This window comes from Cetorhinus maximus, chromosome 16 (assembly GCF_964194155.1).
Source record: "Cetorhinus maximus chromosome 16, sCetMax3.hap1.1, whole genome shotgun sequence".
NCBI lineage: Eukaryota > Metazoa > Chordata > Chondrichthyes > Lamniformes > Cetorhinidae > Cetorhinus > Cetorhinus maximus.
The window spans coordinates 70,634,135-70,706,223 of NC_135894.1; the positions used below are offsets into that span (position 1 = coordinate 70,634,135).

A 72,089-nucleotide genomic window follows, 5' to 3' on the forward strand; every position below is an offset into this window, starting at 1 on the left:
TATTGGCAGTGATATTCAGGGCTTTAGGAGGTGAGTTGTGGCACACACTGAGTTTTCATTGAGCAGAATTTTCTGCCTACTGGGCTGGCGGGGAGCCGACCCCCGCCGGAGAAGTGGGCCCTGCAGCCATTTTAAGTGGGCGGGCCAATTAAGGCCCGCCCAGCGTGACGCCCGGCGGGAAGCGCTATGTGCTTCCTGTGCGGGGGGGGGATTCCCCAAATGCGAGAGTGCGCTCCTTTGCGCATGCGCATGAAAGAACGCACATCTCCCTGAGGCTAAGTGCTGCTTCAGGGAGATCGCTGTCAGCTGTATAAATGTTAAAAATAGAAAAAAAAATCCTTAACATGTCCCCCTCATGTGACAATGTCACACGAGATGGGACATGTTAATAAATTTCACTAAAACTTTATTACACTTTTTTAAACCCTACATGAAACCTCATCCCACCAGTGGATGAGGTTTCATGTCTTCATTGACAGGTTGGCGAGCGCACAGCTGATTTTGCTGTGGCCCCGCCTTCCTGAAGATTTAAATGGGGCTGGATGACGTCGGGGGTTCTCCCCGATGGCATCCCGTGTCATTTTGCGTGTTGGCGAGCGGGCTCCGCCCCCTGCTTGCCAACGGCAAAATTCAGCCCATTAGGTTTTTTGGTTGTTGAGTTTTATTTTTCAATTTAAGAGAAAAGAATGGATTGGATACCATGTGCCTTGATACTTCATCACACTGCTGGGAGAGGGACCCAGCTTGTTGCATGCTTTAGTATTTTTTAAAAACTATGAATTCTATTTTGTGCTGTCTGATCATCAAAGTTTATGGATGCCCCTTTTGAAACATTGTCCAATTGGTAATTTTTTAAGTGAGATTGGGGGAAGTTGGTACTGGCAATTGCAATTCAATTGCTGCCTTCTGCTCAGCTCCTTCGCTACCTCATAGTTAATGATGGCACAAACAGCACAGGAAATAAAGAGGAGGAGTGCTGCAGAGGTGAACAGAAAAGGAATATTAGAAAAAGGAGAGAGAATAAGTAAGAGGAAAGAATGGAGGTTAAGAAAGAGTGAGAAATAGGACCAAGGGAGAGATGTCAAAGGGAGAAAAGGAGAAGAGGTGAGAGAAATAGGAGCAAAGACAGAAAGATGAACAGCATTGGAAAAGATGAAGAACATCGGTAGAAAGAGAGAAAGAAATGAGTGCAGATGGAAGAAAAAGGACTTGGAGTATGTTAATTGTTTAAATTAAGATTAAGTATATGCAGGTGTAAGGCATTGGATGATTACTTGAGCACACAAAGACACTTGTTGACACTGGTGTGGGAGGTATACACTTCTAATGTTTCACTCTGTGAGTAAGTTGAAAACTGGTCTTCTACTTCATCAAATGGCTGTCAGGAGTTTAACATAGTGAAAGAGGAAGGAAGAGAGATAGTAACAGGAATAAAGGAGAAAAAGAGAGAGAGGAACAAATGTCAAGGACGACAATGTCAGAGAGATACAGAAGTGAAGGAACAAGAGGATCTTAAGTGAAGTGGGTGACTGAGAATGGAAAAAGAAAAGTAAAGTGAGTGATGCCAAAGTATTTTTGTAGATATACTAGTATTCATAGCTAGTTGGGAGTTAGAAACTTTGAAAAAAAACAAGACCAGACTTTGTAAAGCTGGCATGGTGAGATCAGCCTGAAGACATTTTGAGAACTTCGGGTCTATGACTGACTACTGTTCTATTCTGTATCAAGAGCATTCTGGGGGTGTACTAGAACTAGTTGCAGGCATTAGTGGTGTCAGTGATGCAGAATCCTGAAGCATTACTTGCAAACTGGTGTGCTTTTTTTTAAACCAACTCCTGTATAATGTGATTAATCACTATAAACTCATTAATTTGCAGACAACTACATGACACAAGCATTGGTAAAGAATGAACCTATGAAGGATGGAGATTCTGTTAGGTCCACATGTTACAATAGGGAAGTAAAGGAAAATGAAATAGTTTCTCCTGGTGGTGAAAGGTGAGCAAATAGTCTTGTTTTTAAGTAAAATTAAAGAGAACTGGAGACAGACATGGTTTCATTGCTGCATTACAATCTTAGTCTTTAGCAAAAAGTTAGATATTTATACATTCCATTCTAAGTATATGTCTTTTTTAAAAAACATAAGTTAATTATTTGTACAAGTTGTGTACTGAATATTTTCTATCAATTGAATGAAGTGGTTTTTCCTTATGTTCAAACTTTTACCCCCACCAATCAGCTGATGTGAACTGGGATGATCTTACATGATGAAATTGTAAGAGTGCATTGCATACAGTCATTATCACAAAATACTGGTTGAATTATTTTTAGTCTGTTTACTTGTAAAGCATAATGCAGGAAACGGAAAAAGATGAAAGCATGATCAGATAAATGAATACTTGAAGATTTAAATCTCACCGTTTTGCTGACATCACATTGATAATTTTATTCCTCAGATGTCAGATTAAAAATATGCAGGACGGCACCGTTGGTGGTTCACTCTCTGCTCCTTGCAGCATTGTGGACCATATGGATGTTAAAAAGCCTGGTATCAGTAATGAAACAGTAAAAGGAATAGTAACGTGTTTTCGGTAGGTTTTCTTATAAGATTCCAATATTTTAAATTGCTCAAGTAACATGTCATATATTAAATTTGAAGATGTAACAAAATTATTATATTTCATTTATCAGCATCTTGCATATACATGTATAGAGACAACCTTTAACAGAGAAAGGCATTCCACAAGAATCAGCAAGTTTTCTATCTCAATAATGCCACCAAGCAAATGATACAATAATTTAGAGCTTAAAATTAAACATTGAGGATCACACTACGCAACTGGTGGCATTTTTATATTGTGTTTGAAAGCATGAAGCTGCTGAACATTGCTTTGTTTGACTGGGGAACATAAATAGAAGCAGGAATAGGCTATATGGCCCTTCAAGCCTGCTCTGATATTCAATAAGATCATGGCTGATCATCTCCATAAAATCCACTTCCCACCCTACACTCCTATCCTTGATTCAGTTTGTGCCCAAATATCTATCAGTTTCAGTCTTGAGTAAACTCAGTGACTGAAAACCACAGTTCTCTGGGCTAGAGAATTCCAAAGATTCACAACCCTTTGAGTGAAGAAATGTTTCTTCATTGCAGTCTTAAATGCCTGACCTCTTATCCTGAGACTATGGCCCCTAATATTGGCTAGGATTTTCCGGCCCTGTCATGGGCGAGGCGGCGCCCCAGCCAGAAGTCCATTGACTTGCAGCGGGACCGAAAGATCCTGGCGGTGGACGGGTGCAGAAAATCCCGCCATTTTCTTTTAAATAAAGCATAGATATAAGATGACACAACTAACAAAAGATTTTTTTGATTGTTGTTAAGAAATCTCCTGAGTCATTTTATACCACCAAACTACCATATTTCAAAGGAGAAAGTTAATTGCATGGCACCGGAAGAACTTGTTATTTTTCCCATGGTAAGCCTACTGCTATCCGTTGACATTATATTACAGTGAAAGAGACCACCTTTCCATAATCATTGTTAATCTTTATTGTATATTAGTAAAATGTTAGTTTCTCTAATCCATTTTGTGCAGAATATTTTTAAAAAAAAACTAGCCTGTAAAATTCTAGAACCAATGAGCCCAGCAACTAGCCAAGATAGTGCCTGTTATGGGGACCTTTCTGGGGTCAAGGGAGATAGCCTAATTAGTCTGCTATTAACAGATCATCACACCAATTGTGGGCTTCCCTAGGGCAATCATTATACTAGGAATGTTGGGAAGTCCATATTGGAGAGTACCTGGATAAAAGCAAAAAACTGCGGATGCTGGAAATCCAAACCAAAAACAAAAATACCTGGAAAACTCAGCAGGTCTGACAGCATCTGCGGAGAGGAATACAGTTAAGGTTTCGAGTCCGTATGACTCTTCATCAAGCTTTTTCTTCTGTCGGCCAAATTTAAAGTTCCACTGAAAACTCAGGAAGCAGGAACTCTGGGGTTTGTTGTTCCTCATCTTGCTCGCTCTTAAGTCAGTGGTTATGCTTGTGGTGTATGATGGCTCCATTTCCAATTATTTTAATTTTTATAATTAAAATGGGATGATAGTAGTAACTTTGGCATATTTCTCATGAAACTTCAGAATTGAGAGAGGAGATCACTCCATATACACATATATTTATAGGCAGTATAGAGACTGTCCTTTTGGAATACAAAATTTCCCTTCCTATTTTCTTTGATCCTCACCTCCCCTTTCCCCAGTCTTATTGTATACTCTACATTCTTAGGTTTGTCAATGTTAAAATTTACCAACATATTATTGTTATTCAGCTAATCATTGTGTGTATTTTTTTACGTAGCATCATTATTTTTTCCATTATGAGAAAAGTTTAAGAGAACGATTTCAATCTTCATCTGAAAATGTGATGTCAAGAGCTCAGGGAGTGGAGCAGAAAATACATCAGGCCGAGACAAAGTTGAAAGAAACTAAAGAGAAATTGAAATTCTATCAAAACGTCATTGTACAATTATTGAACAAAAGTCATACTGTATGCAAACCCTGAGTATTTGTTAATTTTTTCAAACTAGTAAAAATTACATTAACTTGGAAGTAGCTTTATTCCTGTAGTAACCTAATGCTGATGAACCAAACACTTTAATTATTGAACAGAAATGGGGGGAAAATTGTGAATATGTTTATTCATCCTGTTTTCTTCACTCTCCGTTTCTCAATGTTAGGTTTTTACACTGGGTATTGGATGAGAACATTTTGGCCCCTGTGATTTGACCACAAATCCAGTTCACTCATATAATGGCTTTGAGCATGATTTTGTTTTGGAGATGTAACAAATCAAATAAGATTTTCCTATCAGTATTGAAAACTGGAAATGTAAATAAGTCTGTTTATGGATCTTGTAGTAGCTAAAGAATTTTTTTTGGGTAACACACATCTATGGACAGTAATTTCCTTTGCAAGGAAGTCGGTATGTAGACCTGTCTACTGAAGACTCCAGAAATATTACAGCCAAACTTCCTGAGTTTTGTGCCTGAAAATATGGTGCTAATCCTTTGCCCTTTTTTTGTACTCGAAAAAAAACTTCAGCTGAATTTCCAGAAGTAAAAACAGAAAATGCTTGAAGTATTCAACAGATCAGGCAACACCTGTGAAGAGAAACAGAGAAAATGTTTCAGGCCAATGACCCTTCATCAAGAACTGTTCTGATAAAGGTTAATCGACCTGAGACATTATCTCTGTTTCTCTCCATAGATGCTGCCTGACCTGCTGAGTATTTCCAGCATGTTTAATTTTATTTCAGATTTCCAACATCTGCAGTATTTTAATTTTATATCAGTAGCTGAATTTCCACTGTGACTTTTCCAGTGTTAGAATCTGACTGCTCTTGAAGAGGTTGCATTGATGTAACTGGCATATAAATGATTGTCAGCGACATGTATCAATCAGAGTGTTCAGCCTCAAACTGGGCACAAAAAACCTTGGCAATATAGTTATCCAGAATTCCTATTTTGGCATTATCCATCTTAAGGGGGGGGGGGGGGGGGGCGGCGGTGGTGTGGGGAGAAAGAGGGGAGGCGGTGGATAGTGGGTGGTCGCTGATAATGTCAAGGTTTTTTTTTGGCTTTAGAAATTTAAAAAAAAAGTTTTGTAGTTTCAGCTCTTGTTGCTGATTCACATTAGTCCTTCACACTTAATAATGGAGACCATACCTCCTTTCCTTGCCCACCCAACCTTTTCTGAAGATATAGATTAGTTGGAGGCAAATCAGGGAAAACAAACAAAAATCTCTGAGATCTGCTGGAGTCATTTGCTTGTCCCTCTCCTGATCCATTAACAATTCTTTTCCTGCCAGAAAATAGGAATTCTCCCAACCCCTGATTGTAGAGCTACTCCACTCAGGAATGAAATGAAAAGCACAACCCTCCTCCTAGTACTGCACCATTGGTCTTCATCTAACTTGTTTTTCCTGCTCTTGCATGTACCCCTTGGCACAATTGTGCTGCCATCTTTATAGATCCCTTCCAAGGCAGATTGCAGGGGTCCTTGGACTACTGCTTGTGGTACTAGTACCTGGTCTTGAGTGAAATAGAGCACCTACTGCAGTGCCCCAAGTCTGTTTTCTCAATTAGAATCCAGGAAATTCAAGTACTGCAGTTTCCTAGAGTGCAGAATGAACTTTTGGTGCACTATATTCACTGTGTCTGCCCAGGAAAATCAGCCCCAGTCAAACAAAGTGATTGAGGGGAACACTGTTTATACCCCACACATATTTTCAACTAATTAATTTATGTGGCTTTATGACCTGACAAATCACCTTTACCAGTAAGAAAAATTTACTTACTGAGGTTCAATAAAAATGTGGGCACAGGGCCCTAGGGGAAAGTACTAGGATGCACTCATCTGTGGCCTGTGGGGTTGATGCTACTAAAGTTTGCAGGATTAGGGGGAGGTGACCGATTTAAATATTCTGCACAGTGACTTAAACGGGCAAAGAGTGGGTTGAGAATCCTAGTGGAACTAACCTGAAAGAAATTATATTAAATGTAAAAATTAATCTATTTCATGATGAAGCATTATTGGTGCACATGCATTATCACCAAATTTGAATGTTGTTATACTTGAAACTTCTCATGCAGCAATATATCTAATTTTCTTATTTCTCGGCAGCCAAATACACTGCAATCAGAAGATAACTGAACATTTGGAAGAACAGGTTAAAATTTTGAAGAGGATGCAAAGTCTTTAAATGCAGTCAGTGATTGAAAACGAATGGAAAATGTTGCAAAAGTGATTCAGTCAGCAAGGTTAAATTATGATGGGCCAACTTTAAGGATTATTGCCTTCCATTTGAAAATTGTGGAGAAAACAATATGTGAGTTTCAAGCAGGAAGAATTGGAACAAAATAAATCCCTTGATGTTTATCAATAATTTCATGTTATTAGTTTTCCTTTCATATAATACAGAATTGTAAGATGACTGGAGAACGTTTCTGGTCAGCTTTTTAATTTTTTATGCTTATTTGAATATGTGCTGTGAGCATGTCAAAATATTTCAAGTTCTGAAATGTCTAATTGTTTTAAATGTAAGACTTTTATGTGAATTATGTTGAATGCTAGAATACTCTTTTAATCCACACTTACAGGCACCTACAATTTTATTAACCAAGAATATTTGAAACTTTTATTTATGTGGTCACAAAATATCCTGCCTCAGGCCTTACTGATAGTTAAACATTTTGTGGTTTTAGATGATTGATAACGGTGGACTATCAGTGGACAGTTAAGATTTCAAAGTGCTTATACTTTTCTGTTGCTTTTCAAATAATGTTCTGACAAAGTTAAAGAAAGAGCTTTTGTCATATTATAAAAGTGTACTATTTTCTTAGTTAAATGATCAAACAGGTGTCCTAGCTTGTGTGATATATATATATATATATGTGTATATGTATAGCTATATATATATATATAGCTTATTTTGTTCACTTTTCAAATATTGTTTGCTATTTCAGTGAAGGGAATTAAAAATGATTCAACCTTTGTTGTCAGACTTAACCATTGGTCCTTTTTGTTCATGCAATATGGCATACACAATGAAACATTCCTTCATAAATAGTTCAATAAATAATTCAAGCATCACTTCGGAAGATTAGTTTGAGAAGTTGGAACAAATGGTCGTTTGGTAGCTTGAGTATTGCTGAAAAAAGAGACATGTCTAAGCTTTTTATCTTGCACTCATCAAGATACTCACAAGAATACCAACATAAGGGGAAGACAACCATTTATTCTGTATGTGAAGAGAGTGCTGATCAGTTGGCATGTGGCATTGCCATGGAGAATGCACCACTGATGGTGACTGACAGTTAACTGCCAAGCAATACTCAAGTTGGAACTACTTTTAAATGTATCTTAGTTTGAATTTCCCTCCCCACCCCCCTGCCCATCCTTCTTTTCTTGTCCATCATTAAGAACAGAACCTCATGACTGTATACTCTGGAATTCTTTTCCATGATCCTGATATTTCTATTCTTACCTTTAAAAATATCCTCAACTGCACCTTCAGTTACCTCCATAAATTCACAAACAATGTGAATGTTTTTTCAACAAAGGAAAATTTTAAAATACAATACTTGTAATTGAAGTAGTTTAGTTTTTTCAGAATATTTTATTTCACCAGTTTTTGTATTCAGTAAAAAAAGAACTAGAATCAAGATTAATGCACTATGGTTGCATTTATTCATATTACACAAACTACTTTGTGTGGAAAATTGCATCAGACGTCAACAATCAAGCAGAATATTTCCAATTTCTCCCATTCCCAGACTCTCATGAGCAATGTAACCGCTGTTTCAAAGAGATTTAAAAATATTATTTTATACATTAACTAATTTTCCCTTGAAGTATTGCAGGCATACGGTTGTAGTAGTTACCTTGGTAAACTTCAGTATTGATTTTGTTCTGAAGTATACCAAGGGTAGGGGATGGGGTGTGTGGGCAAGAGTGAGGAGGTGTTGGACCAGCTAATCGTTTCCTGCCTGCCAATCTTGTATATTGGTATATTCCCTATTTGGGGAGAATAGCTATTTTGTTATAGCAACTGTATCAGTTAGCTTACCCAGGCTGACTGCAGCTTGCTGAAGAAGGTTCCCCTCATATTCATTCTTCCATTCATTAAAACACTACTATACTTAAAAACAAACTTCATTTGTTGGGAGGATCCAGCGGTCATGAAAGGCAAGTCTTTTACTCAAAAATGGCATATGCCTTGCCTGTACTTCCCATAGGAAAGTTTCAATAGAAAAAAGGAATTGTCCTTCCTCCTCTTAGGAACTGGCAAACTTCTTTGCTAATCTCAGCACAATACACAGCCAAATAAACAGTTTGCAACCAACAGAACATGAAACTGTAAGGTTCTGCACCTGAACATCTATGCTGCTGCCCAAGAAGTCTCCTAATCCCATCTCCCAGTCTCTGCAATCCTATCATTTGATGCAAGTCTCTCTAGGAGACCACCAGGAATGTGCAAATGAGGAGACCTTGGAAATCCAGGGAAATCACATCTGGACTTGAAATGTGCCAAATATGTCACATTGCAGATGTGCCCACCATTCCTGCTGGGTGGGCAGGGTTAAATCAGATCTGTTGTCTCCATACTGCAGGTACAGCAAGTTGATACCTCTGTGTTAGTGCCTAATACCTGATACAAGCAACTTGGAGGTGGAAAATCTGGAAAAATGTGAAGGGACTCATACCAGAAATGTGGATAATCTGCATTTTATATAAATGATGAAACCAATCCTCTCTTGCAAACAGTTCAGGAGGGAAGGTGTTTGCTACATCAGAACCCTACAAAACAACTGCCCAGTTTCAACTCTGTAGTTCATTCATTGAGTTTCAAGTCACAAATAGAATGTCTATGGTGGAAAGCATAACCCCAAATTTCCAGTTGCTTGGCATTTTAATTCACCACCTTGCTATCATGCGCACATTTCTGTCCTTGGCCTGCTGCAGTGTTCCAGTGAAGCTCAATGCAAGCTTAAGGAACAGCGCCCCATCTTCTGATTAGGGACTTTGCAATCTTCTGGATTCAGCATTGAGTTCAACAATTTCAGATCATGCATGCACTCTGTCCCCCGTTTTGATTTTTTTTGCCATATGCTGGTTTGAATCCTGTTTTTTATGTTTTTACTTTCACACAGAGGAGTTCATTGTTTTGGCATTTACACTTACTGTGGACAAATGCTTTGCCTCTTAATTACTACCACTCTCTTTGCCTTTTGTTGCATGACATTTTGTCATTTAATCCCTGCTGCCCCCTACCCTATCTTGGACCTTCCCTTTTGTTCTTCCTCTCCTTTGGACAGCATAAAACCCATACATTTCCACCTTCCTTCAGTTCTGAAGAAATGATGTTTGACTCAATTATGTTTCTCTCTCTCTCCATAGATGCTGCCAAACCTGCTGAGTGTTTCCAGCATTTTCTGTTTTTGTTTTAGATTTCCAACAGCTGCAGCATGCTGCAATTATGCCTGCGATGCGCATGCCTGATCGGCGAGCTCCCCGTTCCTTTGGACCAATGAAATGTAGCGGATGCATTATGATGCATTTTTTTTCTTTTAGCCAATCCGAGGGCGCGTTGCTCCGGTTTGAATGAGCGGCGGTTGGCGGAGCGGAGCTTGCCGGGACGGCAATGGCGGAGAGTGAAGTTTTTCACGGCCTCAAGCGCAATGGCTGCAGGTTTATGGAGACGATGGAGCGAATATTCGAGAAGGTAGTGTGAACTATGCTGCCGGGAGAGGGAGGGGTGGGTTTGATGATTTGCAGCCGCGTTCGGCCGGTGCATGCTTGAGTTTGTAATCTTCAACTGAGATGTGCTTTAAAGGGCGACAGTTGCTGCTGCTGCTGCCTGTGTGGACATCCGGTGGGAGGAATCAGTCAAACCACTGGCCCCTCTGGTACCGGGGTGGTTGGGGGAATCAGTCAAGCCACGCCCCCCTGTTACTGGTGCGGGTGGGGATGTGGATGTTGGAAGGGATCAGTCAGCCCTCTGCTTCCTCCGGTTGATAACTCACCTTGGGGTCAGATTTGACTTCAAGACTACAAACAGTCTCTTTCAGCCTCAACGTCTTATCAGTGAGAGGGGTGGAGTTGTGGCTAGGGAACTTTTGAAGTCAAGTTTGAGAGAAAACGCTGGTCCAGGTCTTTTCTAGATCTTTGCCCGAGTTTGCATGGTAAGGTCTGGAGGATGGAGTTTGAACTGACGAACGAAGGCTAATACCTGTAGTTTTCCATGGTCATCATTAGACTTTTAATTCCAGATTTTTACCGAATTCAAACTCCACCATCGACCTTGCCCTTCCTTCCCGCCAAGGTTGATGGTGGAGTTTGAATTCGGTAAAAATCTGGAATTAAAAGTCTAATGATGACCATGAATCATTGTCGATCGTCGTAAAACCACATCTGGTTCACTAATGTCCTTTACGGAAGGAAATCTGCTGTCCTTGCCTAGTTTGGCCTACATGTGACTCCAGACCCACACCAATGTGGTTGACTCTTAAATGCCCTCTGAAATGACCTAGCAAGCCACTCAGTTGTATCAGACTACTACAAAGTCGCTAAAAAGGAATGAAACTGGACGGACTGCATTGACCTAGGAACAGCAAACTCATCCCCAGTTGACCCTGCAAAGTCCTCCTTACTAACATCTGGGGGCTAGTGCCAAAATTGGGAGAACTGTCTCTCAGGCTAGTCAAGCAACAGCTTGACATAGTCATCCTCACAGAATCATATCTTACAAATGATGTCCCAGGCACCACCATCACCATCCCTGTCCTGCCGATGGGACAGGACATACCCAGCAGAGGTATGGTGAGCTGCCACCTTGAACTGCTGCAGTCCATGTAGTGTAGTGCTGTTAAGAAGGAGTTCCAGGATTTTGACCCAGCGACAGTAAAGGAATGGCGATATATTTCCAAGTCAGGATGGTGCGCGACTTGGAGGGGAACTTCCAGGTGGTGATGGTGAAGGCCCTTGCCCTTCTAGATGGTAATGATCGTGGGTTTAGAAGGTGCTGTTGAAAGAGCCTTGGTGAATTCCTGCAGTGCATCTTGTAGATGGTACACACTGCTGCTACTGTGCGTCAGTGGTGGAAGGAGTGGATGTGGTGCCAATCAAGTGGGCTGCTTTGTCCTGGATGGAGTCAAGCTTCTTGAGTGTTTTGGGCACTGCACTCATCCAGGTAAGTGGGGAATATTCCATCACATTCCTGACTTGTGCCTTGTAGATGGTGGACAGGCTGTGGGGAGTCAGGAGGTGAGTTACTCGTTGCAGGATCCTAGCCTCTGATCTGCTCGTGTGGCCACAGTATTTATATGGCCGGTCCGGTTCAGTTCTGGTCAATGGTAACCCCCCCAGGATGTTGATAGTGGGGGATTCAGTGATGGTAATGCCATTGAACATCAAGGGGTGATGGTTGGATTCTCTCATGTTGGAGATGGTCGTTGCCTGACACTTGTGTGTCGCAAATGTTATTTGCCACTTGTCAGCCCAAGCCTGGATATTGTTCAGATCTTGCTGCATTTGGACATGGACTGCTTCAGTATCTGAGGAGTCGCGAATGGTGCTGAACATTGTGCAATCATCAGCGAACATCTCCACTTCTGACCTTATGATGGAAGGAAGGTCACTGATGAAGCAGCTGAAGATAGTTGGACCGAGGACACTACCGTGAGGAAACTTCTGTATCTTTAGTTTTTCTGTGTGTCTGTGGGTGGGACCTGCCTCTGGGCCCCTGTTGCTAGGCAACAGCACTTTTTTTATTCCTGTGTTTGCTTAAGTGCTAAAACTCTCATTAGAAATGCAAGTACTTTTTAAAGTCAAACTAAACTCAATTTTCTTACCACACATACAGAAATACAAATCAAACTTAAACTTTAAAGCTAAAACTCATTCCTAACACCCACAAATACAAATATAACTTACTTAAACTGTCTCTATTTCCTAACAATTAATAAAGCCAACTCTTCCACATGCTTTTAAATAGCCTTCTCAACTTTGTCCTGGCACCTTCATAGACATATATCCACCCCTGATATCTCTCTTTTTCGACCATATTACAATTGTACCATTTGGTTCATCGTGTTCTCCACTCTTCCTACTAAAATGAAACACTTAAATGCATTAAATTTCTTCTGCCATATGTCTGTTATTTTGCCATTTGACATGACTCACTGGGAATAGTGCGCTGTAATATCAAGCCCCACTGTTCCCCAGGCCGTGACAAATATGAAAAAGTTTGATCAAACCACCAGATTGCCCCAATTCTACCTAACTTTAATTTAGGTTCATTCAGAATATGAGTACTAGGTTTGTAAACTTAATAAGTAAATAACTGCTTTTAGAACAAACTGTCGTTAACCAGTGGTAAAACAAAAAGATATGAACTGCTAATCTCTAACTCTATAACCTAAACTCCACCCTTCTTAAATCCCTATACACACACATACAAGACACATAAGACACACAAAAACATGGTTTTTAAGGGTGGGATAAAACAGTTCAATAGCACCAATTCCGGAGTATAGGATTCGATGGGTTGATTTTGATCAACGTCTTGCAAATTCCTTTCAGTTTCTGTTGATGGCATGAGGTGGTCTTCCAGCACTTTGGGTATTTAGCTCACTGGTTGAGCACTTGCTTTTCGATGTCTCTAACAGTGATTTTCCCCATTTGCCTCTTGATGGGTTTTTGGAGCGAGAGCAGGTTATAAAGATAGGAGAAAAGGCCAGCTAGCTATTTTTGTGGAATTACTGGAATCTTCAACACACAGGAGAGAGAGGTTTTGGGTCTTGCTCCTTTCAGGCCAAGAGCTATTCTGCTGCACTGCTTTCACACAAAACCTGGTCACCTGGTCAGGAGCCAATTAAAACGTCGTCGTCGTCAGGCAACTCCCTTGGTCCAGGACTCCTTTCCGGCACCATCCTGTCTTTCATGGCACACACTGTTCCAGGATTGCAACATTGTATATATCTCTCATCCTGTTCTTTCAAACTACAGCCATTGTAATTTTAATTCACAGTCCAACAGAAAATAAAAAATGATGTGTTCTTTACAACATTTGTATCCTCCAGAAGTATTTTACTATCCTCCTCATTTAATATACATCACCAGGAATGTGATAAGCAAAAAGCAGCCAATCACAAACTTTTAGAATTAATAAATTAATACATTTTTGATGATCACCATGCTTTGAAAAATATGGAATCAAGATGCCAATTATTTGAAAAAGAATCACTGATAGTGTTTCAAATATATAGATTGCAATAAAGGTTTTTTGAAAATTGTTTATCATACATTTATCAAATGTACAAAATAATACTGACTTTATATGTAGTTTAACCCAATTGCATGGACAAATGAATGTAATTTTTTTGGGTTTCTGTAGTACAGCCAACCATTTGAAGAAGACCTGGTTATTAATCTTGAGGATATGACTGTTGATACTCCATCAGGTAAGACAAAATAACTTGTCACATAATATCATTTCTCAAACTTACGGGACTTTTTTTTATTCTTTCATGAGATATGGGCGATTTGTTACCCATCCCTAATTGCTCTTGAGCTGAGTGGCTTATTAGGCCATTTCAGAAGGCAGCTAAGAGTCAACCACATTACTGTGGACCTGGAGTCACATGAAGACCAGACCAAGGATGTCAGATTTCCTTCCCTAAAGGATATCAATGAGCCAGATGGATTTTTATGGCAATTGATAATTTCATGATCACCATTACTGAGACTAGCTTTCAATTCCATGTTTCATTTATTGAATTTAAAATCCACCAGTTTCGATGGACCCGAACTGTTATTTAATGTGGTTCAACCAAATCTAGCATTGAATGGCTAAACTATGTGTGCCAGATATGTTCAAGTCTGCACCCATTGGTTTTGAAGGAGTAAAGATGGGTCCCATGGTCATGAGGAGCAATCAGGGAGGGAGACAATTAAAGTATTGCTGGGGGACAAGGCTTTAAAAGTAAAGATTTAGGACTAGTTGAGCAGATCAGTGGGTGCAGAAGTCTTGTGGTCATAAGAGTATCAAAGGCTAGGCAGCTAGGAGTTTAAAAGTGGAGCTGTAAATGACTAGAGAGCATCAGATGACAAGGAATTTATAGCAGAAGTGAGATGGATTGAAGAAGGTGAGGTATGCTAAGGAGGAGAAGCTACCTGAGGATTAGGAAGAAAGAGTGAGCTTTGATGAGGATCAGACAGCAGCACTGGTGGATGAAAATACAAGCGGATGCGGTGCTTGTGTCAAATTTCCGTCAAAGCCAGGATGTCAGTGCAACCTTCCACAATATAAGGTCTCTGGCAATAACCTTGTTTAGTCACAAACAAACATTAGAGAGGAAAATGTAGTAATTGTTCCACTGACATAGTTCAAGTAGGTTGTGACAGATGGGGTGAGCTGGGTAGGAAGGAGATTGGTGAGGTTAGTCCCCAATGGGTGAGTTGGGCTGGAAGATTGGTGAAGGAAGAGGATGGAGCTGTTGGTTTCTATTCTTATGAAGGTGGTGACGAATTCCATGATGGACGCTTCAGAGAATGCAATAAAAGGCACAGTGTTGCCGTGGACGTATTCGAAGACATTCAAACCTGGGATAATGGCAGGTGAGTAGGAATTCAGGCACTAGGTAGGTTTAAAATTGAAAAGGAGGTGGTTTTGAATAGGTTATCTGTACTTAAAGTTGATAAGACACTGGAACCGGATGAGATGCATCCAGGGATACTGAAGAAAGTGACAGTGGAAATTGCAGAGATACTGGCTATAATTTTTCAGTCTTCCTTAGACTCAGGGGTGGTCCCAAATGACTGGAGAATTGCAAATGTTACACCTCTGTTCAAAAAAAGGGTGTAAGGATAAGCCCATCAATGACAGGCCAGTCAGTTTAGCTTCGATGGTGGGGAAACTTCTAGAAACAATAATTCGGGATGAAATTAATAGTCACTTGGACAAATGTGGATTAATTAAGGAAAGCCAGCATGGAATTCTTAAGGGATAATTGTGTTTGACTAACTTGCTGGAGTTTTTTGAGGAGGTAACCAAGACGGTCGATGAAGGCAATGCTGTTATGTGGTATACATGGACTTCCAAAAGGCGTTTGATACAGTGCCACACAACAGACCTGAGCAAGGTTATAGCTCATGGAATAAAAGGGACAGTAGCAACATGGATACAGAATTGGCTAAATGACAGGAAACAGGGTAGTGGTTAATGGATGTTTTTCCTCTGGTTTGTAGTGGAGTTCCCCAGAGGTCAGTGTTGGAACCCTTGCTTTTCCTGATGTATATTAATGACCTAGACTCTGGTGTACAGGGCACAATATCAAAGTTTGCAGATGATATGAAACTTGGAAGCTTTGTGAGCTATGAGGAGAATAGTCCCTTCAAAGGGACATAGGCAAGTTGGTGGAATGGGCAGGCAGGCGGCAGGTGAAATTCAGCGCAGAGAAGTGTGAGGTAATTCATTTTGTTAGAAAGAGCATGGAGACAATATAAAATAAGGGGTACAACTCTAAAGCGGGTGGAGGAACAGAGAGAACTGGGTGCATAAATCATTGAAGATAGCAGCACAGGTTAAGTGAGCAGCTAATAAAGTATACAGTACCTTGTGCTTTATTAATAGGGGCATAGAGTACAAGAACAGGGAAATTATATTGAAATTGTATAAGTCCCTAGTTTGGCCTCAGCTGGAGTATTGCGTCCAGTTCTGGGTTCCAAACTTTAGAAAGGATGTGAAGGCATTAGAGAGCGTGCAGAAGAGACTCACGAGAATGATTCCAGGGATAAGAAACTTCAGTTGTGAAGATAGATTGGAGAAGTTAGGAATTGTTTTCCTTAGAGAAAAGAAGGCTGAGAGGAGATTCGATAAGAGGTATTTAAAATCATGAGGGGTCTGGACAGAAAAATAGGGAGAAACGGTTCCCACTCAGGAAAGTATCAAGAACGAGAGGATGCAGATTTAAAGTAAATAGTGAAAGAAGCAAAAAGTGATATGAGGAGAAACTGTTTTATGCAGCAAGTGGTTAGGGATTGGAGTGCATTGCCTGAGAGTGTGGTGGGGGCAGGTTCAATTGAAGCATTGAAAAGGGATCGAGTCCTCCTACCTGAAAAGGAAGAATGTGCAGGGTTACGGGGAGAAGGCAGGGGATTAGTACTATCTGAGTTGATCATTTGAAGAGCCAGTGCAGACATAACAAGCCAAATAGTCTCCTGCGCCAAAGCAATTCTGTGATTCAGGAAGTTGGAGGAATAGTGATGGGTTGGAGGACAAAGCCCAGGGGAAATGACAAGTGGCATAACTAGATTACAGAAAAGGGAGGTGGCAAGAGAGAAGGGCTCAGAAGAGATCCACTAATAACCAGTATTTAATTTGTGTATAATTCATCTTCGGATAATTTTGTTTAAATATTGGGAATTAAATATTGACATTACCACAGATATTTCAGGATATTTGAGGATTTTAAATGACAACGAAAGCGATCTCACTTAATTTATTCTTCTCAATTTATCAGAGTCACATCCAAACAGAATATGAAATAATTATTGTAATCTCACTTTAACAAGATACAAAGAGTTTATTGAATTGTCCGAATGGCTGATGCATTTAATATGTTGTAAGTGGCACACTTGTAATTCAGTTCTATGGTAATAGAAAATAGGTGTTGGTTACCTGGTTTAGACAGTTATCCACCAAAGCTTAGGGCTGTAAATGTGTCCTCTTACTTAAATTTTATCCAGTACATGTCTGCTGTGTAATATTTACAGGAGTTTGAGTTTGAGTGGATTGGAGTTTACATAGAAGTTGGGTACAACAATGTAAGTGTGAGAAATAATGAACATAGGTAGAAAGATACCCTCTCTCTCTATGATGTAAAACAATTTTTAAAAAAATTATAGTTACACCCAAATTAGATTAGAGGTTATCTTTCTGTAGCTTTTAAATGAAGCAGCCTTTCACATAGTGACAAAAGAACACTTACTGAAACCTTAATTCCTCTGAACAATGATTAGCTGTTAATTCTGTCCCTGTGGGAAAGTACTTGGTTTCTACTCGAGCCCTTTCTCTGGAAAGGATGAAGAATCTACCATGCTCGCTGAAGACTAACCTTGGTGGAGGCCTATTTAGTTACAATCAGGTTGGCCTAGCTTAACCTGTATAGGTCTTTTTTTAAAGTAGGGAAAATGTAGAGATCTCATGCACTGAAAATCTGAAATGAAAGTATGCTTAGCTTCAATTCATTGCGCTAAAACAGTCCGACTGTATTTGGGGACATCTATTTAGAGTGACTTTTGAGTATTGTATTTTCATATTTATAAAGTGTGAAATTCATTAACATTTACACAAAGCCTTCACCTTTGTAGGTCCCATAGTATGGTGCCCCACTGACTCTCAGCTTTATCTTCCAAGAAAACAAGCCAGAAATAACCTTCATAAAAAGGTACATATGAAATAATGTATCCTGTAATATTTCCTGTTGCTTCTCAGTTGGTATTATGATGCATAATGTTGGTTTGAATTTCAACTGATAATTTTTGACTTTGGGTATACTATACATGGACATGGAAAGTTGAATTGATTATTCTTAAGACATACTTATTTCAAAAATTGGTACTGCTTTGAATTAGATCGTATGCGTAATGTGTTGGAGGGCTAGGTCTGTTCTGTGGTGCCTTAGACACATGGGGCCACGTTGTCTTTGATCAGTTGCTACACTTTCTGTTTTGTCCTTCTGTATACTTCACTTTGATCTGCTTGAGTTCTCCTAGGCATGTGAGCTAGCCACTTATGGTGATTTTGCCTTGATTAGTACATTAACTGATAGCCAGTTGTACTCTGAAAACCTTTTGGATGTAACTTCACAGAAAACTTGAACTTAAATTTTTTTAAAGTGTAAATGTCAGGTACAACTTAACAGAACTAGGAGAAAACTACTGAAATGCTTTTCTTTGTCTTTATGTATATTTCAGTATGAAAAATTATATGAACCTGATGTAAGCCAGGAACAGGACAAAAAACTGTGTGCACCCGATGAAAGCCAGGAGAAACTGATGAGCACCAAGTTATCAAGTAAGGCAAACGTTCTTCCTATTGCTTCCAAGGTGTGACTGAGTTGTATTTGTGAGAGGCACCTGATCATTTTTCCTAAATTATAATTTAAAACTTTAGTGTGGACACTTAAGTCCCTTAACCCTCACCACTGCTTCTTTCTCATAACATAAATTGGAGTATTTTCTTGGATCAGAGATGATGACTTCAACTTTCCCCGAACTGTCTCTGCTATAGTTGTGTTCACTCTGTATGTTTTTTAATTTCCTGCTCCCACCTACACAACCTGCTGTGGCTCCTAATTGTCATCTGCAAACTTGGATATACAAGTCTATTCCTTTATCTAAATCATTTAGTATATGTGGATCACAGGTTAAAAAAAAAATCAGTTGTTACATCCTGCCAGGCAGAGAATGTTTCCTTTATCCCTACTCAGCTTTCCTACTTCCCAACCGATTGCCAACCTGTGTAACAATATTGCCTCCAAGACTGGGCATTTCCATTTTCACTAATAATCTCTTGTGTGGAACCTTATCAAATGATTTCTGGAAGGCTGTTAGACAATATCTATAGACAGTCCTTTGCCTTCAGTGCTTGTGACTTCACATAAATAATCAAAGTTAGTCAGACATAACCTATCCTTCCCACATTCAAGCTGACTCTCAACTCAGCAAATGATTGATTCCAGTAAATTCCCAAAATTGAAAAATTTACAAGTCTGTAGTGATTTGGTTTTCTCCCCTCAAGAACATAAAAAAAGGAGCTGGAGTAGGCCATTAGCTCTTCAAGCCTAATCTGCCACTCAACAAGATCATGGCTGATCTGGTACCTCAACTCCACCTTTGGGCACTATTCCCACATCCATTAGTACCCAAAATCCATCAACCTCTATTTTGAAAATTCTCAATGACTGAGCATCACAGTCCATTGATGTAGAGAATTCCAAAGATTCAGAAATCTTTGAGTGAAAAAAAATTCTCCTCAATTCAATCCCCCAATGGCTGAATCCATATTCTGGGACTGACTGACCATGTTCTAGATTTCATAGCCACGGGAAACATTTACTCAGCATCTACCCTGTCAGCCCCTTAAGAATTTTATGTTTTGATTAGATCACCCTCATTTTTCTAAACTCGAGGAAATTTAAGTCCAGTCTACCAATCCTCATAGGACAATCCCCTCATCCCAAGACCTGTCTAATGAAGCTTTGCGCTCCCTCTGAGGCAAGTATGTCTTTTCTTAGGTAAGAAGACCAAAGCTGTCCACAGTACTCTAGGTGTACCCTCACTCTGTACAATTTTAGTAAGACTTTCAATCCCTTTGTAGCAAAAGTTAACATATTATTTGTCTTCCTAATTGCTTGTTGCAATTGCATTGTTCACTTTATGATTCTTGTACAAGGACACCCAGACCCTTCTGAATACAAACATTGCCCGGTTTACTACAGTCAATTCATTTCTAATCTCATCCAAGTTTGCCTTTTAAAAATTTAAAATCCTATTTTGTGACGCCCTCTTTCCTTTCAAGCCTATTATTAAATGCCACTCCCATCCCAGCCGCTGCATCATAACTATCTTGAGGTATGTCAACAACTATTAGAGCTCTTCCCTCCTTTGCTATTCTTGTAGTGCATTTATTGCTAATCGCTCTTACTGAAGTTCCTTTATTATACTAAGATAATTATTTATTTTGTTAATCTTGCCACTCCCGCTTCTTTCCTAATTTTGCTATTTCTTTTGAAGATCCCATTGCCTGGAATATATAGCTCCAATCATGCTTCTTTTGTAGCCAGGGTCCTGTCGAGTACATCAGATCTTTTTCAGATGAATTTGTGCTTCTAGCTCACTTGTTTAATTTCTTAGTCCTGTACCACAACTGCCTGTCATGTATCTTTCTGGTCTTTTTTTCTCTCTCACTTTTTTGACCTCATACCCCTCTGGTTTAAATATAGATCATCCTATCCATGTAGCCCTTGCCTCACCCCAAAAATGGTTCCAACTTCTCAGGAACCTGCAACTCTCTCTGCTGCACTCTCCTTTCAGCTACATGTTGACGATCCTAATCTCTTTCTCCATTGCTGGTCCTGCACATGACACTGGGAGTAATCCAGAGATTGCCCACCTGGTTTCTGCTTCTTGATCTAGTATTTAACTCCTTGAAATTGGTTTGTAGAACTTTGAACCTACTCTTATCTGTCATTAGCTCCCACGTGAGCTAAGATTTCTGACTCCTCTTTCTACTACAGAATCTTTTGTATTTGATGCCCTGAACCTGGAAAACAACATACATTTGTGAAACAAAAACAGAATTACCTGGAAAAACTCAGCACGTCTGGCAGCATTGGCAGAGAAGAAAAGAGTTGACGTTTCGAGTGCTCATGACCCTTCAACAGAACTCAATACATTTATGAATCTGATCACATCTACTAAAGAAGTTATCTAGCCCCCTGACTATAGAAGTTCTCATAATCGGCACTCGGTATCTTATTGCTATCTTGTACTTGCTCCTCGGTGCCTTATAGTTGCTCAGTTACCATCTGTCACCCTTTTTAATCCACGTTGCTGGTACTGAAAAGAGGTATATCTGTTGGAGAAATCCAGCTGCTCAAGTGATTCTCTTTCTACACTGATGTGATGTTTCCTATCCTGTTTCCCAATCATCAGCCAGTGTCCCTTACCAACTCTGCTACTGTTGGCAACCTGTGGGGTGAACTTTGCAGCATCTTCTCCAGGAAGCTTTCTCCCTCATGAATTTTGCAGATTCTGTCCAATTGACTCTCAACTGTTCAAGGACTGCAACCTTCAATACATACTTCAAGACACTGGGTACATGCAATCCCTTTTCTAGGAACTCTCCCTCTGGATTTAGGAAAGTAAGGAATAGATAGAGCCAAAATTTACTGCTGGAGCATAATTAGTTAAAATATAATTAAGCTTCCTGGTTCTTGTCCTATTGGGACCTCAATCCATTGGGAGAATTTGCCATTGGGATTGTATGGAGTTCAGTGGGAATAATTCCAGCCTAAATTGCATCTTTCTCTCTATCTTCTACTGATCAGTGAGACTGGTTGGAATATCACTACCCACGTGAGCAGTGCTGTGGACTTATCAGAGCCTGATTGGATCACCAAGGAGATTTGTTAAATTTCATTGCAAGTGTCATTTTGTAGCTATTTTAATCTGAGACATGCCCTTCCCCTAATCCAAGAGAACATTAAGTAGTTGATTAAGACGGCTGACAATGCATGTTGGAGTGCTTGCTAGATATTAGGAGCTCCTCACAAGCAACATAAAGAGCAGCACAACTCGCCATTAAATGAGCACGTTGCCACATGGGCATACACGATTGCACCTTTAAAGGTGTGGGGCTGGGACAGCAGCTGCTTGCTTTGTAATAAATAGCGCGCACTATCAATTGGATATGTTGGTAGCTTTTTAGCAAATCTTCCAATTCTGAATTACCTCATAGGTAGACGGGCCTAATGGAATGCTGAACTTTATGTCTAGCAGGCTTTGCCATAGAAGTTATTGCGAATTGATTGATGTTTTCAAGATATTAATCGGAATTAAGAGGGTAGAAAGAAACTATTCCTGCAGGTTCGGAAGTCTAAGACTAGGGGGGATAGCCAAACCTTATAGGGTGAAATTAGGAAATACTTTGCTAATGATGATAGAAGTTCTCTCTTCTGCAAATTGCAGTTGATGCTAGATCAACTATTAATTTTAAATCTGAGATCCATGTTAATCTAAGCTATCATGGGGACATGGGGCAAGGTTGGGTCTATGGGTTTGGGTCACAGAGCAGCAGCGATTTCATTCAGTGGTTGAGCAGACTCATGAGGCTAAATTGCCTACTCCTGCCCCTAACAGGACAGTTTGCATTATGTCAGCTATCTTTGTTTCCAAAAGCCAGCATCCCAATTCTTGAGTTTGAAAAAATACTTTTTAAAGCTCAGGCAGCCTGGATCATTTTCAAGTTTTTAATATTGGATTACAACTGATGGAACAGTTGCCCAATTATAAATTTCACTAGTATTCGTGCTCAGAACAAAAGCAATATTTTAATATCACAAAGAACCAATAATATAGGTTCTCTTCAGCTTAACAAAGAAAGAGGTTAGCTTTATTATACTTAAACTGATCTAAGTAAAATAATGAATGATGCACTGACTTTCATACATACACGCATATGTGCACTCAAAGTTCACCTGCAAAAATACAGATTACAGAGTGGGGAAGGATAGGCTGGCCAAATTCAAGTCCATTAAAGTTAAACGGAATTCAGTCTGCAGTTTGGTGACTTGGCTGGCTTCAGGCCGAATCTGGTGGTTTTCTGCTTTTGGCATTGAGGTGATTTAAAACTACGGGTGGATGATCTATTTGGTCTTCTGGAGACTTGGTTGTGGAGTTGAGTAATTTCATCGAAATATCTGCTGCACGTGGCAAAGGAGTCAAAGCAGAATGAGCCCAAAAGTTTGCAAGTTGGTGGAGAGAGGGGGTGGTGGGGAGGAGAAAGGATCTCTTAGCTTCTCAGCTGCTTGTTCTCAGTTCTGCTTAAAACATACAAAAGGTTGGCTTGTTGTGTGATCACCCTCTCCAACTGACTGGTAATTCATACATGATTATGTTTTCCAGTTGTAACTTGGTTAGATAGGGTATGGGAATTACTCCTCTTAACAGGGTCCCATTGTGCAAGTAATTACGTTTGATGGATTGTTTCTGGATGAGCATCTGGATGTTGCGCGAATGGAATAGGTAATATGGTTCATTTGTATTCCTCTGAGGTCATTGTCTTTGGGATTTTGCAAACATGGGTGTCTCCATCTTAATGGGGTTGGAATGTGGAATGTACAGTAATGTAAACTGGGTAGTCACCTTGGCTGAGAGTTCCAATTACTTCAGTCTGTTTTTAAAAGCCCAATTCATGTTACCAGTTGGTAGATTAAAAATCATTATTTGGCATAAAGCCCATCCTCATGACAAGCCCAAGGAGGATTGTACACATGGCCCACTGGTGAGGGAATAACCAAATGGAAATACGGTAGGAAATGTCTATATCAAAGTTATAATATCTTGTATGTGTTTAAAGTGAACTAAGAATAACTTTTTTTTAAATAAAAGGTCAAGCATATCAAGCTTCTGACACTGAAGTTTTAAAAGATGGACCGTGCATTCAAAGTACATCCAAGGTACAGTGTAATGTTTAATTGTGAAAGAAAGGTGTATAAATTAAGCTGTGGTTTCAAATGTTATGCAAACCACCTGCATAACATCAATGATCTTAAGTGCATAGAAGATTTGGGCTAGATTTCATTCGAGTGAAAAAAAGAATCTGCCTGTTCACTAATCTTTCCCCCTGCCTTTAGCGTAGATTTTCTGTTATAAAGCTTGTTTCACAAGCAGCATGATAGATGTTGTTTGAGGAACAAACATTAGTCAGGATATTGGGGAGAACTTCCCTGCCTTTCAAATAGTACATGAGATCATCTTCATCTACCTGAGGGGGGCAAACAAGGCCTCGGTTTAAAGTTTAATCCAAAAGACAGCTTCTACAGCAATGCAGGGCCCTCTCAATACAACACTAAAATATCAGCCTAGAATACAATTCCAAGTCTCTGCATTGGGACTTGAGTCTACAATGTCCATAGACAGCGAGACCTGGACAACATTCAGGCTTGGGCTGATGTGTGGTGCAAATGTTACTTAAGTGCCAGGCAATGACCATCTCCAACAAGGGAGAATCTGTCCATCTCCCTTGACATTGAGTGGCACTACCATTGCTGAATTCCCCCACACTGTCAACATCCCAGAGGATACCATTGACCAGAAAATGAACTGGAGCAGCCATATAAATACTGTGGCTACAAGAGCAGGTCAGAGGCTGAGAATTCTGTGCTCCCCCCGACCACCAGATTCCCCAAGACCTGTCCACCATCTACAGGGCACAAGTCAGGAGTGTGATGGAATACTCTCCACTTGCCTGGGTGAGTGCAGGTCCAGCAACACTCGAAGCTTGACACCATCCTGGACAAAGCAGCCTGCTTGATTGACATCCCATCCACCACCTTAAACATTAACCTCCTCCACCACTGACTCTCAGTATGTACCTTCCGTAACATGCACTGCAGCAACTCACCAAGGCTCGCTCCTTCAACAGCACCTTCCAAACCCACAACCTCTACCACCTAGAAGGACAAGGACAGTAGATGCATGGGGACACCACAACCTGCAAGTTCCCTCCAAATCATGACTTGGAACTATACTGCCATTCCTTCACTGTTGCTAGGTTAAAATACTGGTACTCCCTCCGCCTAACAGCACTGTGGGTGTATCTAAACCACATGGACTGCAGCAGTTCAAGAAGGCAGTTCACCATCACTTTCTTGGGCAAGTGGGGATAGGCAACAAATGCTGGCATAGCCAGCAACACCTACATCCTGCAATAGAATAAAACTATCTTCTGATTTGGAGTCGAGAATGCTACCGCTGAACAGAGGATGACACCTACTGGTATCCCATACATGATGCAAATTTAATAACCATTTCTATTTACCACCCTTATATTAGTGGTTTATATAGTGCACTATATAAACCACTAATAGAAACAAACTGATTAGATGCACGGAGAAACTTCACACATTCGCTTGAGAGTTCAGTGGGTAGCTTAGCTTTACAATTGCAATGCAGACTAACTATTCCCAATTTTGATCAGTGCTGGCCATACCAGTCTTAGCAAAGATGGCCTAATTATGGTTTTTTAAAAATCTGTATGACTTGCGTATTTGTGTCAGTTTAATGTTGACAGCTGTTATACAAAAATTTGCCCGAACCAGAACAACATCTTTTGCAATAGTCCATCAAAACTTTTTGCCTTAATTGCTTTGCTGTGAACATTTTTGATTATGCTTGATGGAAGTATTTTGGATCAGGATGAGTTTTAAATCCTTTTGCACACTCAACAAGAATAAAATATAATACAATCGTATATTACATCTTTTTTTTACTACTAGTTACAAACCAGTATCTCCATGGGGAATATGAATGTAGGAGATAAATATAAGATAGATGTTGACATACTGGCTACTGGCAATGATGACCTTGGAAAGCAAGTCTTGGTGAGTATCACACTTGTATGTATATTTAAAAGAATATAGTATTTACATGGTTTGGGAAGTGATTGGCATTTATGGAATTAATATTTATGCAAATAGAAAAATCAAAAGTGACATTTAAAATTTGATTATAAATCTACAGAATATTGCTAATAAATCTGACTCAATTTTATGAATTAAACTTGTCACAGCACTAGGATGTTTAATCACACTTAAATGCGATAACAAATTCCTTCTACTTGATATTTGGTTTCAGGGATCACTAATTATGGATTAATATCTTGTAAATCATTCTGACCTTAATGATTTCATTAGAATCACAGAACTCTACAGCAAAAACACCATTGCAGCCCACTGTGCCTATGCTGCCTCTTTGGAAGTGTAATTTGTTAGTATCATGCCCCTGCCCTTGGAAAAGTGTTTTTTTAGTTTCAATTCACTTCCCTTTTAAAAGCAGCCTTGGGTTCTGTAACCACCCGTCTTTCTGGGATGACATTTCATGCCTAACGGCCTACTAAATTTTAAAAGAATATAAAATCTTGCCCATCTGCTCTTTTGGTGACGAGCTTAAATTGATGCTCTCTAGTTTCTGATGCAATAGTGTTATCCAATCTATCATTTCAAAATCCCTCAGAATTTTGAACATCTTTATCAGATTTCCTCTTGCCCATCTTTTGCTCTAATGAGAATAGCTCCAGTTTTCTCTAGTCTTCCCTCAATAACTGAAGCACCTCAGTTTTGGTATCAACCAAGTAAATCTCTTTTGCACCCTACTTATGACGTTGACATCTTTCCCACAGTAAGTCAGCCAAAACTGGACACCATATTCTAACTATGGCCTCACTGCTGACTTATAATTACACTATTAATAAAATCTGGAATCATATGCTTTTTAAAGCTTTATCATCTCAAAATTTGCTTCCACGTACTGGTGCAGTAATCTTAAGTTTCAGGTGTACAGGTCAGCTCTAACTGGAAAGTTTTGCCTGAATGATTCCAGGGTTGAGGGACTACAGTCAATTGGATAGATTGGAGAAGCTAGTGCTCCTTAGTGCAGAGAGGGCTAGGAGAAGCTTTGATATAGGTGCTTAAAATCATGAAGGGCTTAGAGTAATAAGGTAAAACCCTTTCCATTGGATGAAAGGCCAATAACTAGACAGCACAGATTTTTGGCAGAAGAACCAGAGGCAACATTAGTTAAAAACTTGTATGGAATATGGGGTGGTGAAAAACCTGAAAAGAGAGAAATTTGCAGAGAATATGGGTAAAGAACTAGAGTGGAACCAACCGGCTTGTTCTTTGAAAGAGCCAGCATGGACTCAATAGGCCAACTGGCCATTCCTATGGAGTAGGATTCTATGATGAGACCCTTCATATTAGCCACGCTGCCATGGAAAGGCATCATTAAGGAATCTGTTTCCTACTCGTAGGGATTAAAATTTTGAGGGGAGAGTTGGTGCATGTTTTTCGTGTGCATTCTAATAACTAGTTTCAAAACAATATTGACAATGGGCCTACCTCAAAAGTACCATGAAAGGATTGTTTTCCCAAGAGGCACTTCTTGCGACCTACACTTTTCGGATCGCTGGATCAAAGTATTGTTGTCTAACTAGCAATGTGGTGTAAGTGCTTTTAAATAGAAAAATGTAGAAAGCACATGGATTTTTTTGTCTTAATCATTAAATGTCTTTTTGAAGGTGGAATGTGTAGGGAGGGCCAAAAACAAACCAGTGATCATGTTTACTCCTACGTCGAAGGTGAAAGTTGGATTGTCACATGCTTATCGTGGTAAGGTTGTTTCATAACTGTATCAATGCTGCCTAAAATTCTATGTCCATTTTCATTGTAACAAGAGATTTCTATCTAGTAGCTTTTTTCTATAATTCAAAATCTAATTTAGAGACTTCTTATAAGCTTTAAATATTTTTTTTGATGCTTGTGCAAAAAGAAGCCTTTTATAGGAAAATAACCTTGTATGCCAGAAATAAATCCAGTAAATTGGTACTTGGAGCTGGAGGATATACCTTTGCTTTAGATTTTGGGTAAGCCTGGGATATTTTCTGGTTACAGCAGTGCTGGTCACTCCTGTAAGTGATTTTAAGTATCTTCTGTTCAGGAGTTTCCCTGTACTGTCCAATATCTAATTATACAATGGCATATCCTGAAAATGTAACAATAGGGTTCCCTTATAATCTGAAATGGATAATATGTTTCACGTGTGCATTTCTCCAAGCATTTTGAAGACGTGCTGAAAAATATTTAGTGAAATGAGGCTATTTACGAATGATTAAAACAGTTTCATTTCACAGATATCAAGAGAATGTACTAAGCAGTAAACAAGACAAAGTAGCCTTGCCAAACTTAATCTCACTCCTCTTGAACATCATAACCACGCACTCTGTGCTTTCTGGAAGCTGGGTTTTTTTTTGTATTCTTTTTCTTTCTCGATAGTTTCTAACTGAAAAGGCCAAAACTTTGTTGATAAGTTCCTTTATTGAAAGCATGACTAACCCTGCACCTGTTCTTTTCCTTTTGTTAATTCTGACCCCAAGGAGAGGAATTATTCACATGAATTGAATCATCCTCAACATAATTGGTGTGATAAGACAACATCTGCAGCTATCTTGGCTAATGGGCGAGGGATGAGGCAATAAACTGACATTCTATCATTGGAAGTGTTATAAACTGTGACATTCCACTGCCTTGTCCAGCTTTAATATACATCTTCAAAGACTAAAACCCCTCCTTTATTTTAAAGCACCACATGAAATGCAGCTTAAATCTAAATCTTTCTGTGGGGGGGGAAGAAAATTAAAGTTCATGAAATGTGACAGCTTCTTGGGACCTTTAAGCCTAGTTGCATATAAGATACACTGGGTAAAACCTGTAAATATAAGTTGTTCAAAAGCTGTGAGGGATAGTAAGTTTATCATGATAGGTAATGACATGTGTGGTGCAAAATTATTTCAGTATTGTGTTGATGCTTTTGAGGCAGTTGTATTTTGTCGGCAAGCTGGTTTCCTGCTCCTAATCAACTCCAGGGAAAAGTTGCTCAGACTCTTTCCCAAAAGAAAACAGCTGTGTATTTATATAACACCTTTAACATAATAAAACGTACAAATGTGCTTCATAGGAGAATTAATTTTGAAGTGTGGACACTGTTATGTAGGCAACTGCAGCAGCCAATTTGTGGAAAAATGGATCCACAAGCAGCAGTGACATAAGTAAGTAGTCAGCCTGCTTTCGAGGTCAATGTTGACCAGGAACACAAATACCTCGCTGCTTTTCAAATATGAATTAAGTCCCACATTGGGGGTTGGAATCTTTGATCTTCTGATTACGAAGCAAGAGTGGTAGCTGAACAAAATTAGCACTGAGCCAAGTTTACTTCATTTTTCATGTATCAAAGCCAATCATCTGCCTTCTCGCCATATACCTCAATCTACTTCTGCCCCCAGTGATGCATGCGATTGATGTAATATTGTTCCATTTATACTTTTCCTCTAGGTTCCATGTTCTTATACTAAATATTTTACACTTCATGTTGAGAAACATCTGTCACCTGTTAGCCCATTTGTGAAATATCCAAATTCTTCTGAATTTGATTGTTATTTTTTATTAATTCATCTGACTCCTATTTTGGTATCATGCACAAATTTTACTTACTTTATTTTCTGTTTGTGCGCTCTATGAACTGTTTCAGTTCCAAGTTTTTGCATTACATTGCAGACTTAGGTCATTGATGAAAATTAGTTCTCTAGTTGTGATGGCCACTCAACACATAGAGTCCTGTATCACATTTACAAATATACACTTGTTCCTCTATTTTCCCATTCAGTGTTTGTCTGTGTAACTGAAATAATCCATGGTTACAATTTCTGGCTGTTTTACAGTACTTTCAAATCATTACTGGAATTTAAGTTACAACAGTATTTATCAGATAAGTCTTTTGTCAGTGAAAATTTTTGTATCTATGGCAGCTTCTCATCAATATTTATTGGTTTCTGGTAGGGCCAAATGTTACTTGCACTTATTTTGATGTCTTAATGTATGAAATTTCTTTGTCTCTTAAAGATTGCAGTGATGACTTTCAGACAACAATTTCTGGAGATTTAAATCATTCATCAAGATCTGAGCATGATGACAAAGATGATTCAAATTTAGCTTCTTCTATGTCCTATGACCAGTTGTTGGCGAAGCCACTTTGTGGACTTGGTAGCAAAGAACTTTCTTATCCGCTCAGGTTTGAGAAAAGCAGAAGCAATGTATTGGATTTGAGCGAAACTGTATCCACTTGTATCGACCAATGTTCAGTGGAAAGCCATGATAATGCTTCATCTGGTTTAAGTGATACAACACTTATTGATATCTACCCAAATATGCTAGCTTCGATGAGTAACTTGCTTGACCGAAGCTACAAGATGCAGGTTGCCTCAAGATTAATAAAACACTATCGACGTCTCCAGTTAAATGCATGCAAATCGAAACTAAATACAACTCGAGACGGAATAAGAATGAAGACCAAGATGGATACTCAGGCATTAAAGAATATGGAGGATTATCCTATTCTTGAATTAAAGACATCTGCTGGAAGCACGCTTATGAATGGAAAAGTTTGTTCTCTGAAGAGATATGAAACCACAGAATGTAATCTTGACACAATTCTGTCCACGGCTGCTGCTGAAGGTTCTATGTCTACGCAGCAAACAAATTCAAAATCATCTGAAATTGAAACTTCCAAGTTTAGAAATTCATTCGATGATGCAAATTACTCTCAGCCACTACTACTAAGCCCTCTCAACCCAAAAAGTCCAGTACCAGTTACAAATTGCTGCAACACGAGGAAAACTTCACCTCGTATAGTAACTTCTTTGAATGGACCATCTTTGCCCCAACTAGATATCATGACTAACTCCAGTTTTAAATATTTAAGCACAAAACCCAATATGGCAAAGGCACATTCACCATGCTCAAGAATCATTCTTAACCATCCACCAAAAGCAAAGCTATCTCCATTGAACAACAGTACAGTGACAAAACAAGATTCTGTAGTAGCAAATTTCAGCAGATCACCATTTAGAATGCTTTTGTGCTCAAGTAACATTTCCTGTACTGGCCAAAGAAGTAAACGGAGGCATTCATTTTCCTCTGGGAGTTCTGTTCCAACCATGTTCCATTCTACAAGGAGCCCATTTAAAACTCAAGTAAAAGAAATGGATGCATTTGAATCTGTGTATCGTAACTTGGTTTGTACTGTTACTTCAGTTAGAAACTCGCCTTCCCAGCTATCAAGAAAACGGGCTGCCTGTATTGACCAGTCGAGGGAAACTTCTCGATTACCATTAAAGAGGTTCCGCTCCTTCCCAGAGCCCTCTAGTTCAAGGCAAAGTAGTCAGGAAATGTTGCTGCTGAATACCGTATTGCAAGGACAGAATTACCACTCTAAACAAATGAGTGGCTTTTATTCCCCAAGAAGCTGGCATCCCAGAGAGGTGAGGTCTTAATTGGTTTTTTTTTAAACCCTGTTAGCAGGATTTTAATAAAAACATAATTATGGATATTTGAGACATCCATATTTTGCCCAGATGGAGTGTCAATAAAGAATTAGCAGTGGGGTTATAGATTTTTGTCATTCCATTTTTAATGTAGATTTGTCTGAATGTTTCCATTATTGTATGTAAACACATTTTGTTGAATAATTGAAGGATTTTAAAAATGCAGGGGTTTGGGGATAGAACCAGGGCATACGAACATGCAAATTAGGAGCAGGAGCAGGCCCGCAGAGAGGCTAACTGGGTTACTCTGCAAATGAGCCAGTACAAACTCAATGGGCCAAATGGCCACCTCCTGTGCTGTGCTATTTTATGAATGTTACCATCTACAATACTTATAACATTTGAGACACCTGTAATGCAATTCAGCCCATTTTGACTTCAATTCTGTTAATAATTTTCCCTTTTATTTTTCCAGAATATTACTTTGGGTCCATTTATTAAATGGAAAGATGATGCTAGCTTGTACTCCAGTTGTGGTATGTATTAAAATATATTGCCTAGCTATTTATTGTTAGTTACAATACACCTAATGGAATTGCTCTGAAGAAGTCATACGGACCAAAACATTAACTCTGTTTCTCCCTCCACAGATGCTGCCAGACCTGCTGAGTTTTTCCAGCATTTCCTGTTTTTATTTTAGATTTCCAGCATCCGCAATATTATGCTTTTATATTATTTATTATAATGGAATTGCTTTGCACTTGTTTGAACATTTTCAGTTGAGGGTGTTTGAGAATAGATGGTGACTCAATATTTCAGAAGTTTTGCATTGTCAAATTCTAATATATTTCTGTGAAGTGGAAACTGCTTTGTGGCCAACAACAAAGTTAAGGTATAACCACACACCTGTCACCACTCCAGCTATGAGGCCTTGCAGTAATGCAAAACGGCTTAGAAAATCGATCATAATGTGCCGTATTACACGAGGTTCCAATATTCCTGGCAGCGGTGCATTTATTCCACACTGCAAGTACATCTCAAGCCATACAGGGCACCTGTAGTTATCCATGATGCTTGTCTGAAACTAGCCTTAGGCCCCAGATTTGTATCTGCAATGGACCTGTTTTCTTTTGAAATTTGTTTGCCCTGACCGCAGCATTCACTATGCATACACCCCTCGTTTCTCAGTTGCACAGCATTTAACCAGTGGCAGAGGAACTACTAGAAACTGCTAACCAAAGTGTAAGCTTCCAGTTTCTGTTTTCAGACTTGCGGCTGACATGATGAGGCTTGCTCCTTCCAGCTCCACCTTAAAAGCCCAGGCTGCTGCCAGACACCAGCTGAGACCCTCAACCAGTGTACAAGCTGGCTGCATTTGCTCCACCTCCACATCCAGCAGACTGCCTCTAAGGCTGAGACTGGCAGTTGTAGCTCGCTGATACTGTCACAATGGTGTTAGCAAACTAAAGTGCTGTGGTTATTACATTGCCCTCTCTACATATGTGTGCCCTGAATTCACAAAATGCAATTTCTAAGCTCTTGGGTGTAAATTGAGAGAAGACTTCAAGGTGAAGGAGAGTACCTCTTAAAGGGATCTTGTGTCTTTCCTTTGATGTCCAGTTGATTTCCAACTCGAGCACCAAGATAATTTCACAACGCTGCAGTATTGTTGATGTCTGTTTGGTTTAAATGTCTTCAAGCTATTTTTATTTCACTTGAAATGATCTTGTATCTCGCAAACATCAGAGAAGATACAACAAATATTTCCCTATTGGTTGGCTTTTTATATTGTAACAGTTGCTTAAGTATATAGTTAACCCAAGCATTAGATTGAGAAAACTGCTGATCTTCTGATAAGTGAGTCTTGCAAGTTCCTGTCCTTGATTTCTAATCTACTCTTGGGACAATAGGCACAGCTGCAAGGAAGATAAAAACAACTGGGAGGAAAACTTTATTAAATTTAATGGTAAGCACATATCCACATAGATCTTGAAAATAACAGCGATTTTTCTGAAGATCACATCAGTTTGAGGTGAAGATCATCCTCCATATTTCATATTCATAGTAGTGCTGTGTTGAAATCAGTCCTGCTGGTTAAATGTTGTTTTTCGACAGTTTTTCAGATGCAAATTGAGCAATGTTAAATTTAATTTGCTTATTTTTAGGTACCGCTTTGCCTGTCATAAATAGTTCAGGAAACACTGTGAGCTTATGTTTATCACCCAGACTTCAAAGCAGGTATACAGAGAAGTATTAATTTTATTGTACAGGTTCTTGACCTTCAATTAAACTCTGTTGTGACTAACCTGATACATCTGAAGGACCTAGATTTAAATAACCGAGGCAAATTATGTAAGCCTTCTGTTTTTTTGATTATGGAAGAAATTTTCTTAAGCTCTTGTAATCCTATGCTTTAGAGTGCGCAGCACTGCAGTATCACTGGGTGTTAATTCATTTGCAATATAGTTGTGAAAACTTCATTTTTGCCACCAGATGCAAAGTTTTTGAACAAAAATATCTATCCTTCAATAATACAGATTCCATCTTGTTGCCTTCATTCTTTTGCTCCCTTTATGAGATAAGTTATTATTCCTGAAGTTCAAAATTATATTGAATAAGTTTCCCAGCTATGCGTTTCCAACCCGTGCTTCAGTAAGGAATCTGCACAATTTGTGATGATTAGTATGTTGGTCTTCTGAGAATGTGCAGATGCGAGTGTGAAAATGAAAAGTTAGCATTGTGGTTTCAAAGTACTGCAGGCAATAATTTTCAATTCCTTTCCACCTGTTTGTTGAATTATGCCGAAATGGGGAGCAGCACACTGAACTATACATGTAATTGGTTTCACATTAACTGCTGTTTGTTAGCTCAATATTGGTTTGTGCTTAAATTTAATACAAATATTCAAAACTGAAGTAATTGTAAATTCTCCAATAATTTGAATAAATCTGTAAAGTGAGATTTTAGTGCTTTAAAAAATTGACTGAATTAAAAGTAGAAGAAACAATTACTAGCTGGAATGTTGGAATTCAGGAATTAGTGGCAAAAATAACTTATTTTTATTTCCCCCTAACAGAGTATCTAGAAAACTGGACTATAGCAAACTGAACACCCCTGTTTGAACTACCCTGACTTCATTAAGAAACTACAAAGTGCACCACAAGCCTGTTTTTGTTGTTTCTGACTATGTTAATCCTTTAACTGACGATGCTTTCCAGTATTATAAGCATTTTTTTAAAGTACTAATATTTAGTGTGTTTTCCACTCTCCTCTTCCTCTCCCATAAATGTGACACTGAGCAACTTGAGCCGCAGAAGATTGTCTGGTCATCTCCCACAAATTTTGAAGACTATCAGTAGTTGGTACCTGCACCTTGGTGAAGGAACACTATCTGAATGCTGGTCACTGCCATATTTGAATCCTAGGCCAAGGTACTGAATAAAATGTAAGCCATATTAACATTACACCTTAATAGCAGAATTTGAGTGGGAAATTATTTATATATTCACTTTGTTTTATCTAATATGTCCATATTTTGTTACTAATTTTAGTCCTCCTTGTTAGTCTTCACTATATTGTGATGCACATTACAGCTAAAAAAAAAAAATTTCCTTTATGGCTCTTTGATTTTTTATTGCTATAATTTTTATGTATTGTGCTGAATTTTATGCATTATTTTCTTATTTGTATATGGTTAGTGCATTACTAAGATGGATATGGATCATTTGGTATGAAAGCAAATATGTAAACACATCATAGGTTTAAGGTCACTTTTTATGGACTATAATTTAGGTGTCAAGACCCAAACTAATTCTGAAGCAAAAACTGAGTGAGATACACCCTCCAGGGACCCTTGCTCCTCCTTTGCTCTACAATCAAAGAGTGTTTATATTACAAGTGCGACTTCAATGTAAAAGGCAGTTGTTTCACAATGTACTACCGTTGCAGTGTGAAATTTTCCTTGATTTCCATGTACTTGCTTGTAAAATACGACTTGTAATTTCTTGCTGGTGTCTCTTTAAACTTGGGCTATTTTTCACTGAATAGTACCTGCATCAAGAGAAAATGCTGAAGGCAATTTAATTCATGGTCTTGTCTTGGCATTGGCTATTATCAATAGCTGCAAGCAGAAATCTGTTTTATGTTAAGATTTCTGTGCTTAACTTATTTCTTGTGAAGTAAATTTGGAATAAATATGAAAATCCTGGCTCTCTATAGTGACTTCACTACCAAAGGATGTATAAGGCTTTACATAGAAAAGGTTATGGGCCCTGACAACTTGTTGGCTGAATAACTGAAGATTTGTGCTCCAGGGCTAGCCATGAACAACTACAACACAGCATCTATCTGACAATATGGAAAAGTTCCAGAAGTATGTCCTGTCCACAAAAAGCAGGATAAATCCAATCTAGCCAGTTACTGTCCCATCTGCCTGTTCGGTCATTAGTAAAGTGCTGGAAAGTGTTGCTGACGGTGCTATCAAGTGGCATTTACTCACCAATATCGATGCTCAGTTCTGGTTCTGCCAGGGCCACTAGACTCCAGATCGCCTTACAGCCTTGTCCAAAGCTAGACAAAAGTGTTGAATTTGAAAGGTGAGGTGAGAGTAACTGCTGTTGCTGTCAAGGCAGTATTTGATGGAGTATGGCATCCAAGAGTCCTAGTTTATTAAAGTCACTAGGAATCGGGGGTAAACTCTCCACTAGTTGAAGTTGTATCTAACAAAGGAAGGTGGTTGTGATTGTTGGCAACCAATCATCTCAGCCCCAGCACATCCCTACAGGAATTCCTCACGGTAGTGTCCAAACCCAAACATCTTCAGCTGCTTCATTAATGATATTCCCTCCATCATAAAGTCAGAAACAGTATTGAACACTGCATTCATCAGCAAATATCCCCATGTACACATCCTGATACTGAAGCAGTCAGTGTGCACGTAGCAAGACCAGGACAACATTCAGACAGTGACCATCTTCAAGATAATTTAACCATCTCCCCATAACATTCAATGGCATTCATTACTGAATACTCCACCACCCACATTCTGGGGGTTACCTTTGATCAGAAACTGAACTGGACCAGGCATATAAATAGATAACCATGTGCAGAATTTTCTGTGCCTACTGGTGGCAGGTGTGATAGATGGCATGAGTGGACATTATGGCGCGATCAGTTTCACAATGGGAAGGCAGGTCATGATTGTCCGCTCAGCCTGCCAATGGCATGCCGCATTTCCCGTCACGGGTCATCAGGGTCCTCATTGTAATACATCAGCATATCATCAGACCATCCCGCCAGGCTCTTGCACTCCTGCTGGATCGTCCATCCACGTCGGTGGGAAAGCACACCGACATGTTTCACATCAGCACAGAGGCGGCCTGCACTTTGGGTGAACTGGAAGTAAGTGCACAGCAACATTCTGCAACGCTCGCCAGGGTCACCTGTTGCTTTGCAGGCTTCAGGGGGGACTGGGATTAAGTGCTGCCCTGCCTCGGAGACAACTTTTGAGGAGGAGCAGCGGGCTGCCCTGCCGTTGAATATAGCGCACAAGCATTTGGGGTGGGTGAAGGAAGTGGCTGTGCATTCGGGAAACCTGTAGAAAGTGACCTATCCTCCGCAACTCACACAGTTCAGGCACAGCCACATTGATATGATTGGGGTTGGGCTACTAGCTTATCTGCCCACTCAAGCAACGCAGAAGCATCAAAGGGCCACCAAATTCTCCAGAGCTCAATTTCTATGCCAGTGGCTCCTTTCACAGCTCCACAGGCGATCTCTGTAGGATCTCTCAAGCTTCCACCCACAAATGCATCCATGAGGTCATAGATAACATCTTTGCGAGGGCACACGACTTTGTGCATTTTAGCCGGGACTAGGACAGGTAGGTTGCAAGAGCAATTGGATTCGCCCAGATCTCAGGTTTCCCACAGGTGCAGGGTGCAATTGACTGCACTCGTGGCACTCAGATCTCTATCACTACACACAGTGGACTATATCAACCACAATGGCTTTCATTTGCTGAATGTGCAGCTGGTGTGCGACCACCAGAAACGCATCCTGCAGGTGTGCGCACAGTTTCCAGGGAATGTGCACGACATCTACATCCTCAGTTGGTCACAGATCTCTTGGAGTCTTCCAGGGTCCACAGAAGCTGCAGGATTGGCTCCTCGGGGACAAGGGCTACCCGCAGAGGCCATGGCTGATGACACCCGTGTGGTGGCCTTAGACTGCAGCAGTGCGACGGTATAAGGTTCATGCTCCAGCTCGCAGCTTGGTGGAGCAGACCATCAGGATACTGCAGAAGAGGTTCTGATGCCTGCACCGGTCTGGTGGAGCCCTGCAATATAGTCCTCAATGGTGTCGCGCATTGTCGTCTGTTGTGCCCTTTACAACCTGGGTGCTCCAATGGGGAGATGAGCTGGCTGAGGAGGAACTGGAGGAGTTGCGCGTCTCCTCCGGTGAGGATGCTGTCGGGGATGAGGCTGAGGAGGCCCTCTGAGGTGACAATGATGGGAATGCGGCCCTCGCACTGGCTAGACAAGGCAGGTGCGCTTGGAAGGCCCTCATAGCTGCTAGGTTTGTGGAGGATGATGACAACATGCGGTGAGGTGACTCCATGGTGCCGCCCATCGCATTTGTAAATGTTTGACCCCAGTCTGGCTTATGGCAGCGCGAATACCCTCTGTGAGAGTGCTCCTGTCATGGAGATGCGGTGGAAGCACTCTCACAGAGGGTATTCACTTGATTACAAGATGATGATAACATGCAGTCGGGACACTCCATAAATCTTCACACAGCCTCTGAGAATGTCTGACTCCTGTCTGTCTGAGAGCAGCTCGCTTGCACTCCATGATCAGGGTCATATCATAGAGATGTTTTAGAGGCATCTGGTGCTTTGTCCGCCTTCAGCACCTGAGCCCTTCGGGAGCTGGAGCACAGCATCAGTGGTCACAGATGCTGAAGAGATGGGGGCCAGCCTCTCTATAATGGTGCTGAGAGCACACTCAGAGAACTCTGTGGCACCTGCCCATTACATTCTGGCAGCAATGACAAGTACCGCTGAAGCGCAGGCATTAGTAATGTCTCCAGGGGATGAGAGGCCGGACCATCACTTTGGTCTGAAGGTTGCGCAGGGAAGAGGCCCTGGACTGAGGCACCTGCCTTTATCTTGTGCAGGAACCAAGGTTTCACATCTGAGTGACAAGAACACTGCTCATCAGAACAAGGAGTCATAGGCAGGGAGACATTCTTGGGAATTTATTGATCATAGTGAACAGTATGTACAAGTGCTTACCCACGCCCAGGGTGTCCAATTAATTCTCCTTAACTGTCCTAACCCTGCCGCTATGTCTTGGTGCTCCCCAGACATCCAGAGCAGAAGTGGAGGCAGCCTGCTGACTGCGACGCCCTGTTTGTGATGACTCTGGAGGGCCCCAGCCTGTTTTTGGGGTCCTGCTGCGTGGCAGTGGCACCCTCCTCAGCCAGTGGAGCTACAGCTGCTGAGGTCGCAGGAAGAGAGGAGTTTGATGGATAGGCCCGGAGTGTGCACCTGCGGATGATCCTCTCTATGGGTGCCCGGGGCCCCCGAGCTGACTCCTTGAGGAGCAGGGGTGGCTGGAGTGACATTGAGCTGTCCGGCACCCCCTTCACATACACACTGTTGGAGGCCAACTATGGCATCAGTGATGGAGCCGAGCCAGTGCAGGAGTGAAGTCCTGGATCAAGGTCTCCAATGCGGTCACCATCCTACCAGTGTTGACCTCTGTGCATTGGCATGCCGGTGCTATCACCTCAGACTGAAGGCGGACGGACTACTCCATCGTGCCTTGCAATCTGAGGAGTGCAGCGGACATCCCTTCCTGAAGTTCCCGAGCTTGCCTTTACAGCTCCAGCAACTGTGACATGACTGAGTTCAGAGGCTCGTCATCTGACTCACAGCAACATTCTGGCCTCCAGCAGTCCTCTGAGCGCCGGACACCTGGAATGTCTTTGCTGCTGTCTGCTGTGGATCAGAAAATGCGATGTGCTCACCAGACTGTGATCCCGAGGCTACTCTAAAGCTAGGTCCCACTGAGGTGTGTGGAGTGAGCGCTGTGACAGACTTCAGGGAGGGTATTTTCAGATTCCTCTTCAGAGGTTTCTTCGGGGCTTGATTGAATGCCCTGGATCAAGGACTCTGTCGGCTGTTTGGTAGATGTGCCTGCAAAAGCAAGGAGAGATAATTAGCGCACGACAGTGGCCTGTGAAAGAGGACACATCACTCGTGGCATGGTCACCTGATGAATGTTGCACTGCTGGATCCTCACTTGGTAGAACAGCATCAACCTCACCATCAGCACAGGACCAGTCCAGATCCTTGCCGGCCAGCTGGATGGCTGTTTTCAAAGTCCCATGAGGACCTTGATTTCTGGCGTTCCGCCACCAGTATGCAACCTCTCTCTCTTCTGTGCCAGCTTGTCCTGCATAGATAGAGATGGAGAAAGTATAAGCAGGACGCCTGCCAGGCCAGATGACAAGTATGCATGGCCTGTCCGGGTGTTGAATGGTCCCATGGACGGGATGAGGACAATGACGGTGAGTGAGAGAGAGTGAATGGTGATGTCCCTTGAACTGGCAGTGTGAGGGCCCTGTAGATGTGTGCTGGGTTTGTGAGTGTGTGCGTTGAGAGTGATGAAAAGAGTGACTTACCCTGGCGGAACAGAGGGGATCATTCATCCTCTTGCAGCACTGGGTGGCTGTCCTCTTCTGAAGGGCGTTGGCGCTGACTGCCACTGCCTCCCAAGCCAGATTGGTTACATTGCTGCCCATCCTACAGCCAGAGCGGGGGTACAGGATATTCTGGCAGGCCTCCACGGCATCCAAAAGTCCCACGAGAGACCCATCATTAAACCGAGGGGCTACAATCTTCTTCAGTTTCAGGGCCATGTCTTCCATGCAGCAGTGGTGAGCTGGAACCACTGAGATGTGTGCTTGCAGCTGGACTTTAAAACATGGCGCCCGGCGTGATGCAGCAGTGGTGTGATAGCGGGCGGGCAAATGAGAACCCGCCCGCCATGGAAACAGCACGTTTCCCGGGAGTACATAAATAATGAGGCAGGTTTGGGCTAATTTTTTATATATTATTCGTTCATGGGACGCAGGCATCACTGGTTAGGCCACCATTTTTTGCCTATCCCTAATTGCCCTTGTTCAGAGGACATTTAAGAGTCAACCACATTGCTGTGGGGCTGGAGTTATAGGTAAGAATGGCAGATTTCCTTCCCGAAAGGACATTAGTGAACCAGATGGGTTTTTACAACAATCGGCAATGGTTTTGTGATCATCAGATTTTTATTGAATTCAAATTTCACCATCTGCCGTTGTGGGATTTGGACCCGCTTCCCCAGAGCATTACCATCGCATTTTACTCGCCTGTTACCACACTTAGTGGAATTTTCCCAAATTTGCACTCTATGGCTACAAGAGCAGGTGAAAGGCTGGGAATTCTGCAGCAAATAATTCATCTCCTAACTTCCCCAAAGCCTTCCTTCCATCCACAAGCCAGCAGTGTGATGGAACACTTGCCTGGCTGAGTGTAGCACCAACAACACTTGAACACCATCCAGTGCAAAGCAGCCCACTTGACTGGCACCCTATCCACCACCTTAAATATTCACTCCCTCCATCATCAGCACACAGTGGCAGTGCCATACAAGATGCACTGCAGCAACTCACCAAAGCTCCTATGACAGCACCTTCCACATTTGCAACCTGTACTACCTAGAAGGGCAAGGGCAGCAGATGTATGGGAATGTTGCCACTTGCAAGTTTCCCTCCAAGTAACAGACCATCCTGACTTTGAACTAGAACTACATTGCAATTCTTTCACTGTCACTGCGTGAAAATCTTGGAAAGCTCTCTCCCCATGAGCATTGTGGGTATACCCACACCACATTGTCTACAGTGCTTCAAAAGGTAGCTCACGATCACCTCAAGGGCAAAGTGGAGTTGGAAATACATGCTAGCCTTGCCAGTACTGCTCATGTTCTACGAACAAATAAAAAAAAAAGTATAAATGTAAATTCATGCTGCAAACATTCAGGTGATTAAGTGAATATCTCAGACATGGACACTTCATCAGAAATGGAAAATGTTACAGCTGAACGTTATCTACAAAGGGAAGAAAAAAGATATTGTGAATAGCTTTTATTTTATGCTAAATAAAAAAGTGGAGCATAGGAAGGTTGAAAGGAAAACTTGCAAAATGATAAAAGTAGCGTCTACTGCCCTAGCAAGCTGGTATAAAGAAAATGTAGGTTAACACATAGTCAACAGTCCAAACACAAACCAACTATTTCCTTTACCCCCAACCCATATCCAAAAATGCAATGCAGATGTATCCTAGATTGCCAGAGAGATAATAGACACTGCAGTTAAGGTCAGAAATTAAGTCATCTTTAAAGCCAGAGGACTGAAAGCACCTGCTTAAAAAGAGGACTAGACTTGAATTTGATTGGAATTGTGCGGTAGCCCAAAGGAGGAGAATCAGTTGGGCAGAGAATTAAAGTAGCAAGCGACAGGAAATTTGAGATTGTGAAGAGGCATTCAACAAAAAGGTTGCTCTGCATTTTGTGTCTCCGATGTAGTGAAAGCTAATTTGTGTATTTGCAGCTTGTGTTGCTCTATGTGTTGATTCAAGTATATTCACTGTAAACTGTACAAGATGCCAGAGGCCGATACACATCATAACCGCTTGAAACTTCTCTCTCTACTTACAGTCGATGGGTCTAAACAACCACTCTCACTTCTGGATTGGTAGACTGGGCCATGTCACTATGTGCAAGTATACACAGTGCTGAGTATATTTTTGTACACTGTCAATGTGCTTTGGAAAAAGCTCAAATATAGATTATTATAAGCAATATAACACTGTATGAGCCTATTGGCATTATTTAATGTGCCACACTTGCACAGATAACACTTCACACTTCTTTTGGCCAACTCAATTTCTAAGCTGAGTTTGGTTTCCTTTGCAAATTTAACCGGTTTGCATTGAATTTCTCAATCCATTTCATCAGAGACCGTAGCAGTCTCTAACAATTCCTTGGTACACCCCATTCAGTACATGTCTGTGCTCTTCTCTAATAAGTGCCTGTTTTCTATCCTTCAGCCAATTCCTCATTCATTCATAAAATTTACACAGAATCTCCATTGTACTGAATCTTTCATTGGACCTTCAATTATTAGCAAACCATAGAATCAGAGAATCTTTATAGCGCAGGAGGCCATTCAGCCCATTGAGTCTGCACTGGCTCTCTGAAAGAGCATTCTACCTAGTCCCACTCCCCTGCCTTCTTTTCAGATAGCCATCCAATTCCTTTTTGAATATCTCAATTGAACCTGCCATCACCACCGTCTCAAGAAGTTCATTCCAGACTCCCAGGGTGAATTTTTTTTTTCTCACATCACTTTTACTCCTTTTGCCAATTATTTTGAATCTATGCCCTCTAATTCTTGATGCTCCCTTGATTCAGAACTGTTTCTCACTATTTGTCCTGGTAATACCCCTCAGGATCTTGATTACCTCTATCAAGTCTCCTCTCAGCTTTCTTTCCTCCAAGAAAAACAGTCCCAACCTCTCCAATCTATCCTCAACGATACAGTTCCTCATCCTGGGAATAGTTCTTGTTAATTTCCTGTGTACTCTCTCCAATGCCTTCACATCCTTCAAGCATGGTGCCCAGAACTGGACACAGTACTCCAGATGAGGCCTAACTAGTGTCATATACATTTTAACATGACCTCCTTACTCTTGTACTCAATGCCCTTATTACTAAAGCCTAAGTTACTATATGCTTTATTAACTGCTCCTCATGCCTCATGTCTCAACATGCCTTGCCATCTTCAATGACTTATGTACATATACAATGAGGTCCCTCTGTTCCTGCACCTACTTTAGAGTTTCTCCCTTTGTTTTGATCTCTCCATATTCTTCCTATCAGAATAAATCACCTCACACTTCTTTGCATTGAACTTCATCTGCTACTTCTCTGCCCAGTCCACCAACATTTCTGTGTTCTTTTGAAGTTCAAGGCTATCCTCATCACTGTTGACAACATTTTCAATCTTCGCATCATCTGCAAATTTTGAAATCATGCCCTGAACACCATAGTCCAGATCATTAATATATATCAGGGAGAGCACGGGTCCCAACACTGACTCCTGGGGAACTCCACTGCAAACTTACCTCCAATCTGAAAAACTTCCATTAACCACTACTCTTTGTTTCCTGTCACTCAGCCAATTTCTTATCCAAGTGCCTACTCTCCCTTTTATTCCATGAGCTAGAATTTTGCTCACAAGTCTGTTGTGTGGTACTGTATCAAATGCTCTTTGAAAATCCATATGCACCACATCAGCACTGTTGTCCATATCACTCTCCTCTATTACATCATCAAAAAAACTCCAGCAAGTTAGTTAAACATGATTTTTAATGAATCCACGCTGGCTTTCCTTAATTATCCTGCACCTGTCTAAGTGACTATTGATTTTGTCCTGAACTATAGTTTCCAGAAATTTCCCTACCACTGAAGTCAAACTGACTGGTCTGTAGTTGCCAACATTATCCTTGCACCCTTTTTTGAACAAGTGTGTAGCCTTTTTAATACTCCAGTCTTCTGGTACCACCCCTGTGTCTAAGGAAGACTGGAAGATTATCACTTGTGCCTCTGCAATTTTCACTCTCACTTCCTTCAGTACTCTTGGATGCATTTCATCCGGCCCTATAACTTATCAATTATTAGATTGGCTTTTTTAAAACCTCCTTCTCAATTGTAAATTCTACTAGTGTGCCAGTTACCCCCTCTCACACATCAGCCTGGGTAGCATCTTCTTCCTTTGTAAAGATAGATGCAAAGTACTCGTTTAATACCCTCGCTATTTCTCCTGCCTCTACATGCATATCCTCGGTTTTATCCCTAATCAGCCCTACTGTTTCTTTTCCCAGCCTTTTATTATTTATATGCTTATAGAAGACCTTGGGACTCCCTTTTCTATTAGCTGCCAGCCTCTTTTCATGCTCCTCTTTGCTTTTCTTATTATTTTTTTCACTTCCCCTCTGGACCTTCTATGTTCAGCCTGATTCTCCATTGTATCTTCTATTTGAAATCTGTTGTATGTGCACTTCTTCTTTTTTATCTTCACCTCTATCTCTCTCGACATCCAGGGCGATCTGGATTTATTTGTCCCACCTTTCCCCTTCAAGGGAATATATACCTTAACATTGCTTGCAATACTTTTTCTTTGAAGCTAGCCTATTGTTCAGCCACTATCTTTTCTGCCAACATTTGATTCCAACTCACATGACTCAGATGCATTCTCACCCCATCGAAGTTGGCTTTCTTCAATTAATTATCTCTGCTCTGGATTGTTCCTTGTTCTTTTCCATGGACAACCTAAACCTTATGATACAATGGTCACTGTCCCCTAAATGCTCTCCCACTGATATTTGATCCACTTGGACCAACTCATCTCCCACAACCAGGTGCAACAGTGCCTTCCCTCTCATTGGACTGGAAACATACTGCTGCAGAAAATCATCTTGAACACACTCCAGGAACTCTCTCCCCTCTTGTCTCTTTGCACTATTCCTATCCCAGTCTATATTTGGATAATTGAAGTCCCCCATTATAATTACTCTACAATTCTTGCACCTCTCTGTAATTTCTTTGCAGACTTATTTCTCTACATCCCTTCCACTAGTGGTGTTCTATACATTACACTGATCAATGTTATCGCACCTTTTCCATTCCTTACCTCTAGCCAGAGAGATTCTGTCCTTGACCCCTCTGGAATATTCTCTCTCTCCAGTACTGTACATATGAACATACGAACAAAGAGCAAGAGTAGGCCATTTGGCCCCTCAAGCCTGCTCCACCATTTAATAATATCATGGCTGATCTGATAGTAACCTGAAATCTGCATCCCACCTACTGCTGATAACCTATCACCCCATTACTTACCATGAATCTATTAACCTTTGCCTTAAAAATTATTGTAATGTCATCTTAAATAATAGTGCCACTCCTCACTTCACCCCACCAGCCCCCCTCCCCAACCTTTTCTTTCTTCCCTGTCTCTCCTAAACACCTTGTACCTAGGAATATTTCTCCTTAAACTCCTCTCACTTCCTCCAAAAAAAAGGTGTGGCTATGGGTACCCGCATGGGCCCCAGCTATGCCTGTCTCTTTTTGGGGTATGTGGAACATTCCTTGTTCCAGTCCTACTCCGGCCCCCTCCCACAACTCTTTCTCCGGTACATCGATGATTACTTCGGTGCTGCTTCATGCTCTCGTCTGGACCTGGAAGAATTTATTTCCACCCCTCCATCATTTTCACATGGTCCATCTCTGACACTCCCCTTCCCTTCCTTGACCTGTCTCAATTTCTGGTGATAGACTGTCCACCAATATCCATTACAAGCCTACCGACTCCCACAGCTACCTCGACTACAGCTCCTCACACCCCGCTTCCTGTAAGGACTCCATCCATTCTCTCAGTTCCTTCACCTCCGTCGCATCTGTTCTGATGGTGCCACTTTCAAAAACAGTTCCTCTGACATGTGCTCCATCTTCCATAACTGAGGTTTTCCACCCACAGTGGTTGACTGGGCCCTCAACCGTGTCTGGCCCATCTCCCGCGCATCCGCCCTCACACCACCTTCTCCCTCCCAGAAACACGATAGGGCCTCCCTTGTCGTCCTCACATCACTCCACCAGCCTCCACATTCAAAGGATCATCCTCCGCCATTTCTGCGAACTCCAGCATGATGCCACCGGCAAACACATCTTCCCTTCACCCCCCCCGGCGGCATTCCGCAGGGATCGTTCCCTCCGGGACACCCTGGTCCACTCTTCCATCACCCCCTACACCTCAACCCCCTCCCACGGCACCTTCCCATGCAACCGCAGAAGGTGCAACACCTGCCCCTTTACTTCCCCTCTCCTCACCGTCCAAGGGCCCAAACACTCCTTTCAAGTAAAGCAGCATTTCACTTGCACTTCCCTCAATCTAGTCTACTGCATTCGTTGCTCCAATGCGGTTTCCTCTACATTGGAGAGACCAAATGCAGACTGGGTGACCGCTTTGCAGAACACCTTCGGTCTGTCCGCAAGCATTACCCAGACCTCCCTGTCGCTTGCCATTTCAACACTCCACCCTGCTCTCATGCCCACATGTCTGTCCTTGACTTGCTGCATTGTTCCAGTGAAGCTCAACGCAAACTAGAGGAACAGCACCTCATCTTCCGTCTAGGCACTTTACAGCCTTCTGGACTGAATATTGAGTTCAACAATTTTAGATCATGTACTCTCTCCAGCATCCCCACCCCCTTTCCGATTTTCCCCCTCCTTTTTGTTTTTTCCAATGATTTATATAGATTTTTCTTTTCCCACCTACTTCCATTATTTTTAAATGTATTTCCATCCATTGTTTTATCTCTACCTTTTAGCCTTTTTTGATTCCTTCACCCCACCCCACCCACACTAGGGCCATCTGTACCTTGCTTGTCCTGCTTTCTACCCTTAATTAGCACATTCCTTAGATAATATCACCACCTTCAACACCTCTTTGTCCTTTTGTCTGTGACATCTTTTGGTTATCTCCACCTATCACTGGTCCTCTATCCAGTTCTACTTGTATCTCCCCCCCCGCCCCACTTAAACCAGCTGATATTTCACCTCTCTTCTATTTTTACTTAGTTCTGTTGAAGGGTCATTCGGACTCGAAATGTTAACTGTGCTCCTCTCCGCAGATGCTGCCAGACCTGCTGAGTTTTTCCAGGTATTTTTGTTTTTGTTTAGGAATATTTAATGCCCAGTCCTGTCCTTCTTTGAGCCATGTCTCTGTTATAGCAATAATACCTGTGCCTGGAGTTCATCAATCTTATAAATCACACTCCGTGCATTCACATACATACACATTAACCCTGATTTAGGCTGTTTTTACTTTCTCCCTTACTCTGACCTCATCTAATGACTTACTATTGCCTACTCTAATTCTATCAAGTGTACCAAGTATTCTATTTACCGTGATACTATTCTTTGATATGTCCTCATTATCAGCTAATATTCCTCCCTTCCCCATTTTGAATTTCCCCTGAGACTCCCATCCCCCTGCCAATCTAGTTTAAACCCTCCCCAACAGCACTAACAAACCTCCCTGCGAGGACATTAGTCCCAGTCCTGTTAAGGTGTAAACCGTCCTTCTTGTATAGGTCCCACCCCAGAACCGGTCCCAATACCTCAGCAATCTAAAGCCTTCCCCCCTACCCCACTTCTCCAACCACGTGTTGAACCGCTCAATCTTCCTATTCTTATGCTCACTAGCATGTGGCACTGGGAGTAATCCTGAGATTACTGCTCGAGATCCTCATTTTTAATTCCCTTCCTTACTCCCTAAAATCTGCTTTCAGGACCTCATCCCTTTTCCTACCTATGTTATTGATCTCAATGTGGACCACGACCTCTGGCTATTCACTATCCCCCAAAAGAATGTACTGCAGCCACTCTGTGACATCCTTGACCCTGGCACCAGGGAGGCAACATACCATCCTGGAGTCACGTCTATGGCCGCAGAAATGCCTGTATGCTCCCCTAACTATGGAATCCCCAATCACTATAGCACTTACACTCTTCCTCCTCCCCTCCAGTGAGCTGAGCCACCCTGGTGGAACTTGGCTCTTGTTCCAGTCTTCTGAGGAACCATTTCGCTCACCAGTATCGAAAATGGAAAACGGTTAGAAAGCAAGATGGCCTCAGCCTCGGTTTCCTGCAGTACCTGCCTGTTTCTCTTAGATACTCTAGCGGTCACCCATTTCCTCTCTGCCTGTGTACTTCTTAGCTGCGGTGTGACCGCCTCTCTAAGTGTGCTATCCACTTAATCCTCAGACTTGCGGATGGACCACAGTGATTCCAGTCGCCACTTGAGTTCCACAACCTGGAGCTCAAGTTTCTGTAGCTGGTGACACTTCCTGCAGATGACGTCATCGAGGGCACTTTATGCCTGCACAACTTCCCACATCCTGCAGGATGTATATTCCACATGGTTGAGCTGCACTAACATACCTTAAACTTTATATAAAGTGTTTACTACAGCATGGTATAACATAATAACTTACCTGCCACTCACCAATCATCTCCTCTGTGCTGAGTTCGGAAAGGTCTATACTTACCAACCAATCAACTTACTGTGACATCACTTATAAATTTTATCTATAAACTCCTGGCTCTTTCTCTCCGCTGTTATATGGGCTCTCTCTCTCTCTCTCTCCAAACTCCTGCTGCTTTATGGGCTCTCTTATGTTGTTTAGTTAGCTAAATTTAATTGCTTTATTTAACTTAGAATAATTTCTACTTTTCCACACCTCTTTCCCCATGCACCGAATTACCACGTGAACCTAATTCACTACTCAGTCGGTCTCCATCTCACTCCGGCGTAATCGCTTGTCTCCATGCGCGCCCCTTCCTGATCGTGCGGTTTTAAAAGCCTGTCTCTTTTATAGACCCTCTGAGGAGTCACTAGCTAGTTTAGCTTCCTGCTACAGCAATTAACACCAATTGAACCAGCTGCTTTCAGTTGTTTGACAGTTAACTGCTGCTACCAGGCAGCTCCCTGTTTAATAAGCTAGTCTAATTTACTTACAGGTTGTTAGTTAAATGTCAGTGCTTGATTTTTAATCTATATTTAAACATGAAAAGGACTTACCAGAACTTACCATGTGAACCTAATTTGCTACTCACTTGGTCTCCGTCTCACTCCAGTGTAATTGCCTTTCTCCTCGCGCACCCCTTACTGCTCCTGATAACTTTACTATTTGATTGTTTTTAAAAATAAATAGCAGTGTAAAAGTTTCAAAATAGCAAGTCTTGCATGAAAAAAATAATTTTATGGGATCATAGCTAACTATTTACATTGCTAGTAAATTTATAAGAAAAATGAAAAGATTGATTCATCTTAAATTCACATCACTTTGGAAAACTAATTTTAGCTCAAAAGGTATATATCAAAATGTAATACTTTATATAATTTAATGTTTTTTTAAATAATCTGCAGGTGTTAACTTTTACTTCAGAATACACACTCAGTATATAAGAAAATATAATTAGCATTACCATTTTGTTAGCAAATCTGCAAACATTGCCCTGCCACTATGTTGTTAATGCCTCCTATTAGAAGTAGCAACCTTTTCAAAATCTGTCCCAGACCTAACCATGATGATAATGGAGATAATTCCTGTTCAGTTAAAGGAAAAACAAGTTATAGGTTTAAAATGCACATTGGCCACAAGCTTCACCACATGCCTTTAAGTTAAGTGCCGACAATCCACTGATCTATGATTGTACTGCCTCAATGGTTGAGGCTTTCCCATCAGACTTTGACTTAAAATATCTTATTTTCGATTTTGCGTTGTGTTGGTGACTATTTGAAAAAGAAAGGAATAATTTCTATAATTGCCAGACTGTGATTTTCTGCTCATTCACTTGAATGAAAGGGAAATCACAGACTGATGAGTGATGAAGCAGAATTCCTACCCCAAAAAGCATTATCTCCAAGTCTTAAGCCATTTGCATTTTCAAATGCAATTTGAGGCGATTGACCGCAACTTTTGCACATATATAGCTGTCTGTTTAAATATGCATCTTGCTACGTATCAAGCCTTTACTTAAATATCAGCTCAGAATTTGACATTTATCGATGTCTTACAATTACTACAATCTATAATAATCAGTTATAGGAATGTTTGGTTTTCCTGGTTTGTAACAGCATCCAGTGGTAAAAGTGTTAAGGCAGGGGAAATGTGTTCAAATAAATGCTATTTAAGGTAAAAATTAGCATGTGTCAACAACAACAATTTGTATTTGCATAGCACCTTTTAATGTAACGAAACTTCTCAAGGTACTTCACGGGATTAAAACAATATATGACACTGAGCCACATAAAATATTAGGACAGGTGACCAAAAGCTTGGTCAAAGAAAGAGGTTTTAAGGAGTGTCTTAAAGATGAGGAGAGAGGTTGAGGAAGGACATTCCAGATCTTAGGCCCTGACAGCTGAAGGCTGAATGTCCATCAATGGTGGAATAATTAAAAGTAGGGTGCTTAAGAAACCAGAATTAGAGGAGCACAGATAGGAGGATTGCAATGTTGTAGGAGATTACAGAGATAGTGAGCAGGGAAGCCATGGATTTGAGATCAAGGACGAGAATTTTAAAATTGAGGCATTACTTAACTGAGAGCCAGTGTAGATCAGTGAGCATCGGAGTGAAGAATGAACAGGATTTGGCGTGAATTAGGACAGTTTTGGATAACCTCAAGTTTACAGAGGGTAGGATATGGGAGGCTGGCCAAGAGTGCCTTAGAATACTCTAGCCTTGAATCACACCTAATTTTTTTTATTGGCTTACTCAGCTTTTTTATATTTAGACTTATTTTAAACCAACGGCATTGCCAAACAGTACAGCTCTAGCAGGTGACTCAAATTGTTAAATGACCTGGATTTAAAACATTCAAAAAATTGGATATGTTTAATAAATCTACATCCCAAGCATCACTTCCTGGTTCAAACATATTGCCATATTTACTATTCTGCTTTCCCTAACTGAATTGCTTCATTCAAATGGATATAGCCAGAGATGATGCATTTCTACCATGTGTCTTCAGTAAGTGACAACATAGAGATGTCTGACATATGAATAAACTTGAAAATTCGGACTAGTTAGAATGCCTTTGATTAAAAATGCACAAGTACTAAAATGGGTGAATTATGGAAAAATTAAATATTAATTGGCATGTTTATTTTTCAGTGCTGTTCACTGCTCATGAATTCAAAATGAAGTTTCTTAAATGGAATTTTTTGGAAGTGCACTGGAAATTTAAAACCGGAAGTAGTTTGTTCTTCCCTATTTTCCATATAAATGATGCACAAAACAACTTTCAATGCAAACTTTTTCACAATAAAGTTGTTCCTTCTATACATTTCCCTAGATGCTTCATGATAAATCTTACCAGCACTGATACCAGCACAAGCTAAAAGTCACTTTGTATTGTCAAATGTCATTGCTGTATCATTTACTGACAATTTGCTTTGAGACGTATCTATCCTGCCATAAAGAATAATTGGATCATCATGAATAGTTTCTTCTCTTCTATCTTCATTAAAAGAAAGCTGCTCGCTGTTCAGATAAATGCTGGGCCTTGAGGTCAATGTATGTGAGTTAAGTGGCATATTGTCATGCTCTAGTATATCATTATTTGTCCTTTGTTTTTCCATCTTTCTGCGTCGTTTCTTTTGTTCCACTGAAAGATCTAGAGATGCATAACACATCTGACTTTCAATCACCACCTATGAACGAACACAGTAGCCCATTAGAATATGGAGATTATTTCATGTTCAAAGTACATTTGAAGGATTTTAGATGGCACTGCCTAGTGGCAGAGTCTTCCACCACATTCTCAAGTCAGTAGATAGCAGTTCACAAGTTTTTCAGTAAGTGAAAATTAAGACATAATTAAAGTTTGTGTATAAAGGGAAAAATTGTGTGGGAAGATTCTAGTGAAAATATGCCATATTGCCACTGGCCAACAGCAATAATTGAAAGTTGATAAAGGAAAGAATGGTTAGAAGATACATCTGTAATAAATTGCCATTTTAAGACTAAAGTATTAACAACGTCGACCACAGATTTAGTCTAGCAACTCTGGTTTACAGCAGTTACCACATTGTCATGACTTCTGACCTGTTTTAATGCCCATTACAGTGGTCTTTTTTTTAAGAAAATAAACTCCCTACTGTGAAGGCCTGTTTTTTTCGCCAAGTCTATAGTCATGGGGAGCTGCCCTTGTATATCAGGAAATTGTGGACATGCTGTCTTTGATTTTCTGTCCAGTGAATAGAAACCACCTGGAGAGGGTGCCTTTGACAGTTTTGTGCCAGAAGTGGATATTTGAGAAGACCAACCCTTTTTTAATGTTAGTACCTTTCTGTTTGATTCTTTTTCTCCCTAAAAATTGTCAGCAAGTTACTGCTGCTTGTGCACGTATTATCATTTCATAGAAACATAGAAAGTAGGAGCAGGAGTAGGCCATTCGGCCCTTCGAGCTTGCTCCGCTATTCATTATGATCATGGCTGATCATCCAACTCAATAGCCTGCTCCCACTTTCTCCCCATATCCTTTGATCCCTTTCAGCCCAAGAGCTATATCTAACTCCTTCTTGAAAACATACAATGTTTTGGCCTCAACTACTTTCTGTGGTAATGAATTCCACACTCTCTGGGTGAAGAAATTTCTCCTCATCTCAATCCTAAATGGTCTACCCTGTATCTCCAGACTGTGACCCCTGGTTCTGGACTCCCCACCATCGGGAACATCCTTCCTGCATCTAGCCTGTCTAGTCCTGTTAGAATTTTATAGGTTTCTATGAGATTCCCCCCTTATTCTTAGCGAATATAATCCTAACCGACTCAATCTCTCCTCATATGTCAGTCACGCCATCCCAGGAATCAGTCGGGTAAACCTTCGCTGCACTCCCTCTATAGCAAGTATATCCTTCCTCAGATAAGGAGATCAAAACTGCACACAATATTCCAGGTGTGGTCTCACCAAGGCCCTGTACAATTGCAAGATATCCCCGTCCCTGTACTCGAATCCTCTGGCTATGAAGGCCAACATACCATTTGTCTTCTTTACCGCCTGCTGCACCTGCATGCTTACCTTCAGCGACTGATGTACGAGGACACCCAGGTCTCGTTGCACATTCCCCTCTTTCAATTTATAGCCATTCAGATAATAATCTGCCTTCCTGTTTTTGCTACCAAAGTGGATAACCTCACATTTATCCACATTATACTGCATCTGCCATGCATTTGCCTACTCACTCAGCTTGTCCAAATCACACTGAAGCATCTCTGCATCCTCCTCACAGCTCACCCTCCCACTCAGCTTTGTGTTACCTGCAAATTTGGAGATATTACATTTAGTTCCCTCATCTAAATCATTAATATATATTGTGAATAACTGGGGTCCCAGCACCGATCCCTGCGGTACCCCACTAGTCACTGCCTGCCATTCAGAAAAAGACCTGTTTATTCCTACTCTTTGTTTCCTGTCTGCCAACCAGTTTTCTATCCATCTCAATACACTACCCCCAATCCCATGCGCTTTAATTTTACACGCAAAACCTTTCTCTTTGCTACCACTCTCCTAACCCCTCCCCCTACCACCCCAACAATCCAAACACCTCCAACTCACAGATGCTAGCCTCCAGCCAATTCAATTCATTCCTCATGATATCAAAAAACGACTGAAGGCACTGGATACTGCAAAGGCTATGGGCTATGACAACTTTCCAGCAATAGTACTGAAGACTTGTGCTCCAGAACGAGCTGCACCCCTACAGAACCTGTGTCAGTACAGCTACAACTCTGGTATCTACCCGGCAATGTGGAAAACTGCCCAGGTATGTGCTGTCCACAAAAAGCAGGACAACTCAACCTGACCAATTACCACCCCCTCAGTCTACTCAGCAAAGTGATGGAAAGTGCCATCGACAGTGCTATCAAGCAGCATTTTCTCAGCTGTAATCTGTTCTTTGGGTTCTGCCAGGTCCACTCAGCTCCTGACCTCATTACAGCCTTAGTCCAAACATGGACAAAAGAGCTGAACTCAAAAGGTGAGGTGAGAATGACTGCCCTTGACATCAAGGCAGCATTTGACCATGTGTGGCATCAAGGAACCATAGCAAAACTGGAGTTAATGGGAATCAGGGGGAAAACCGTCTCCTGCTTGGAGTCATACCCAGCACAAACAGAGATGGTTGTGGTTGTTGGACGTCAATCATGCCAACCCCATGACATCATTGCAGGAGTTCCTCCGGGTAGTGTCCTAGGTCCAACCGTCTTCAGCTCCTTCATCAATGACCTTCCTTCCATCATAAGGTCAGAAGTGGGGATGTTCGCTGATGATTGCACAATGTTCAGCACCATTTTTGACTCCTCAGATACTGAAGCAGTCCATGCCTATATGCAGCAAGGCCTGGACAACATTCAGGCTTGGGCTGATATGTGGCAAGTAACATTCTTGCCACACAAGTGCCAGGCAATGATCACCTCCATCAAGAGAGAATCTAACCATCATTCCTTGACATTCAATAGCATTACCATCGCTGAATCCCCCACTATCAATATCCTGAGGGTAACCAGAATCATTGACCAGAAACTGAACAGGATTAGCCATATAAATACTGTGGCTACAAGGGCAGGTCAGAGTCTGGGAATTCTGCAGACAGTAACTCACTTCCTGTCTCCCCAAAGCCTATCCACCATCTACAAGGCACAAGTCAGGAGTGTGATGAAATACTCCCCACTTGCCTGGATGAGTGAAGCTCCAACAACACTCAAGAAGCTTGACACCATCCAGGACAAAGCAGCCTGCTTGATTGGCACCCCATCCACCACCTTCAACATCCATTCCCTCCACCACCAATGCACAGTGGCAGCAGTGTGTACCATCTACAAGATGCACTGCAGCAACTCACTAAGACTCCTTCGACAGCATCTCCAAAACCCGTGACCTCTACCACCTAAAAGCAGGTGCATGGGAACACCACCACCTGCTAGTTCCCCTCCAAGCCACATACCATTCTGACTTGGAAATATATTGCTGTTCCTTCACTGTCACTAATCAAAATCATGGAACGCCCTCCCTAACAGCACTGTAGGTGTAGGACTGCAGTGGTTCAAGAAGGCAGCTCATCATCACCTTCTCAAGGGCAATTAGGGATGGGTAATAAATGCTGGCCTAGTCAGTGACACCCATATCCAAATAAAGAATACAAAAAGCTTTGCATCAAAAAGAAAAGTCTTGTGCCTTCTTAAAAGCTGTGGAATTCTGGTTGGAACATTGATGAGTCTATGGGCACCAAGAAGCCCAGAAGTAATTCAGCTGCTCAGCCTAACAGTAATTACCTTTTAATTTAAAATGGGTGGTTTTAACAGCAATGATGTTCAATGCCAGATCAGCAAGGTAAAGAAATTAAATGGTAAACTGCCAACTTGAACTGTTTTTATTTTGCATTTATGGTTATGCTCATACTGCCATCTCCCACTCAGTGACTCTTACATAGCCAGTGACAATACCAAAGAACTAGCCTGATTCATTAAGAGGGAAATCTGGAAACACAGTTTTTAAAGCAAAGTGGTCTTTTTAAGCAGCTAGCAATGGTGAATCTAGCAAGTTTACAATGGTGTCTGTTAGCTATCAAGACCCTCATATCTGGAGCTGCTGGCACTAGCATACAAAGAGGCATAATATCAAAGCAGCATTAGAAATAAAACACTTTTCACTTCAACTTTTGAAATCATTGCTAAGATATTTCAACCCATTAAAAAAAGAGGGGAGATAAATGTTTTAAGCAGTGAGTTGTTATGATCTGGAATGCACAGCCTCAAAGGGTGTAAGAAGGAAATTCAATAGTAACTTTCAAAAGGGAATTGGGTGGATAGTGGAAGAAGAAAGATTTGCCTGATCAGAGACACAAAATCACGTTTGCACTTGTGAAGTGTACCTGTATCTGCAAATTTTCTTGGCACTGATGTGCATTATTTGCAAACAAAATTATTTTTTTAGAAGTGTAAGTAACTGCATCACAAATCTGTACTTTCATGAACTTAAAAGCACGTTACTGCCCTCTCCTGTCAGGGCATTTGAGATTTTGCTTTCGATTAAAGAATTGTGACGAATGTACTAACATCAAATCCATATAGTTTAAATCCGGCTACAGCATACATTGTTTCTACTAAACAATTTCAGGGACTGTACCTTACTGATGCTGTTATTATTCTTTCCATTATTCCTTTCTAGCTTTGCAATCAATATAATGGTTTTGGCATCTGAATGTGGCAAACCTGATATTATAATGCAATAATATGCTTAAAGTTATGCTGCACAGTGACACATCTCAAAAAATTAACATCTTGCAGTGCAGCATGAAGTAGGAACATGAATACTGAATTAACTTAATGAAATTACAATGCCCTATCAAATTGAGCACTGCATTTTAAAAATTGAAATAAGAATCACTGATGGATTATCTCTTGATAGAAATACCTTGGTTTCATCTCCATATCTATTAGTTGGCTTCATGGCTTCATAACAGCTCTCGTCTTCACCTTTAAAAACAAAAAAGTACATTATAATATTGCACTTCTGGATTATTTTCTGTAGCCAAAGATTATTCACAATGATTTTTTTTGTTATTAACACTAGTTATTGAGCTTTCTCTTTTGATTATTGAAATTTATAACCATACCACTGTTATTATTGCTGCCAATTCGTACAGATTTTTATCATATGGGATTTTATCGGAACAAAGAACAGTACTGGAAAATATTTGTCTCCTTCATTTGGCAGGTAAGGTGCCATTGTAATGTATGATATCCCACATAATTCCCACAAATTAGTCCTTTCCTTCAGCTGGAGTAACGCGCCCATTCCAGGTACCGAAGTTTGGGAAAGATATGAATGTTCTGGAGAGGGTACAGAAAAAGATTTACTGGAATAGTTCCAGGGGTGAGAGGTTATAGTGATGTTAGATAGGCTATAGAGGCTCGGGTTGTTTTCCTTACAGCAGCTGTGATATGCTAACAATTTCAATGTAACAAAGCAATTTATTGCAAGCTCTGTGCAATCAAATTGTGCTTCTTCAGAAAGTGTGTGTCTGAATGTAAATATTAAATTAAGAATATACGATTCCTAATGTTGTATACATAGTATGCAATACAACTTTGCTGCAATTAAACACTTTGGGCCGTAACTTCCAATGGAGTGGAAATTGAGTTGGATTGTCACTTACCTAAGTACTTACCTGGAAATCCAGGCAATCCTATCTCACCCAACCTTCCAACTCAGGCCAGGTGAGATCTATGCAGAGCAGCTCGGTCCCACGGCCTACCGTCGAGGGCAGCTCAATTGCAAGTAAGTAATCCGGGATTGGGAAGAAGGGGAGTCAGACCTGGCCAGGAGATGGGAATCGGCCTTTGGTGGGTGGGAAGGGGGGTGGTAGAGAGAGGATTGGACTTGGCCAGGGGCGGGGGTGGGGGGGCAGGGAGGAGGTGGCAGGAGGCTTGGGGAGGCAGCGAGGTCAACTAGCAGTCAGGCCTGGTGACAATGGTGGGGGGCGTAGGAGGAGGTTGCGAGTTGGGCCTATCCAGATGAGGACCCTGGGGGGTGAGGGAGTTCCCTTAGTAGAGGGAAGTGTCCCTTTGGGATGGGTAGATCATTGATGGAGAGTGGGGCGGTGGGGGGGGGTGTCCATAGTTTCGGAGGTAGGGGAGTCCCAGGGCTGTGCGGAGTTCCATGATGGGGGGACAGTCGGGAGGTGGGGGGAGTCCTAGGGTGGGGTGGGGGGGGGGGAGGGGGGAGATTCCCGTGGGGGTGGGGAGTTCCTATGGGGTGGGGGGAAGAGTCCCATAGGGATGGGGACACCCATGGAGGAAGGGTAGTTGGGGAGTGAGAGAAGTCCCCTGGGGATGGGGAGTCCAGTGGGGGCAGGAGATTCCTGGGGATTTGATGGGAGTCCTGTGGGGAGGTTGGTGTGGGTCTATGCAATAGTTACCCAGCTAGAAGTGGTTTTAATTCTTCAAACTTTTTCTGGGTAACTATTGATGTAACACAGTCATAATTATCCAAAGTTTGCAATTCAAACCACATTTTCAAATGGTTCCCAGTTTGAACTTCCAGGGCAATTGCCATATAACCCTTACCTGGGAACGACTGGGTAGCGGGCAGAGGTGGTGGGGGTGCGCATCCCAGTGCATCTGTGAGATACCCCGCCCAGATACACAGCCCTGGAGCTCGGAAGTTGCGGCCCAATTAATTGTCATTTTGTTTATTGGGGTTTTATATATATAATCTCTCGGTTTACAGTTTCAAATTTCTTAAAGCACTTAGATAATTTAACATCTTGTTAATATTTCAAGCAAGATGTTGACCTGTTAAAATTGTGTAGAGGATTTTGATCTGAATGTACTGAATGTTTGTATGATAACATCACTCTCAGTAATTTCCAGTCTTTGGTTATCTCAAATTTGATTGATCAATCATTTTGGTACATTAAGAATAGGAAGCATACCTGTGGTATCCTGGTTGAGGTTGCCATAAATTGGATTGTCATCCACTTCCTGAATCACAGGACTAAAGAATAAAAACAAGACAATTACATCAAAGAAAGAATTAAACCATTAGTACAATATTTTTTGTTTTACTGCCCTTTACTGGAATAATTTTGGGTTCAGCCTCTAACATATATATTTTTTATTTGTTCATGGGATGTGGGCAACACTGGCTAGGCCTGCATTTACTCTTGTTCAGAGGGCATTTAGGAATCAACCACATTGCTGTGGGTCTGGAGTCACATGTAGGCCAGACCAGGTAAGAATGGCAGATTTCCCTCCCCTAAAGGACATTAGTGAACCAGGTGGCTTTTTACAACAATAGTTTCATGGTCATCATCAGACTTATAATTCCAGATTTTTATTGAATTCAAATTTCACTATCTGCTGTGGAGGAATTCAAACCCAGGTTGCCAGAGCATTACCCTGGGTCTCTGGAATACCAGTCCAGTGACAATACCACTATGCCACCACCTCTCCATATAAAGATACACTCAACTGGCAGAATTTTTCCAGCACCACCCCCGCCGTTCTCCCCCACCCCGTGGCAGGGCTGGCGAGCCATTGAAATCCCCATTCATATCGGTGGGACCGGAAGATCCCACCCGCATAAAGGGAAGGGAGAATTCCGCCCAATGTATTTGTCGACTTATAAATCAGACTGGTTAATGCACTATGTAACTTGTCCTTCATTCTGTATGATCTTCCAGTTTCCTACATTATCCCCTACCCTTTAATTCCCTAAGTGTCCAAAAAATCCATCGAGCTGTCTTGAATACATTATTTTTATATATATTATATAAACATGTAATAGCGTAGTAACTATTTCAGGCAGGTGGAGACATTTGATCCAGCTAACCCATCTATCTAAAGTATTCCTATTGAGCATTTCTATTAATCCTGATTTCTATTTGCTGGTGAGGATTTGTCTCGTTTCTTCTTGAAATCCACTAAGTTTGCTTGTTGCACCACCCATGCCACTAATCTGTTCCACCTACTAATCACCCTTTTAGTTAGAAAATGCAGAAGGAACTTCTATTATATTCTTTTGTTGCCTTTAATTTTTAAGTGTGACCCTTTCAGCATTAATTCTTACTTGATCTAACTTGTCCAACTTTAAAAAATTCCTGTAATTTCCCTTCTCAACCTTTGAAAAGAGAAAAGACCCAAGTTGTTCTATCTTTATCCATACATCATTGCTTTAAGTTCTGGGGTCAACTATGCAGGCCTCCTCTGTAACCCTTCCAATAACTGAGTATCCTTTTTGGAAAAAAGTCAGTCTTTGCACCTTAAGTCTAAGGGATGGAGTTTGAACATTTATGGTGCACAGCTGGTTTAACCACTCATCGCCAGATCTGGCTGGAGCACATCATTCACAATTGGGCACTAGTCTCCTGTCAAAGCTGTGCAGCACTTCAGGATCATTTTGGAATGCAAACACAAACCCTGGCAACCATCTGCTCAATCGTCTGTCTCCTACACCCTCACCAACAATAACTGTGAGTGGGTCAAGGAGACCTTTGTCACTGAGATTGAGACCAGCTGTTCAGCTACCTTTCCCGCATCTCCCTTCCCCTTGACAACAAAGCCAAGTTTTCCCCAAGAGTTGCTCCTGTGCTAGCCCTGAATTCCCATTTTTCTCTAATTTGTTCCCTATTTCCCTTTTACCAACTTCAAGCTCATTTTGTTCATAAGATCTTTCTCCTGCTCTCTCTCCCCTATTCCTGCCAACTTCTCTTCCTGATCCCATGCTATCCTTCCCTTTGTAATCTGCAGTTATCAGCCCCCTGTCAGCTTCAATGAAAAAAAATCTACCCTTGGTCTCTCTGCCCATTTTTAACTTTTCTCTCCTCCCCAAACTCCATGCAAATGTTGTCATCTCCCAAACTTATCCCTATCTTTCCTGCAACCCCAAATCAGGTTTCTGCCAATGCCACTGCATTGAAACTACTGTAACCAAAGTCACAAAATGCATCTTTATGATTGTGGCTATAGTGCACTATCCTTCCACATCCTCCTTGATCTTTCAGCAGCTTTTGACATGGTTGGTCAAATTATCCTCCTCCAATGCACCTCCTCTATTCTCCAGCTAAGTGGGAATGCCCTCACATAGTTCCTGCAAGTGAGAATTTCCTGCAATGCCTTCTCTTCCCAATCCTGCATTGTTAACTCTGGAGACCTCAAAGGTCTCATCTTTGCCCCCTCCTATCTCCCAGCTATATGCTTCACCTTGGAGAAGATACTGTCAGGATCCACATGTACCCTGATAATACCCAGCTTTACCTCACCACTACCTCTCCTGTTCCTACACTGCTTCAGTTTTGTCAGATTGCTTTTTCAATATCCGGTCCTGGATGATTAAAATTTCCTCCAACTAAATATTAGGAAGACCAAAATCATTGTCTTTGGCCCATACTAGAAACCCTGTTTCCTAGCTATCGATTTAATCCCCATCCCTGGCTACTGTTTCAGACTGTACCAGATAGTTTGTAACCATGGCGTACTATTTGACTCTATGCTGAACTTCCAAGCCGATATTCTCTCCATGACTTCCACCTGCATAACCTTGCTCATCCACACCCTGCCTCAGCCCATCCACTTCTGAAATTCTTAACCATGCTTTTGTTACTTCCAGATGTGACTACTCAATACTTTTCTTCCTGGTCCGCTATCTTTCCCATTCCATAAATCTGAGCTCACCTAAAGCATTGCTACCTGTATTCTAACTTACACCAAGTCCCATTCACCATTCCCCTTGTGCCTGCTGACTTATTCCAACACAATACCTCAATTTTAAAATTCTCATCCGCTAGTTCAAATCCCTCTATGATCTTGCTTCGCCCTATCTCTATAACCTCCACGCCTAAAATTCTCCAAGAATTTTGTCTTCCTTCAATCCTGTCCTGTGAATGCTTCACTTCTTTTGACCCACCATGGCTTCAACTAACCAGAGCCTAAGCTTTAGAATTCGCTTGCAAATCTATCTCCTTGACCAAACTTTTGGTTATCTGTTCTAATGTCTCTTTCTTTAGCTCGGTGTCAAAGTTTGCTAGAATATACCACTGTGAAGTGCCTTGGACCAGTTCACTAAATTGAAGACACTATGTAAATATAAGTTGCAGTTTTTTGAAATAGGGAGACCAAAATTGCATGTAGTACTCTAGATATGGCTTCACCAGAGCTAAAAACAAAATGACCTCTAGGATTATGGATGATATACCTTACTATGTATATAATCAATTGTGCAGTTAACATTTGTGTGCATTCTAGAGTGTTATTGTTAGTGATTTCCTATTCATAAATAAAAGTTCACACCTCTCAAGACACTATCAGTACAGAGATCATAATGTAACATATCTGATACACAGTGGAATGCAGCTTGCAAAATTAATCTTTCATGTCTCAGAATTAAAATATCACAAGATATTCAAGATAACAGGGTAGAACAGACTTTGATATGCAAGAAGACCACATATGCATACCAATATACTGCAACCTAAATGTCTAAAAACAGGCTGGATGATTTTTCAAGCATTTCTTGGTAGCTAGCTAAACTTAACGCTCATATAAATGAGAACCCAGCACCTATTTTAGGACCCTTTGAGAAATTGGTGTCTCAAGGTGCGGAGCTGGGGCCAGGCATGCTTTCCTTAGCTTCACCTGGGTGGATGTGGCCAAAGGTGAGTTTATCATCATTTTATTCCTCCTGGCTCCACAACATAGCTGCTGCCCATGACAGTCCAACCTCATGATGTAGTTGACAACATTTTTAGAATACTTTTGTAATAATTATGCATTATCTCAATCCAACATCTTAAACATTTAGAAAAATCAGAAATAAAATTTTTGTGCCAATATTGAGATTCATTACTATTAAACAAGGTTTTGAAATCAGAGTCCAGGAATAAAGTCTCAGCTAAAATAATCAATCCTAGAATGCTGACTGAGTAATTTCAATAAATCACTGAGTTTACATAAACCTTTTCTAATAGTGAATTAATTTTGTGGCCTAGCCCATTTGTATGTAATGACTGTCATTGTTGATGCAAGTGAGTTTCAACGGTAACCTTTAGCAAACCTTTTAAATAAATTAACTTCAATTAAAATACTAAGAAGTGAAGTAACTTTGTTTTCTATATGTACATTTTGAAACCACAAGTATTGATGTAAGAGACATGGTACGTTTTGTGAGAGATAATTAATATAGAAATCGTGCAGATTAGCACTGCCAGTCAAAATATGTTGCAGAATCTAGTTCAACCGGTTCCTGTCCAAATATATACTTATATTGCTCATCCATTGGTGTTCATCAGCATGCAATTTACTACCATTGACACTTGATGTAGTAATGCTTCTCTGTTTTTCGCTTGTAGGATTAGATCCACTTGAACAATTTTTTTGTAAAACTATTTATCTTTTATTGCAATCATTTCCCTGCTGGTCATTGTGAGTAAGCCTGGAACATGGATAATAAAGGACCATTTGATTATTTGAAACTTTAACTTGTTTTGCTATAAGCTAGCAAACTGTATTTAATCATTTATTAAGAATGTGGATCATTGGAATAAAACCTTGGGTTATCTAATGGTCTCGCCATATCCAATCTATCTGTACAAATCTGGGTTCTTGAAGCATATTAAATAAGGCAATATCACTAAATCATAAAAGTTGGATTATATTTATCACACATGCACTGTGTGTTCAGGTTCCTCCAAATTTCAGAGCACCATTGTGAACATCTAGACACAGGTACTGTGTCCTGTGTCAGCCACTTACTGGTATATGCATAGTTGTGTTCTGAATTTCAGAAAAAACCTGGCCAGTATGATCTAATGCCCAATATGGCATAACCAAGGGACCTAGCACTTATTTTAGATAGGTTCCCTGTACAAATGCGACTCCTCAGGCTCACAGACAATGCAAATACTTAATCCTTTGAGAAATATATTTCTACAGTAAAAGAAAAAGTTCTGAGCCCAGTCAAACTGGAATATTAATTGAGATTTCCATACCTCTGCAATTGTTTGACGCTTCGGTATATTGCTCTAGGAGCTGTAAATCAGAAAAAGTTTGATTCATTTTTACACATCAAACAAATGTATTTTTTAAAACAACCAAATTGTTGGAACATATCTGAGTGATGGTTGAAATGGAATCTTTTTCTTTGGTGATCTTTTAATGGCCCAAGTCTAGTTTTGTATTGTTTTAGCCAAAAAGGCGGCAAATTATGTTCATAATCCAGTTGATCTTTTTAGCTAAGACTACTATTCCACAATTTCTAAAGTAAGCTTAATAGTAAGAAATCTAGTGTATTTTCAGAATTCTAAATTACTTCTCGCACAATATAAACCGACTAATATAAATGGCCTTTAAAAGAATGTGGCACTAGGATAGTTGGGAATGAACATAATTATGGAAAAGAACAAAGAACAGAGGTTAAAGTTCTAAATTGGGGTAAGACCAATTTTACTAAGCTAAGGAGTGATTTAACAAAAGTGGACTAGACACAGCTACTTTAGAGTAAATCAGTGTTAGAGCAGTGGGAGGCATTCAAAGGAAGATTCAAGGGGTTCAGAGTAAACATGTTCCCACAAAGAAAAAGGGTGGGACGGCCAGGTCTAGAGCCCCCTGGATTCTTTTTTTATTCATTCACAGGGTGTGGGCTTCACTGGCTAGGCCAGCATTTATTGTCCACGCCTAGTTGCCCTTGAGAAGGTGGTGGTAAGCTGCCTTCTTGAATCGACATAGTCCCTGTGGTATAGGTACACCCACAGAGCTATTAGGAAGGGAGTTCTAGGATTTTGGCCGAGCGACAGTGAAGGAACGGCGATATATTTCCAAGTCAAGATGGTGAGTGACTTGGAGGGGAACTTTCAGGTGGTGGTGTTCCCATGCATCTGCTGCCCTTGTCCTTCTAGATGGTAGTGGTTGTGGATTTGGAAGGTGCTGTCGAGGGAGCCTTGGTGAATTCCTGCAGTGCATCTTGTAGATGGTACACACTGCTTCTACCGTGCATTGGTGATGGAGGGAGTGAATATTTGTGGTTGTGGTGCCAATCAAGCGGGCTGCTTTGTCCTGGATGGTGTCAAGTTTCTTGAGCGTTGTGAAAGCTGCACTCATTCAGGCAAGTATTCCATCACACTCCTTACGTGTGTCTTGCAGATGGTGGACAGGCTATGGAGAGTCAGGAGGTAAGTTACTCATCGCATAATTCCTAGCCTCTGACCTGCTCCTGTAGCCACAGTGTTTATATGGCTAGTCCAGTTCAGTGTCTGGTCAATGGTAACGCCCAGGATGTTGATAGTGGGGTATTCAGTGATGGCAATGCCATTGAATGTCAGGGAGCGATGGTTAGATTCTCTCTTGTTGGAAATGGTAATTGCCTGGCGCTGGTGTGGCACAAGTGTTACTTGCCACTTGTCAGCCCAAGCCTGAATATTGTCCTTGCTGCATTTGGACATGAACTTCTTCAGTATCTGAGGAGTCATGAATGGTGCTGAACATTATGCAATCATCAACGAACATCCCCACTTCTGACCTAATGGTGGAAGAAAGGTTATTGATGAAGCAGCTGAAGATGGTTAGGCAGAGGACATTACCATGACGTAGTCAAGGAGCTTTAAGGGTAAGATAAGGCTGAAAAAGAAAGCTTATGTCAGGCACCAAGAACTCAATACTAAAGAAAGCTGAGAGAAGTATAGGAATGTAGGGGAGAAATCAAGAAGGAAATTAGGAAAGCAAAGAGAGGGCATGAAAGAATATTGGCAAGGGAAATCAAGAGAACCTGAAGATGTTTTATCAATACATTAAGAGTATAACTGAGGAAAGAGTAGGGCCCATAAAAGACCAAAAAGGTAACCTATTTTAAGAGGCGGAAGTTGTAGGTATGGTTCTCAATGAATATTTTGCACCTGTCTTCACAAAAGTGGGAGCGATGCAGACATTGTAGTTAAGGAGGAGATGTGTAGACTATTGGATGTGATAAAAAAGGAACAATAAAGGGATTAGCATCCCTGAAAGTGGATATGTCACCAGAGTCGGATGAAATGTACCTGAGGCTGTGAAAAGAAGCCAGGTAGGGAAATAGCAGATGTCCTGACCACAATTTTCCAATCCTCACTGGATGCAGGTGTGGTGCAGAATGACTGGAGGGCTGCTAAAATTGTACCTTTGTTTAAAAATGGAGCGAGGGATAGACCGAATAATTACAGGTCACTCAATCTAACCTTGGTGGTGAGCAAAATATTGGAATCAATTCTGAGAGACAGGAAAAACTGTCACTTGGAAAGGCATGGAGTAATCAAGGACAGTCAGCAAGGATTTATTAAGGGGAGATCATGTGTGACTAACTTGATTGAATTTTTTTGAGGAGGTAACAAGGAGGATTCTTAGGGTAGTGCAGTTGATGTGGTCTACATGGATGTTAGCAAAGCTTTTGACAAGGTCCCACATGGCAGACTGGTTAAAACAATAAAAACCCATGGGATCCAGGGGAATGTAGCAAGCTGGATACAAAATTGGCTCAGTGGCAGGAAACAAAAGGTAATGGTTGACGGGCGTTTTTGCAACTGGAAGGGTTCAGTACTAGATCCCCCGCTTTCTGTGGTATATATTAATAATTTGGACCTAAGTGTAGGGGGCATGATCAAAAAGTTTGCAGGTGACACAAAAATTGTCTATGTAGTTAATAATGAAGATGGAAGTTGTGGGCTGCAGGAAGATTTCAAAGGACTGGTCAGGTAGGCAGAATCGTGGCAAATAGAATTCAACTGGGAGAAGTGTGGGATGATGCATTTGGGAAGACCAAACAAGGCAAAGGAATACAAAACAAATGGGAGGATATTGAGAGGTGTAGAGGAAGTGAGGGACCTTGGAGTGCATGCCCACAGATCCCTGAAGGTAGCAGGGCAGGTCGATAAGGTGGTTAAGAAGGCATATGAAATACTTTCCTTTATTAGCTGAGGCGTAGAGTATAAGTGCAGGGAGGTTATGCTGAAGCTATATAAAACACTAGTTAAGCCACAACTTGAGTACTGTGCAATTCTGATCACCTCATTATAGAAATGATGTACTTACAATGGCGAGGGTACAGAGCAGATTTATAAGGGTGTTGCCAGGACTGGAAAATTACAGCTATGAGGAAAGATTAGATAGGCTGGGGTTGTTTTCCTTGGAACAGAGGAGGCTGAAGGAGATTTGATTGAATTTTACAAGGTTGTGAGGGGCCTGGAAAGAGTGGATGAGAAGGGCTGTTTACCTTAGCAGACAGGTCAGTGACTAGGGAGCATAGATTTAAAGTGAGTGGTGGGAGGAGTAGATGGAAGATGAGGAAAAATCTTTTCACCCAGAGGGTGGCAGGGGTCTGGAACTCACTGCTTAAATAAGTAGTACAGGCAGATACCCTCAACTCATGTACATCTGAAGTCCCGTAATCTCAGGGCCACGGACCAAGTGCTGGAAAATGGGATTATGCAGGGTGGCTCGTTTCCTGGCCAGCGCAAATACGATGGGCCGGGTGGCCTTCTTCTGTGCTGTACATTTTTCTTCATTTTCTGAATTTTCTTAACATCTGAAAGGGATGAATGTGCAGGGATGTGGGGAGAGGACGGGGGAATGGCAGTACATAAATTGCCAGCATGGACACGATGGGCCAAATGGCCACCTACTGTCCTGTAACAATTCTATGATACTATTCTATGATTCATTGAACGTGCTGTTCTACATAACATCAGTTTATCTGGCAAACATTACATTCCATTAACTGTCCTCTAGTGGCTCTTTTGAAATGCATACTCTTATCATTTTAGATTATGAAGTGACCAGCAAGAGACAATATTGTTTCCTTCTTCCGGAGATTGACCTTGATGCTTTGAATGACAAAGCTAAACTTTGGAAGTTCCATACCCACACATTTTCACAGTTCCATCTCCATGTTACAACAGTCCAGCATTTTAGTAGTTCTGCCTACATCTGCTGTACTGCTGCTGCCCCTACACATAGGCAAACGTAGCTTTAATTTTGTGACGCATTGGAAACATGGCTTTGCACACTATAAACGATGGAAAGTTACAATGGTAGTCTAAAAGAATTTGTTACAGTGAGGCAGGTTCACTAGTGCATTGTCTGCTATTCACTATTTGCTGCAAGTTGAAAACCATAGCTTCTCAAATCATTATTATCTGTTTTAAATATATTTGAAATAACAAATGCCGATTTAAATATACAATTATACTCAGAGCATGAAAATTAACTTTCAGTTTGAATCGGCAATTCAATTAAAATTGTCAAATTTTAAATCCACCTTAAAGTTGCTAAAATAAGTTAATACTGTGGACAAAGGATGAAATTATATTCAGACAAAAAAGAGACTGGGGTACCTCAAGAAATGTGATGAATGGGTCTGACTACCATATTTAAAAGGGAAATGTTTGTTCTCCATCGCTGTTAAATGCCCATACAAATCACCAAGGGTTTGCATTTCTACTTTTCTTTTTCTCATCATGTTCTAATTTCTTCTGTCGTGGTTTTTCCTTTTTTTTGTTGTATCTGTCCTTTCTCATTCATTCTGTTTGTTGACCTCTGCAATCTTTACTCCTATCCAATTTTTCCTCTTTTATCCTGGGAGTGTTGCACATATAAGAGTACAGTGCTGCTATGGGGCTGGGCCCTGCTCAGCAGTACTAAAGACTCCAGGCCTCATATTACAGCAGCAATAGTGTGTCCTTACTTGGAGTCTGTCAGTGTGTTTAGAAATTTAATGAACATTATGCTGATAGTAAATAGTGAAACTTAATATAGAAAACAATTTCTTAAGAATTTAAGGAAACTACGATGCTCGTTTACAAACAAAATATAAAACTTAGACACTGAACAATGGAAAGGGTGCTTACCTTTTTGACGGTTCGCTGTACAGTAGATAACATTCACCACAAGAGAAGTCATCAGAGCTAAAACACAAATTCCCAACAATCCCCAAATTCCAATATGGCATTTGGCTATTTCATCTGTAAAAATAAATGATTAGTTATTATTGCACATTTCCAGCAGTGAAGAGGCTTCTTCAAGAATAAAGATATCCAGCCCAGTTTTGATAAGACTGCCATCAAAATGCTTCCACAATCAGCTTTGTGCCATCCACCCTAATGTACAGGCCACATGTATTTTAGCTGTAATGATTTAAGCTTCAATATATAGGTGTCCGCCATTGCTGGCCTGTCAGCAGTGATCCGGTAGGCAATAACCTCATTCAGAATTTTGACTAAAAATTCATACACTAGGCAATAAAAATGTAAGAAAGAAGGCAAGCAAAACAGGCCTTTGCCTCATAAGATCCATTCTTTTCAAGTCTAATATGCTCCATCTATCAAATCTACCCCACTCATTTCATTTTTCGAAGAAAGCTGCGGCAAAGTTTCTAACCCAATACTTAAAAAGTAAATGTAACAAAAGGTGAGACAGTGATCCTCACTCATTGCCACGCGTCCAATAAACAATATTGGCTGGAGAGCGATGTCTGCACGCTGGTGTCCTGATTATAATGTCACCGTCCTTCCAGTTGAAAAAAACAAGGAGGAACATTAATGCTCATGTCACTAACAGGGTCATGATGTTAGTGGAGAGTTTCCTACCCTTTGTACAAGGGACTGACCATCGGAAAATCATAGATTCAAATTTTTAAAAATCACACAGTTTAAGCAATCGAAAATGGTAACAATTCCCAGTGCACTCTGCAATCTGACAAAACGCCTTTATTCAAAGCATCAGATTATTCTGGTGCATTAGCGTTGTTTGCAGTGAATAAACTGTAACGTCGCCCCAATGTCACTCGATAATAACTGTCCCATACTTTTTTTTGCTTATGCACTATTATTACGAGTTACCAAAATGCACCCTTGCAATCTTTACAAGCAATGAACCAGCCCCTGTGCAATGAACCGAACGCAGCCTGAAAAATCACACAGTGCAAAGATAACTAACCACGTTTCAATAACCTATTTTGCTCACTTTTCTGCAAACTACCTTTAGAGAGATGAGGATCATAACGTACCCATTGTATTCCCAATTCTGTAATTCTCAACTCTGTAACAGAGCCAGATCTACGATATGCAGAGTCATTCGAACTTCCCCAATGCTCGTTGATGGGCTTCCTTCAGTCTGTACATACCAGGGACTGTCTGTTACACACAGAGCAACAGGAAATCGCTGACTTTGTTGCAACATTACATTCACATCAGATGAACTTTGCGCAGCAAATTTCTCATTTTTTCTTGTTAAATTAAAATATGAAAAGTGAAAGGGTGTAAACATACGGAGGGGAGCGCGAAAATGATGCCTGGCGACACTCGCTAGAGTACATCACCATCGAATTTTCTTAGCTGCGCTCGCCATTAATATTTATAACGATAAAATAGGCATGGGTTGTTGAAATATTGTTTCTAACTTCGCAGCAGAAAACGCTACTCCAAACAGACGAGAGTCAATCGCTTTCGGCCCAACGTATTTGTGTGTGTTCCCCCTTTGGGTTTTGCAGCTTATTACATGGTATCATCAGTACAATGGGGCTGCACAACATATGATGATGCTTTTATCTGATGTGGCGGCGAGGCTTTCAATTTGGTTGAGACAATATTATGGAATGATCCACTATGAGTTAGGCCTTAACCATCAGATCTTACCTGGATTTATATTAGAGGATCTTTAGGTGAACAAGACTTATTTAATCGCAGGTTGCAATGAAAATCAGAAAGCCTTCAAGAATGAGCTAACCTCAGGGATCTGAGGGGAAAGTAGCAAGGGTATCTCCCTAGTTACCTTTTAAATAAATGCTGTCATATCCTGAACCATCACAGACCGCAAATTGGAATCATTTTCCACAAGAAACACTTCCATTATTCCATTTTTGTCTTCCACAAATTTGCCCCAGAAACAGTAGTAATGTAACTTGCTAAGTTGTACGAAGCACTGTTAGCACTAAATGTTATTGTGCTACATAGAATTACACAGGAACAGTCCATTCTGCTGAACTGATCCATTTTTAAAAATTCATTCTCGGGATGTGGGCTTCACTGGCTGGGCCAGCATTTATCGCCCATCCCTAGTTGCCCTTGAGAAGGTGGTGGTGAGCTGCCTTCTTGAACCGCTGCAGTCCATGTGGTGTAGGTACACCTACAGTGCTGTTAGGGAGGGAGTTCCAGGATTTTGACTCAGCGACAGTGAAAGAACGGCGATATATTTCCAAGTCAATGACAATGTTTATGCTCCAGTCAAGCCTCCTCCCATCCTACTTCATCTAACCCTAGTATCATTTCCCTCTATTCCTCTCCCTCATGTGCTTTCCCTTGAATTTGTTCCCTATTCACCTCAACCTCTCCTGGCAACAGTGAGCTCTATTTCTAACCATGCACCAGGTAAAGAAGTTTCCCCTGAATTCCCTATTGGATTTACTAGTGACTATCATATATTTATGATTGCTAGTTTTGGTCTCCCCCACAGTGGAAACATCTCTACTCCTACCCCATCAGCCCCTTTCATAGTCCTAAAGGTCTCAATCTGGTCACCCTTCAGCCTTTCTTATCTGGAGGCAAGAACCCTAGGCTGCTCAACCTTTCATGATAATTGTAACCTCTCACTTTTGGTATTATCCTTATAAATATTTTATGCATTTCCCAAATTCCTTAATACCCTTTTTATAACACAAAAAATAGAATTGTTCAGGCTACTCCCAAGTGTGGTCTAACCAAGTTTCTATACCAGTTTACTATAACTTTTCTGCATTTCACTCTCTCTCTCTAAGTGAACCCCAGTCATGTGTTTGTTTTTAGGGCCTTATTAACTGGCATTGTTACTTTTAATTATTTATCCTCAGTCACTATTAAACCCGTAAATCAATAAAATCACAATGCTATACACCAAGGTACATAGGGTGGTCAAAATAGATTAGGAACATGTACAATGAGTCGAAAGAGCTTCAAAATATTACTTTAAATCCAGCATTCTGTGGTTTGTTTACCAGTTATCATTAAAATGCTTTCAGTGATATTGGAAATGAATAACTGAATGTTGACACAATAACAAATGTATCAGTCCAGGAGGGGACAGTGAGAAGCTTTATACTAGTGGTAAGATTCCCTTTATTTGAAATATTTTTAAAAGTCTTGCTACATGGTAAGTTAAGGTTCCAATAAACAATGCCTGACAATGGTTCTGAATTCCGAAACATCTGCAGTAAGTGGATTAGCTAAAGTTTACGTGGCTAAAATGTATTTTAAAATAGCCAGAATTGCAGAAGGCTCATTTGAAGGGTGGATTGGAAAAAAAAGGCGAGCTCTATAATGTGTCAGTATATATAATCTATATGCGAACAGATACACACGCACGGATTCGTGGAAATATAAATTGTCGTCAATCATCCAATTACTTTTCATTAAAGATTATATTTTATATAAAATGCATTTGTAATGCGATACAACTACGTGCGCATATATGGATTTGTATATCCATTCGTGTATATAAATACAAGAAGTTTAAATGCACAAAGCTATTTGATGCTCATACATGCTCATACATCCTGATTGCTTGATTTCAGGGTTACGTCTTCCGATAATATCGTATCTACAAAGAGAAAACACATCAGCGGAAAATGTCTGCTCGGAAACAAGTC

At 40.9% G+C, this 72,089-nt stretch overlaps 3 protein-coding genes across 5 annotated transcripts; 2 read left to right on the plus strand and 1 right to left on the minus strand.

The window, feature by feature from the left end:
• The first annotated feature begins 939 nt into the window (after positions 1-939).
• LOC144691881 (uncharacterized) lies at positions 940-7,391 on the plus strand. The gene is made up of 6 exons (XM_078560458.1): positions 940-1,024; positions 1,878-1,998; positions 2,457-2,591; positions 3,383-3,476; positions 4,360-4,548; positions 6,684-7,391. The coding sequence occupies exons 1-6, from the start codon at positions 940-942 to the stop codon at positions 6,711-6,713; spliced, it is 654 nt and encodes a 217-aa protein (XP_078416584.1). The 3' UTR covers positions 6,714-7,391.
• A 2,756-nt stretch (positions 7,392-10,147) lies between these two features.
• On the plus strand, positions 10,148-35,439 carry LOC144691680 (uncharacterized). Of its 2 annotated transcripts, none has more exons than XM_078560011.1 (11): positions 10,148-10,284; positions 13,957-14,023; positions 17,934-18,010; positions 18,540-18,639; positions 23,739-23,806; positions 25,628-25,732; positions 27,427-27,517; positions 29,804-31,221; positions 31,700-31,760; positions 33,390-33,462; positions 34,301-35,439. In XM_078560011.1, exons 1-11 carry the CDS (start codon positions 10,204-10,206, stop codon positions 34,344-34,346), a joined length of 2,187 nt encoding a protein of 728 aa, XP_078416137.1. In that variant the 5' UTR covers positions 10,148-10,203; the 3' UTR covers positions 34,347-35,439. The 2 variants fall into 2 exon arrangements, with proteins under 2 accessions (XP_078416137.1, XP_078416138.1); XM_078560012.1 differs by having other exon boundaries at positions 10,176-10,284; positions 13,962-14,023.
• A 15,293-nt stretch (positions 35,440-50,732) lies between these two features.
• On the minus strand, positions 50,733-69,653 carry LOC144691964 (T-cell receptor-associated transmembrane adapter 1). 2 transcript variants are annotated; one of them, XM_078560540.1, is made up of 6 exons: positions 69,477-69,653; positions 68,320-68,433; positions 63,442-63,481; positions 58,390-58,451; positions 56,367-56,428; positions 50,733-51,603 (listed from the first exon to the last, which is right to left on the minus strand). In XM_078560540.1, exons 1-6 carry the CDS (start codon positions 69,478-69,480, stop codon positions 51,295-51,297), a joined length of 591 nt encoding a protein of 196 aa, XP_078416666.1. In that variant the 5' UTR covers positions 69,481-69,653; the 3' UTR covers positions 50,733-51,294. The 2 variants fall into 2 exon arrangements, with proteins under 2 accessions (XP_078416666.1, XP_078416668.1); XM_078560542.1 differs by having other exon boundaries at positions 69,449-69,653.
• Between the last annotated feature and the right edge of the window lie 2,436 nt (positions 69,654-72,089).

Excerpts from the sequence above, each read along its gene's own strand:
- LOC144691680 (XM_078560011.1), top strand. The coding sequence starts at position 10,204 with ATGGCGGAGAGTGAAGTTTTTCACGGCCTCAAGCGCAATGGCTGCAGG. Across the intron at positions 10,285-13,956 it reads TGGAGCGAATATTCGAGAAG|TACAGCCAACCATTTGAAGA; the intron begins GTAGTGTGAACT and ends GGGTTTCTGTAG. Across the intron at positions 18,640-23,738 it reads GATGAGCACCAAGTTATCAA|GTCAAGCATATCAAGCTTCT; the intron begins GTAAGGCAAACG and ends TTTAAATAAAAG.
- LOC144691964 (XM_078560540.1), bottom strand. Across the intron at positions 63,482-68,319 it reads TACAGCGAACCGTCAAAAAG|CTCCTAGAGCAATATACCGA; the intron begins GTAAGCACCCTT and ends TCTGATTTACAG. Across the intron at positions 51,604-56,366 it reads GATATGGAGATGAAACCAAG|GTGGTGATTGAAAGTCAGAT; the intron begins GTATTTCTATCA and ends GTTCGTTCATAG.
- LOC144691881 (XM_078560458.1), top strand. The coding sequence starts at position 940 with ATGGCACAAACAGCACAGGAAATAAAGAGGAGGAGTGCTGCAGAGGTG. Across the intron at positions 3,477-4,359 it reads AACTTGTTATTTTTCCCATG|CATCATTATTTTTTCCATTA; the intron begins GTAAGCCTACTG and ends TTTTTTACGTAG. Across the intron at positions 4,549-6,683 it reads TATTGAACAAAAGTCATACT|CCAAATACACTGCAATCAGA; the intron begins GTATGCAAACCC and ends ATTTCTCGGCAG.